Below are 70,125 nucleotides of genomic sequence, written 5' to 3'. Positions count from 1 at the left end.
TAAATCAGGATGGTGGCATCTGGCAATAATGACTAACACCTTAACTACAAGAAGGGGAGCTGCCTTCAAGCTTCCTTGGCAACTTGGGGCATAGTATTTGTATCATGTCAATATCATTCACTCCAATAATATGCATACTTGTCATGGTGCATTACACCAACTGCCAGAGCAGGAAGATATGAAAAATATGCTAGTTGGAAAAATGAAAGAGATGACATAGTTAGGGAACTAAGTTTTAATTTACATAATGCAAAGAAAGTCATTCTTTTTTTTATTAGAAAGCATGTCAATGCATTTCACCAGCATATGCTATCAATTCCCCAGCAAAAGCATGTGTAACAACCATGACTGCTAAATCGCACTACATATCAAAAACCTCAACCCACAAACACATGTAAACATTACACGAAGAAAAAGACCAAGGAGAATCAAATCTACCCAACTTTGAGATGCATATATTATCCTCGACCTTGATCTTGTGTAACATGGCGTGTCAATTCCAGCATCCCACTCAATGCATTACCACTGCCAATAAGAAAAATCAACACATATAGAAACAGTTTCTTAAATTCAAGTTCCAAAAGCACCCTTAAAGTCGCACCAGGCCTATATACACATTTATAAACAAATAAGACAAGAAAGCATTATTATAATATCAATCAGTTATCCATGTAGTGTTCTTCAAGCCAATACTTGAGAAAGAATTTTTAACACCAAACCAGGATGGATAAAAGAACTAGCAATGACACTAAAAGTTAAAATATAATTTAGAACAACCAGTGACAAGAAAAGCATCCACTTTTAGCTTGAATTCAACAAATGGGATTATTAATATAGGTGACCATGTTTGTGCATCATAACTCCGTATATATATAGGAACTATAAGGATAAGTTATGGTGCGTTGGTAATGGTGTCAAATTAGGCATTCTACTCGGCCGGAGCTCGATTGACTTAAGAAATTAGTGTTCGTTTATCTAGGATGCCCCTTCATATAAAACAAAGAATTATCCTAGATAATCTCCTTCAGTAAGAACTCTCGACCAGCTGCAGGCCTAACCAACAATCAAGGGTAATAGAACTTAGAACCTGCTAATTGTCAGTTAAATGAATAAATGTCACGATAGTGACCATGAAAATGGAATTTATGATCAAATTTAGAACTTTAATCAGCATATCTATGAAATGCACAAAATAATATAAGTTCTCTTGACTATGACCACAAGCCCTTGGGTAAAATAGACCGAGTTATACGATTCACTGTCACTGAAACTTATTTTTATTCTACTGGCTCACCAGCAAGACGAATCCACTAGGCCTCATACTCATATAGATTGAACAATTAAAAGAAAAACAAAGTGAAAACTACTCAAATTCAAGGACCACTCTCTCTCTCTCTCTCTCTCTCTCTCTCTCTCTCTCAACCTTTTCCTTTTCAAGGGTGAAACATCCAATTTGGTTGCTATTTAGATAAGAAAGAAAAAAAATATTAGGAATTCATGAAGGAAAAGACGGGAATAAAAGGGAGAGGGGGATGGGGGTGGGAAGAACTGACCAGAAGAACCCCTTCGAGGCAAGCCCTCAACCCATGAGCCGCATGGCTGATAACCAACAGCAAAAGGACCAAAATTTGTACGAAAAAATGCCAGAAAGAAAAGGCAAGGCATGTTAATCCCTTGCGAAGCTGTCCTTTATCGATAGAAAAGAAGAAGAGCACGAGAAAGACAGAGAAAGTCCTTGGCTTTCAACCGCCAAGGACCAAATCTTTCGAGCCGAAGCAGTAACGGCTCAGAGAGTGGATGTCCGCGACGTTGCGGCCGCTGCCCCCACCCCTAGTGTCGAACACCCGTCCCATGGTTAAATTTCGTTTTTCGAGTCAATACATCGTGCAGTTTCCTGCTGGCTCACCCAAGGGCACCTGAGATTGGGTTTGGTGAATCAAATCCCAGGACCAAGCCAGGGCTTACTCAACTGTAATAATATTCATTATGATTGTTTGCCCCAGTGGTCTTCGTTTTATCAATTAAAATTTGAAAAAAAAAAGACTTTTGTGAGCCAATGATCATAAGCTTCAGATAGTATCAGATTATGATAGTATTAAGATATAAATCTTATTTAAATTACAACACATTGCAACCACAATTTTTTTTTGGTAATACGAAATGATCTAGCATGAGTACATCCAACAAAATCATAGTAGGAGTGGTGCGGTGAAGACTCATAGCTAGCCCATAAGATGCCACCGGAATGTTGGACAACGTAGGAAGCCACCCAATCTGTAGCTCTATTTGATTCTCGATACACATAGGTAACGTAGGAAGCCACTCAATCTGCAGCCCTATTCGACTCTCGATACAGATGGATAGCTTGGGATTCTACACCAATTTGCAACTCCCTACAGATATCGTACATAAAGGGGTGCTCAACAATCGCCCTGGTGTGACCCTAGATCTACCTGATGATAGTCGCCGAGTCCCCCTCAAGATGAATCTAGTCAGCCTCCTGGACAAGACAAGCATAAGAGATGCCATACCAAGCTGCCCTCGGCTCAGCACTCGGGACAAAAGTGTCGTAGAGCCAACACCCCCCGCTACAACCAAGTTGGAACCAAAATCTCTAATAACAAACCTAGCGTCGCCTTTCCTACCGCCATCAGACACGCTACTGTCGAAGTTCACCTAGAGAAAACTAGGAAATGGGGGCTCTCAAGCAAATGAGGATTGTGCGAGGCGCTGCTAGAGCTGAATGGGATTCCTAGGTGTCCCTTGCTGTGCCAGTTCCTCCAATGGTTTGAGTCTGCATGTACTCTGTTGCATGGATGAGTGCCCTGTCAACAACAATTCTCAGGCTCTGGCTTCTGCCCACAAAGATCCTGGTGTTTCTGTCCAGCCAGACATGATAGGTGATATAAGAGCATCTGATACTACTGGCCACGACAGCGAGTTTCTCTACGGAATCCTTCAAGTAAGCTAGGAACGCTGCTACCAGGGTTGAAGACTACAAAAAGCGTCAGTCAGCTGCCACACCAGAGTAGCCCTAGGGCAGCCAAACAAAGCATGCTCCACTGATTCCTCCACCTCCAAGCATCTGTCACAAGTCGGGGGAGCCTCACACCCCTCCCACAAAGGACACTCTTTCTGATCAGAAGACAACCCCGAGCAACCTTCCACAGGAACAAGGTAACTCGAGGACGAGTGAGGAGTCTCCATAACTAGCTACGATCGATCAATCACAGAGCCTCAACTCTATACAGATCTCCAAAGTTAGAGGACCTCACCTTGGATCTACAAGTCATACCCAGCTCCTTCTATTCAGCCCACCCCTCTATGTACTAGCAAAGCAAGGATCCTCTTAGCTAGCTGCTCCCTAAAGAGATGTTGCACCATCGTTGCATCCCATCTCCTCTCCTTCGAGAAAAAAAGGTCGCACACCTTAAGACTTGAGCTGTCTACATCGACCATGGTCGGCCATAACTGCAACAGTAGATCGAAGATTCAGGTATCATCCAACACATCAATCGATTGGACGTCACCAATCACCCATCTAATCCAAGATAGTACCCTTGGAGCCGAAGAACACATCTCATGCCACATAAAGGAACAATGCCGACTCACCTGGAACTTAGACATTGCGACCCGATTGCTGTACATGGCTCTCATCAACACACTCCACAGGCCCTCAGGCTCAAGCAAATACCGGGCCACATGTCTGGCCGCCAAGGCCTTCCTCCCATCAGCAGGGAGCAAAAGCCCAAACCCCCACTACTACGAGACTGGCATAGCACTTCCCAAGCCACCAGATGAACACCTCCCCTACCATTCTGCACTCCCCAAATGAAGTTTTTGAACATTCGCTCTAAACTCATCAGAGGTGTCTTCGGCAGTATGGTGTTGGACAAGAGGTAAATCGAAACCAAGCTAAGGATTGATTTCACCAATGTTGCTCTACCAATCGTGGAAAGGGCACCCACCTGCCACCCCTCCAACTTTCAGCTGATACTCTGCTCAATCTCGTTGCATTCTGCCTTCCGCAGCCGCCTCATCATGATAGAAACCCCCAAGTTTCCCCAGCAGCCAGCCTATCACCAACTCCCAGAATATCTATGATGCAAACCCTGAGTTGAGGCTTGATTTTCGGGCTAAAGTTAATAGCTAACTTTGCTAGGTTGATTAATTGGCTTGAAGCAGCACAGTAATCCTCTAGGATTCTCCTAATCTTCGTGGCACTTTGTCTTGTGGCTCGAACAAGGAGCATATAATCATCTGTAAATAAAAGATCGGAGATCGACTGAACCATCAAGATAGGCTTGTAAGCCTCAATGACCTATGACAAGGATGCAGGATGCAGCTTAGAGGGTTCGAGATAGAGCATCAGGACAATTAATAAACAAGTAGGGAGAGAGGGGGTAACCTTGCCGAAGACCAATAGTGGACTCGAAGAAGGACGTGGTGTGTTGTTCACCAGAATAGCAAATAATGGGGCTTGAATACATCCCATAATCTAGCGGATTCAATCTCATGAAAACCAAAGGTCTCCAAGAAATAGGAGAGAAAGTGCCAACTCATTTGGTCATACGTCCACTCCATGTCCAGCTTGATAGCCATGAGACTCCACCGACAAGGGGCTGTTTGAAGGTCATGCATGGACTCCATCGTGACTAGCATAATAAGAGCCCTGTTCTTAGCCGCTGAGATTCTCACATCAGGTGTCGGGCCGAAGACAGTAATTTCGCTCTCAGGCTAGACTGACCATCTTTGTCGGAAAAACTATAGTAGCTCCTTGCTGATGGACCCCGCCTCCTTCATCATCCCTCTACTGCTATCCCTGATGCTCCAAATCCTATTCTTCTACCTCTGAATCACTGTCGACTGGTGGAAGAATCTAGTGTTTCAGTCTTCCTCCAAAATCTATTGTACTATGGACTTTTGTCGTTAGAAGGTATCCTGCTGGAGCAAGAGAGAGTGGTGCAAAGACAGCTGCAATCTCAGCTCTGATGGATCCTTTGGAGATAGAGCCTCGTCCTGCTCCTCTTTGGACTGGAGAGAGGCAGTTGCCCCCTCAGAAGATATCACCCACCTCCACTCTGATCCAACTGCAGAGCCGACGCTTGAGTAACTCAATCTTGCGGCTCACTCGATGCATTATGTCTCCCCTCACCGCCAAACGCCAAACCTTTCTGACGATGTCCTAAGTCCTCGGATAGGAGAGCCAGAACATCTCGAAGCGAAAGAGGCATTGATAAGGCGTCGAGGACTGTGTACTGATGAGAATAGGGCAGTGGTCCGACCTAATTTGGGGTAGGTGATGCACGTGATAGTCCGGGATATGCTGGATCCACCCTACCATGGCAAAGGCTCTGTCAATCCTTTTCTAAACCCTTGCTCAGCCTTAGTGGTTGTTGCACCGAGTGAACCTCAGCCCAGTGAACCACAGGTCCACCATACCATTTACTGCAATAAAATCTTGAAACTCTCTAACCTCAGCTTTAGCCGAAAATGCCCTGCCCCCACGCTTCTTCTGCGGCCTATCAATACAAATGAAATCACCTACCATCATAATAGGGGTACCCTGCTGCACCATATAAGACACCTCGCTCCATAGCTCTCAGTGCTCCCTGTAATCTATGCTAGCATAGACTATAGATAAAAACCAAGGAATACCATTACCTTTGGAGATCACCATAATTGATTGCTGATTACATCTATGGAAGTGTCAAAATTAGCAAAGCCCAGCTTCCATTACCTTTGGAAATCACCTGGCGTGCTGAAGATTCTACCCCATCAATCTAGTCTCCAAGAGGACGGACACATCCGGGTCATTCAATTGCATTAACCTCCTGAATGTGGCTGGAAAAGAAGACTTCCCAGCACCTCTACAGTTCCAAATCAACAACTTCATGTTAAAGAAGAAGGCCCTTCTGTGTGACCAACTCCCTCGGTTCTTTCATTGGTCCCCACCACACTTGGGCCACCCCATCACTTCCTTGGGCCCCCTCATGATTACCCAAGCTAGGGAGATCACTGCCAAGGCCTCCCTTGAGTTGCCAGACAGCTCGGCCATGGCCGCCACCCCCCTCCACATGGTCCAATCTCTCCAATCCAGGCAGACTTCCTATCCCTGTCACCACACCAACCGTCGCCACAGACCAAAATTCACCACCCTTGCCCTCCGCCCACCGTCGCATCCGGCGCTCTGTGCCTCTAGGTCTTCCTGCCTCCGCCACCTAGACTGCCCCATCTCCAGCCTCACTAATGATTGCCACTTCCAGCGTCAGCACCACTGCCGAAGTTGGGAAGCACGGTGGTGCTATTCGGGATTGCCCTTCAAGGGGGGTTGCTCGGAAAACAAGGGGGAGATCGCAGGCCACTAGGCTCCTTGCAACCCAATAGCTTCCGCTCCGAAGGTGGGCTTTTGGCCCGCTTAAGCTGGCCTGTACTAGATCCAACCTCAAACATCTCGGCGTCCGCCCCTCCTAGCCTGTTGACCCGACCCGCTTCACTTCTATCTTGGGCCTGGCCCACAACCTTACCCACCGCTTTGATAGCAGAAGAACGGAATGCTCTCATATACAATGCTTTGCCAGAAAATCCGAGCTCGCCCCCGGATTAGGATCTCGGGTTTGAGCGAATTTAGGGCATTGATCTCGACCTTGACTCGAGTATAACCTAACTTCTGGAGCTAGTCAGTGAAGCCATTAAGAGCTAGAGGTCGGCCCGTCACCGCCGCGATCGCCAATATCAATTCCTTCTCCTAGTACTCTAATGGAAGGCAGGGTAACTGGACCCAAAGCACTATCTTCTTCACCTTGTACACGCCGGGAATAAAGTCTGGTACCCATAGTTCCATCGCCAGCAATTGCTCGGCCACCACCCACGACCCGCCGGTTAACACCGTATTCCGATCCTCCTCACTCCTAAAATTGTCCTCCACCTCATACCCTAACTTTTTTCGGGTTTTGAGGCCCCAAGCCACCCACTCGACGAGAACCCTCCAGCCAAGGCTACAAGCAATGACTGCTGTCGTCTCCCACGCTTGCCTTGCTGCCTCCACTTGCTCCTCCGGCAACTCCAAAACCTCCGTAAAATACCGCTCGAGATTTTCAATCTCCCCTTTGAAGATTCATGACCCATCAAGATCGGTTGTTGGCAAGGCCTGCACCACACGAGACCAAGTCCAATTGTCCTCCTCCTTGCCTTGGGTCCTGTCGGTCCTTACCGACGAAGGACCCGTTCGCCAGCCTCGTGTTTCGATCACCTATTTTCAGATCCCACCACCTGCTCGATGAAAGCGCGCAATAGCCACAGGAACCTCAAAGCCCCGCTACCAGAGCGCTACCATCAGCGTTACCACAATCTTCTTCTCAATCCAAGAAGGTGGATGAAGAGGAAATCTAATATTAAAAAGAAGTAAAACTGTATTAAAGATGGGATAGCTATAATCTTAATCCACGTCTTCGCCTCACCATCCCCCACATAATGGCGGCGCTCATAGCGGCCATGTCATGCAATCCTGGTCCACTTCTCCAGCTCCACGTCAGCCTCCCAGCATAAGCACCTTTTAATAGTCACCAGAAAATGATACAAAACCACCCATTCGGCACATTCATATAAGGATTAAAAATATTGCAAGTTTTGGACGTTCAATATATCCCCAGCAAATGCCACAAAATTGTTTGTAACCTGATATTCTTATGGTTCCTCCCGGACAATACATGCACTCAACACCTCAAAATTTAGTTTTATTACAATATTATTTTTAATAAAAAATGGGGCCTTGAAGCCCATCCTGAACAAATCATAAAGAAGACTAGCGCAACAAAATCGAAAGCCCATGCCATCAGCTTAGTAAACAAAACTTTCCACAAAATAGCATCATAAAATCCACCTTGAAGCACCGGAATCCTATGCAGCTTGAGATACTTGTAATACAATTCCGGTGAGAACATCCTGCCATTCTCGCATGGTCTCATTAAAAGTGATGACATGATCTGCTGGAAAGCAAAAACACTGCTATTCTTCGCAGATTAGGGTATCTTGAAAATCTGCTTTAACCTCACAACGAGCTTCCACTCTTCTAGAGACAAATCATCCTACAGCACAGAATTCATCAGTAAATAAAAGATTTTATAAAGATAAATTTCAACCATTTTAGGAGAAGCATGTGTCTGGGCATTAAGTTGTGCCAAAAACCTGACGAAATACCTACAGAAACCCTTTAAAATAATATGTTTGTTTACCCAAATGAAACTCCAAAACAACGTGGTTTCGCAGCAAATTTATAGCAAATCCGAGAGAACAGCCTAGAGACTTAGTGGCACCAAATATGGATTACAATCAAATCTTACCCTATAGTTCGCTTTTAGTATGTCAATTGATCTCCTCGAGATATGACTGACAAGCTCATCATCAATCTCAAAATGTCTGCCATACATCTTTTGTTGTTCTTCAGAACTGGAACCAACAATCTGCAGACACAGAGGAGAGTTTATCAGGCCACAAGAACCCCTAGAACACAAAATTAAAACAAAGAACCAAAAGGTACAGCATTAACCCTTAAAACACAGTATTTTTTTGCTACCTTTATAGCCACTTTTTGTCCTTTCGTCGCCACATCAACTTGTTTATGGTTGATCTCAACTGATGTGATCCTCCCGATATCAATGAAATCCCTTGAAGGGATGCATATAGGAGTCCCCACCTGAATTACACTTTAAAGTGAGCAGACAAAACAATTTGAAAGGTGATCAGGGGGAAGCAATTGTAAAATGATAAGCAAGTCACATAATACTAGTTACTCGGCTCAGGTCAACAGAGTAATTTTCCTTCTATCTCGAAACAAAGGGCAGCCAATTGCACAAGGCTCCTACCATTTTAGGATGACGGGTTGGTCAGATGTAAACAACCTTACCCCTGCATGCTGTTTTTATGTTTCAAACCAATGACCTTCAAGTTACAATAGAGCCATCCCTTATAGCTTGACTGGTTAAATTTAAATAGGAATTCTCTGCAGCTGGGATCAGATGATGTTGCCATTAAGACTCCATTTACATGTTTGCTGTTTGATGGGATAAGAACACAGAACAGAATTCTACTTTCTTTACTTGGACATAACTCATAGATCTAAGACTCGCCAACACAATGAACCACCCTGCAGGTACTGCAGTTCAACCTATGCATAGGTCATGTTACAGCAATTAAGCAAAATATATGTCGCAATTACATGAGCACATAGCAAGTAATTGGACTCGCAACCACCCAGTCACATCCAATGAAACAGGGCATTCAAACAGGGCATTCAAGTCAGGTGCCTGTGATTAAGCCTCACCCTAGTTTGGAATGTGGATATAAGGCCTACTTTAGAAAGTGGATAAGGGAAGGGATAGGGCAGTTATCCTGCCTTATCCCTGAAATAAATGGCAAATGGACCATTTCGGGGGGATGGAGCCACTGGTCTCCAACAATTCAGTCAAACCAGGGATAACCAGGGATCAGTGGTTCCTTCAGTAACATGGAACCACACTATCCCCATTTCTTATCACGTGAATTTTATGAAAATGAATAAAAAGACCCTTTTGTTAGCCAAAAGTAACAAAAGCACAAGGGCAGATTAGTCTTTTGGCACAGAAATAGTCATTATGGTATCTGTTGTAATATGGTACAAGATAATCATGAGATGGGGATAAAAGACAGCTATCCAAACAATGAAAACACCTTGTCCTGTCTTATCCCACTTAGTCTTGGTATCTATACCAGGCCTAAGGATGATGCACCCTAGAAGAAAGATTTGAATATTTGCTACATGGTATATTTCAGCAAAAATATTAAATTGTCATACATCAAACTAATTTAATGAAAGATTAGCACACAGAATTACCTTAACAATGCCTTCAAGAACATCGACGCCCAAAACAATGGGGTCCTTCTTGTTGAAAACACAGTTTGGCATGATCCTAAGAACACATGGGAACACTGCCTCTTCAGCACTTTCTTTCTTCTTTTCTTCCCTTAAGTTGTCGATGTAAGCCTTGAACTGGTCAAACAAGTGATAAATAATATCTGCTACAAAAATCCTCACGCCAGTTTCCTCAGCAAGTTCCCGGGCATCAGGCATCACTTTGACGTCAAATGCCAAAATAGTTGCATACTCCTTTTTCCTCTCAAGCATGACACTAGCCTTCATAACGTCTTTCTTGTGAACAGGACCTATGTTAAAATCACTGAAGGGAATGCTTACATCTGGGCTCTTCAAAAACTCTGTAAGGGCTTCCAATGACCCAAGGGTAGAGGCCTGCACATATACACCCTCTCCACTTTTGTCAATACGGCTCATAACCTTATTCATCTCTTGCATTACAGCCTCCTTGATGTCTTCCAAATTGTCCTCAGGTTTTACCGCATAAAGTGCAGTGCCTGCAATGGCATGCTCAAGTCCCTGAAAGCATACAGATTATCAGCACATAGTTGCTGACATATATTGCAGATGCATAGTGCTAAAAAACCAACCATACCTGTGCAGAAATTTTCACACCTTGTGCAGCTTTAAGCTCTTTATGATGCAAGTATGAGCCCTATGACAGTCGAGACACCAACATATCAACTGATGTAATAATAATATAATATGGGGAAAACACTAAGCAATACAAAGATAACATTCGCGTAGATAAGTTTAAATCCAGACGAGTAATTAATCAGTCTTGCACAGCAATTCAATCGCTTACAAACATGTGTCAAGCAATGAATTAATGAGAATGTGGACAAATACAGGGTTTGCCTTTAGTTTAATGAAAGCTTAGATATTTATGGATTGAAAGCCTTACAAAGGAGCGCACATGATCAATACTATCAAATGCAGTAAAATGAAATGGGGAAAAAAAGATTTGGCAAAATGCTATAACAGGTGAAGAGCTGCAGCTGTACTTTATGCATCTTTATTCGACAGTTATTTGATAATTTTAAAAAACAACGAATTGTAATGCATGAAAAAGATTTTAACAACATAAAAGACATGTTAGCAGGAAGCAGAGGTCTTTTCTCCAAAAAAAACTACCTTAAACCAGTTGGAATAAGCTATCAATACTGGCGAAGCAAGCAGAGAAGCAGCTGTATAAAAACTCTATCAACTGGATCTAAGTTGATCCTTCCTAACAATGGAAAAAAAATCTTATTTTCAAATATAGAAAAAATTATTTCAAATCAATATTTATTAAAATGAGGCTACTACGAAATATTTACTCATGGGTGGGGCAAGCTCTTCTATTCTGGTTCATGGTTTCTCTTGGCTATATGGTTTATCTGGGGGGGAGATCGAGCTTCAAGAAATAGTGAATGGTCTTATCAATAAAAAAACGTATAACTCCCCAGGAATTTCAATTGCGCTTATATCTATCACTGTAGGAATTGGGTTCGACGCTCGACCCTTCTTTCTTTCTTCATTTTCAAAAAGGGGAGCAAAGCCTGTTTTTTGCTCCCTCTATTGATAGATCAGGGGCCCTCCTGCCGGCCTAAATGAAACGCTCTTTCAGGAAGTAGTCCCATCACCCTCGGGCCCGGCGCCAACCAAGAGGAGGCGGGGCTCTCTCCAACCATTCCGAAGAGCCGAGATCTTGTAAAGGAAAAATGAGCTAGCTCAGCTGGTTTGGACCTGCGTGAATCAGTTCAGTAAAGTAAGATTAAGTTAAGGCTTTTCCAAGCCTTGCCAATAGGCGGCTTATGGCTCGCTTAGTTTGCTCGCGGAGTTCTTTAGATCAATAGATCTGGATAGAGTCTCGCTCGTAAAGGAAGAGTAGCGCGCTAGCGCGGCTTGCTTCGCTTTTCGACGCTCCGCTCGCAGCTGTCAAAGTCTGCTGAAAAACGGAAGAGCGTGCTCGCACTACGGCTTTTCAGCCTCCATTTGCTGGTTCCAAACTGTCACTGATCCCAGAGATCAGCCTTCAAATCTTTTTCTTTTAATCTCTGAAAGGCTTTCTCGGGGAGAAAGCTAGTTGGGGAACTGCTAGAAAATGCTTAGAAGCTTCCTGTGGAAAGGAACTGAAAATAAGAACACCTACTCTGTTAAAGCCTGCCATGGAAGGGAAAAAGCTCCCGTGGAGTCCAAATATTGGAAAGCTTTTTAGAATAAAGGCAGTGATGACAAATGGAAGCACTTGTGCCACAAGCAATTGAAGAGAAGTCCACCTTCAAGTGCAGAGGGACCTGGATAAACGTTAACTGGGGAGGCCTCTTCCTTACACTCCGAATCAGCTGGTCCAACGCTTAGATCTTGTAAAGTTATTTCGGAGGTGCTTGAGGTGCAGTAGAAGGAGCTGACTTATTGATGATTCTGTTGATACATTCGAATAATTGAACGTTTCACAAGTACTGAACTAGATTTATTGTCATAACCAAAAATTTCCATGGATTCGTAAAAAATCGAACAATCTAATGTCTTTGTCTTCGTCGCCATCCATCATGATCGTGATCACTCTCTTTGAGCCGCTCAGAGGCTAGACTAGAGAGATGAGATGCCCACTGCCACTCAAGAGGATATAAATCATCAACTTCGGAATGGTAACGGAGATCGAAATCCTTCCTTCAGGCAAGGTTAGACTAAACAGTTGGTCAGGAAAAAGATCAGACTCAGTTCGGTATTCCTGACCAATAGGGTCCTTGACCCTCTCTTCTCATTTAGAGCTCTCTTCCCTGGTAGTGAATTTTTCATCGAAACTAGACCCGAGCCCAACCTTGCTGAGCTTCATTCTCTTGACAAGTCCCAATTGGAGGAGATTAAGAGGCCATTAATGAATTCTTCCTTTCAGTTCTCTTCGATGTATCGATCATGCATTCCTAAACCACATAAGCCGAGGGAGATGCGACCCATTACACAGCCCCATAAGGCAGACATCATTGTCATGGATGCGGCTTTTGAGCATCGTTTTTGAAGACATCTTTCTAACGTACTTCCATGGATTTCGAAAAGGGAGAGGAGTAATCACCTTTTTCGCTTATGTTCCAAAATTGGGAAAGGTTGATAGACTCATTCAAGCAGATATCGTTGGTTGTTTTAAGAATTTTTTTTTTTCATATTCGACATTTGAACATTAAGAGCGCATATTGGGCAAGGTAATGATGCCTTCTATAATCTGATTGAAGCTACTGATATCAAAGATAAGAACCGAAAAAGTGTTGCATTCATTGAAAAAGGAATACAGTAGGGAAGCCCCTTATCTCCAGTTCTTATGAATACCTGAGTCTAGATACTCTTCGCTTGAAAAGGCATGCCTTGCGCTTGTCCGGGCCACGCAGAGACTTAGACACTACATGCTAGCTTACCACGTCTGGTTTTTGTCCGGGATGGACCCATTGAAGTATCTTTCGAGAAGCCAGACATAGAAAATATTTTATAAAGAGTCTTCCTCGTAGGATGAAAGGGGATTCGAACCCAACTCTTGGAAAGAAGATCTCCGGATTCATCCGCCACCCACCCTCCCTCTGTTGGTAATGCTAAACCCTATACATAGCTGTTCCCTTCTATTTCCGCCGTTGCTCGCCGTTGGGCAATTTTCGAAAATGATATATAAGAAGACATAATGCCGCAGGTCTTCCTCCAACAAAGCATTATCCGCTCAGTCTGACCGTCTGTCTGCGGATGGTTTGCTGTGGAGAACTTCTTTCGAAGTGAAAAGCTGTTCAAACTTGTCAACTCAACTTTCCTTGAGCAACTAGCTAGTCGGTGAGCCAGAGAGGGTAGGAGTCTTCTTCAGCCTTTGTGGGAGTTGCTGGGGGACAGAAGAGCCAGTGGATCCTTTGCCTTATTATCTATAGGAAGAATGCCGAGATAATTGGATTCTATTTTGAAATTCGAGATGATATGAGTACAGGTCTAACTTTATCCTATCCTCTTCTCCTTTGGTCAGGCAAGTCAGCCTCTAAAAAAAAAAAGCAAGCCAAAGGAAAATAGATCAGATTGGTAAATCAAGAGCTTACAACCAACCCATATGTCTTTCGTCTTCTTTCATCTAGCTATTGCTCAAGCTAAAGCAGCGAACTCTTCCATTCCCCTCCAGCAGCTAAAGTGATAGCAGCTATAGCATCCGTGTGGAAGAGGGTAAGCTTTCGGCAACACCTTTTTCATCTTTAAAAGGATGAATACTTAAGCAAGCAAATCATAATATCTAGGAAATTTAAAAAAATCAACTCTTGAACACTATAAAAAGCGGTAGACATCACCGGCAAAGTTGAATGAAGAAAAAATGACGATTTCTAGAAAACCATGCATTTTTGTAATTTGCAAAAAGGTTTGAAAATCTTAGATTAGAAGCTCATGTTCAGCCTAATGATGGACCAGACCTAGAAATAATAACTCAGATAAATAAAATCTCTGGCATGAATTGTGTATATGATCATCATGACCAGCTCAAAACCATATGTCATCCAAGGAACATAAAAAAACATATAGGCCAAAAAAAGAGCAAAGCATTTCACACAAAACCATTTGCCTCCAGTCCTGTCTAGCAATGTCCATACTTCAGCTAACAAAATAGTCATCAAAATAACATCTTGATCCAAAACAGACACTCTCATTGACAAAAACATTAAAGGTGGAGTACTGGTCAGAAAAGAAAAACTTTCTGTGAGGAAAAAATAGAATAAAAAAATTGAAGAACCAGAAACATATTCAGCCTCTAAACACCTTGATATTGCTGAGCTCCAACCTTAAGTTAGGAAGTTCATTCAAGAGATATGTCAGATAAACAAATATCCAATTTTACTCCCTCTAGAACACTTTTCAGCAATATTTAAGTTCCAAAAAATTAAAAGAGATAAATTTAATCTAGGAAAATAAAAGACAAGAAAAATGAGAAAATTTTATTATAAGAACATTGTAGAAAATGATATACAGAAATTGCCTAGTGACGAATTAAAAGATCCACTCATCTTTTCCGCATGAAAGGAGAAAAAATTCTGTACACTTGGTAAGAAAATTTTGAGACTTGCATTTTGCTTAATTTTCATTTTTATTATTTTTTAACGATTAAAAAAAGGGAAAAATGATCAATTCATCTAACTTTGTCTTCCTTGCTTTCTCAGCTATCAAACAAAAAGCTTTAGGGTCTTGTAACTTGATCAAACAGAACATCTCCAGCAAGACTTGACACTTTTGAATGGCTATCATATTGAAGCTCCAGAAAATCATGTATGGTAAATTTTCTCAAATTGGACTAAAACATACAATTATTAAATCTTAAACTAATTTAACTTTAAAATGGAACCAAGAATGAAAGGGAAAAAAACAAAATACACCAGAAAAAATCTTTCAAAGAATAACTCTTTTAGATGGTAAGTTGACATAATTTCCAGATGCACCTGTTCCCTGCTTAATAAATTTCTACATCAAGTAATTTTGCTGTAAAATGTTCTGTCTTAACTTGATCTCAAACTCCAAGCTTAAAACAAATGAGCCTACACACTTGAAATAGATTTCCTTAACTTGAGAAAGCAATTCTCAAAAAAATGATATGCTGCACGACTCTTCTTTCCACTAACAAACAGTAAAATATGTCTCGTCTGGGTGATACTCTAGAAAACAGTAAAATATAAGAGCGATTCTTCCTAGATTGATATGCCCTGAGTAGGGGGCCTTTGTGGGCGGCCGATCTATTTCTGACAATGTGTTGGTTGCGCATGAGTTTATGAGTGATCTCCAGAGGGCGCCGAGGGGTCGGAGCTTGATGGCAGTCAAGCTTGACATGGAGAGAGTTTATGACAGGATGAGGTGGGTGTTTGTGACTCAATCCCTAGAGAGCTTTGGGTTTCATCCCATATGGGTCAGGTGGATTCAGCGGTGTATTCAGTCTTCGTCCTTTACCATCTTAGTGAATGGGTCCCCTTCTCGTTTCTTTCAGTCCACAGTCGGGCTGAGGCGGGGTTGCTCCCTATCGCCACTGTTGTTCATGATGTGTGCTAACTTCCTGTCTAGAGGTCTCCATAGGGCCACAGCACTACAGAGTGCCGGAGGCGCATCAAATTTCGCACCTGCTCTTTGCTGATGACTGCTTATTGTTGGCACAGGCGACCAGACAGTCGACTCAGAGTATTTGGAGGGTCCTGGAGGAGTATTGTGTGTCCTCTGGTCAGCAGGTCAACCTGTCAAAGTCAACCATTTGCTTCAGCCCGAAAGCTCACCCAGCGGTGAATATGGCAATCACAAGTATCCTAGAGATTGGGGAGCAGGAGGGCACTCTGAGCTATTTAGGGTTCCAATTACTGGCATTTGTCTGCGCAGGGCGGAGTGCACTCAGATAAAGCAGGGTATTAGGCGCAGACTGGAGGGTTGGCAGGCTGACGCTCTTTCTATGATGGGGAGAATCATCCTGGTACGCTCAGTTCTGAGTTCTATTCCTCTTTACCTGCTATTCCATACCATGGTACCGATGACAGTACTGCAAAGTTTGGAGAGACAGTTCAAGAGCCTGTGGGGGTGACAGGGGGTCACAAAGGTGTTCATCTACTGGCCTGAGAGACGATTTGCCAGCCGACCAGGAGCGGAGGCTTGGGGATCCACTCCTTGATTGAGCAACAGGAGGTTCTTGCGTCCAGAGTAGCGGCTAGATTCCTCTTGGAGCCGAGCAGCCTCTGAGGTGCCCTGATGAGGGCGAAGTATGGAGATCCGGCTGACATGACGATCTTCCGTACTAGTCGCTGCAACTCCTTCGTTTGGAGAGAGATATGCGCCCATGCCCCAATGGTCCTACCGAAGATCAGATAGGAGATTGGGGATGGTCGGGGCATTGACGTCTTGGGGGACAGCTGGTTCTCTGAGACCCCCCTCCGCGGCTGGCCCTCTCTGATTGATGTTGGATGTTTGAACGAGCGTAGAGTCCATAACCTGCTCACCCCGAGGGGGCAGGCATGGGACGAGAATCTGGTTCAATGAGCCTTCGGGAGCAGCTGGCTGAGCGCAACCTATCTATACTGGTTCCTATTGTAGGGGCGGCGGATATGAGGGAGTGGAGCACGACCGGAAGGACAGAGGCGAGGGCCCAAAACTTAGCCCGGCTAGTTGGGAGGGCCCCGACCCGACAGATTGAGGGGAGCTGGATTTGGAGGCTGCACATCCATCCACAAGTTGCCTTGTTCGTCTGAAAGATGGCTTGGAGGTGCTTACCCACTAGAGGCACGCTAGCTCGACGAGGGATGGATGTCCCCTCCGAGTGTCTGGTGTGCCCAAAGGTGGAGTCCATCTTCCATGCGATCTTCGGATGCCCAAGGGCCGCCCAGATTTGGAGGTACGCATGGGGCCTTCACGACCCATGACTGGGTGGTCATCGACTGAGAACTTCCTACGCTTTCTAGAGACTTCGGTAGGAAGGCCGGGCCAGAAGAGACAGGGGATCAGGGCTGCCTATCTAGCCTACCACTGCTGGCTAGATAGGAATGCCCGGGTCTTCGACGATAGCAGAGTACATCCGAGATCGATTGCGGACAGGGTCATTCTTCATGTAGAGATCTCCCGTGCCACCATGTCGTCATCCTTAGGGACGGCCGAAAAAATCTGGGGTTTTTCTTTCGCTCTTGTAGCGTCCAGAACCATACAGATCTCCTGGGAGCCATCACCTCCTGGTTTTCTCAAGATAAATTTCGATGGCAGTGTCGGTGAGGGAGAATGCACTGGAGGCATTGGCTTCATCATTAGGGACCACGAGGCCAAACTGATTGCGGTAGAAGGCCGGCGGATATTCGACACATCTGTGGTCTGTGAGGAGCTCAGGGATGCATGGGAGGGAGTCATCTATGCGAGGTGGGTGCTGGGTGCGGACCGCATTGTAGTTGAGGAAGATTCAGCCACGATGATAGAGTGGATCCGGGCCGGAGGGTTGAGGCGAGTTTGAGTTTGCTACTACGTGATGTTCGCAGCCTTTTAGACGAGGGTGGCCTCTCGTGGGCCACACACGTCTATAGGGAGGCAAACAGTGTGGCAGACTGGCTGGCCTCATTTGCGGCCTACCACTTAGGAGGATTCATCTAGGGTAACCATGCGTCTGTGCCCCAATCTTTGTGTTATTTGCTCTTTTTTTGATTTTGTTGGTTGTACCCACGTCCGGCGCATGTGAGCTACCGTAGCACCAAAAAAAAAAAGATCTACCTAGCATGGTGGTCGATATGATAAACCATCATGCAATGTTGCTTTAACACATCCAAACCAATGAAGTTAAGCACCAAAATTAAGTCTAGAAAATAACTTATATGTACAAATTATCATTTTAAATCTACAAACAAACAATTCTCAGGATTTGATATGCCTATGGTATTCTAATCTTCAATGAACCACAGGAGTTTTGCTACATTTACATTGTAACTCCAGTGCATCACAGTTTGAGAGTTCTTAGCATGCACAACTTTGTTACCAAGATCTGGTAAACCACACTCATGAGATGTTTTGCTATGATCACAAGATTCCTCCTTCATGATTTGTTTCAATGCCAAGAAAGTGAAAGAAAAAAAAAGCGTCCCCATGCACACAAGGCTCCCGCCACTGCAGGGTCCACAAAAGGTCAGAAAGTGAAAGAAATAAAAAAGAAAATGAAAGTCCATATTTTGGTAGTCCAGACATAACCAACCTACATTCACATTTTACCTGCTTTCATCTTATTTTGCAACACCTTGGGATGATGAAATTATAAGATCACCATTCTTGATGCAATTCTCTATCTATCTATCTATTGTGAGTGTCTGCACGTGCATACACGCACATGGGCATTTGAATGAGAGAATCTTGTTAGCAGAAGATGAGGGATAGTAGGATGAAATATCACTCCTAGAGAATCCCCAAGAGTCTATGGAAAAAAAAATTAACAGTAATAAATATATGCTTCAAACTCATCTGATGTTGATTGTAGTCACTCATACAACCTTCAGAAATTTCCAAACTATTGAACCATAATTTTTAAAATCCTCGTATGTCCACACAGATATCCATTCTTCAAGATCTTCGACATCTTCCATAATCTTCAGCGATACGTAGCTGAGAGTATAAAAAGAAGGTTGATCAGGTTCCAAAAAGAGAGCTTGTTTTTACTCCACCTTGAAGCAAGTCCAACCATGGGGAAGTTTAAGGATTACTGCACATATATGAGATAAGGAGGAAGGTGCAAGGGCAAGATAACCACACAAACAATGATCTCATGTTACAAAACCTCAGTAAGTCACACAGATGGTCACAGCTCCGCATAAACAGGCTGATAAGTGCTCGAGTCCTAGAAAACAAAATTTAACCTAGAGCAATAATCTGGGAAATTTAATCCTAACTGGGTAACTCGGTTTAATTTGACTTAACTATAAATTGACTTTTGTATCCTTATTTCTGTTACAACACATCTAGGGCCTGTTAACTCAATCCATACTGATATATTTGGCAGTGTAAGGCCTCTATCTGGTCACTTCATCAAATCACCATAATATCATGCACTCTGGAGCAACTGGTTATATCTCAAGTTCTCATCGTGAAAAAACTTCAGTTGGATATGAACTTGATATCACACATTCGCCCATGTTAATGCATTCATCAATTGTTGCAGCACTGGGACAGGAAACTACTAATTCGCGTTTCGTTTACAGCGTAGATGTAATTGTCAGGAAGTCACTTTGTTGGTGAAAGCCATTTTGTGGTATTTGGAACAATTAGTGATCCCTCACTATCTTCCAGAGCATAACAAAAGATACCGTAAAAGGAAATGAAAGTGGAAATAATATATTCACCTTTACTCGGAGCTCCTTCATAGGGTGGGGGGTCAGCAAAGCTCTAATATTCGTAACAATAGGCCCCTGTATCAAAATTTAACTAAAATAAGAAACAAGTACACAAAAAAGCAGCCTTGCTAGATCAAGAGAATAATGGTAAAGGAAATTATCTAGTACCTGCATACCACAAAGAACTACTTGGTCACCTTCATGAAGAACACCATTTACCAACACCACATCAATGGTAGTTCCTAGACCTTCAATCACTTTGACTTCCAAAACAGTACACTGAAACGCATAAAAGAGACCAAACAAAACTTAAGTATATATTCCATTGATCTGGTGTGATGGAAAAGCATAAATACCATCAGCCATCTGTTGTAAGCATGAAATGTAAAACAAACAAATAATGACAAACAAAACCAACACGAGGAATGTCGAACATAGCAATTGCCGAGTAATGTCGAACATTGCAAGTGCTAATGCATAAAATAGTTAGGCACCCGGACCAGGAATAAGCACTGCATAACCAACCTGGACTTCATCAACATAGGTAAGTTTTTCTTCCATTGTTTTCTGTGCCCACTGCACCAACAACAACAGAAGATCCGGTATTCCTTCGCCACTGGAAATATCATATGAACCGAAAATTAGCATAAGCCATGCAGTAGAAGATGTTACTTTTCAGGAAACCATAAAAAATTTATACAACAGACGAGTGCTGCATTACATAGGAAGTACCTGATAGCACTTGTGGGGACAATATTAAATGTCTCTCCCATTTCTCTGTTCTTGTAGTACAAAGCTGTGTTCAGACCCTGCTCCTTGAACTGAGTTATAATCTAGTAAAAAAGAATAGTACATTTCCGATTTCCATGTCAGCTTTGGATTAAAAGCCCCACCAAGAAAGAAATTATACAAGTGCAATACACTGACCTGAGTAAGTCTCATATTAAACTCATTCTTCACATCGTTGGACTGTTGTTTGAGAGCCTTCACTATGGGTGCATTTCGGCAGGTTTTCCACCCATAAAGTCGATCCACCTTAAAAAATGGAATACAAGAAACATGAGATGGAATGAGCAATAATGAAAACATACACAACCGCATGCAAAAGAGCTTTCACCAGGCCAGCTTGAAAAACTCACCTTATTCAATGCAACAATGAACTCTGTGTTCCGACTTTTTAGAAGGTTGAGAGATTCGATTGTTTGTGGTTCAAGCCCATGCATAATATCAACGACCAATATAGCAATATCACACAAGCTGGAACCTCTAGAGCGCAAATTAGTGAAGGATTCGTGGCCAGGGGTATCGATGACAAGTAAGCCTGGAACCTTCAATGTTGCATCAGCTTTCAGCTCCTTGGTTCTCTCCCTTATGTTCTCAGTCGGGAAATAGGTAGCCCCAATCTGTTGGGTGATACCACCAGCCTCTCCCTCCTGTACATTAGTGCACCTAATGCAATCTAGCAGCTTGGTCTTCCCAGTATCTACATGACCCAGAATGCAACAAATGGGTGAGCGGAGGTCATTGCTGCTCTTTTTTGATTTATCATCTACAGCCTTTAACTCTTGTTTAGTGACAACTTCATTTCCCCTCTTAATATTACTGGTGGATACATTTTCACGCCCATTCTCATTGTTTTCCACATCACCCTTCTTTGAAGGTGCACGAGGAGCAACCACCTTTTTGACAGTAGGCTTTGTGGGCACTGTAGTATTAGCCTGAGGTTCAACAGGAGTCGAAGATGCAACATGCTCCACACCTTTTTTATGTACAGGTTTGGCCTGCACCTCCTCCTGATCCTCCTCAGCAAACGCACTTACGGCAGGCAATGTAACATCAACATCATCCCAGCTCTTTGCATCCCACTCATCCTCATCTTCATCCTCTTCAATCGCTTTATCCTCTTCTGGTTCCTGATTAGCTTCAATGTTGTCCTCAGCCTCCTCAACTTGAGACACAGACTCTTCTTGAGCCATAGCATCTTCAACAGCTGGCTCTGTAGTAGGTTCATCTGCCTCTGGCTGGCTTTCAGCCACTTTTTCTGCCTCTACAGCCTTTGGCTGAGCGTGTTTAGACTTCTTTGTATCATACTTGGGCCTTTTCTTTGTCTCTCCACCAGCATCACCTATTGGAACCTCACTCTGAGCAAGGAACTGTTTCCTCATCGCTTCCAACCTCCTATGCTCCTCCTTCTGTTTGCCTGTCAAGAGTTTGCCCTCCTGCTTCTTCTTCAGCAACTTCTCCTTCTCCCTTTCTTTCTTCCTCCTCTTTGCCTCTTCCGCAAGCCTCTCCAACTCCTCCAACCGCTTCCTCTCCTCCTCCTCCTTCCGCAGTCTCTCCTCTTCCTCCCTCTTCTTCCTCTCCTCCGCCTCCTTCCTCCTTGCCAATGCCTCTTGCATCTCCCTAACATGCTTTGGAAGCTTCTTCTCAGGACCTTTTCCCTTTGCTTCTTCCTTCTTCTCTTCCTTAGCCTCCGCTGCAGCAGTGGCAGCGGCAGCTGCAGCCTTCTTATCTTTCTTCTTCTTTTTCTTCTTCGGTGCAGCTGACTCCTCTTCCTTCTCATCTCCTGCAGCCTCTGCCTGTTCTGGTGGAACAGCAGCTGGCACCTCCACCACTGGATGAGGCAGAGCTGGAGCTGCGGCACTTACCGGCTGTGCAGGAACCTCCCCAAGCTCCGCAAGAATCTTATCCAAGTCCTCCTCTTCCTGGGCAGTCCTTCCGCTCTTCTTCTTCTTTTTCTTCTTCTTGGAGGCAGCCTCCTCCGCAGCACCCCCCTGCTTGTTTGATTCCAAACCAGCATCCGTGACCTCATTATCGTTTCCTTCTGCTTCTTCCTCTGCCGCCGGTGTAGGAACCGGGGGTGGGGCAGTAAAAGCTGCCGGCGGGCCCTCCCCCAATTCAGAGAGAAGCTTGTCCAAATCCTCCTCCTCCTGGGCGGTCCTCCCACCTTTCTTCTTCTTCTTTTTCTGCTGCTTCTTCAATGTAGCATCCTCCATCCCGCCCTGCCGGGCAAATTCCCCATCAAGATCCTTGCTTTCGTCCCCCTCGTCCTCCACCGCATGGTTATTAACCTCAGGTTTCGATTTGGGTTTACGTTTCGGTTCAGGTTCGGGCTCCTCGTTGTCGTCCTCATCCACGAGGACATTGAAAGCGCTGGAAGCAACAGTATTCTTCTTAGATTTAGAGGACTTCTTCTTACCAGAGAACACGACAGGGATCTCGTCCTCGTCCTCCTCCTCCGCCGCCGCCGCCGCCGCCGCCAGGGCATCATCAGCAACGGCTGGCTTCTCCGGCTCTACACCATCATCGGCGTTGCGCTGGCCCTTTCCACCCTTCTTGTTTTTCTTGGGCGCAACGCGGTTCTCCTTCTCCGGGCCCTGCGACGACGGCGGCTCCGGCAGATCGTCCGCAGGAAAAGAGTACTCGTCGTCGTCTATCGCCACGTTTTTCTTCCGACCCATCGTTTCCCACTGAATCGGAACCCTCCACGACCGAGAGACAGAGTGGAAGTAAATCGAAAACCCTACAGCAGAAGAAAAAAGGATGTAAATCGGAAACCCTAGAATCGAAAAATAGGTGTTGGGATTAAGGAAGGGACAAGGTGATGGGTGCCTCAGATTGATTTATAGAACCATATCTATCTATCTATACATAAGTGCCGTGCGCTGGATCAAAGGTGCGTGGCCGCGTCAGCGCTGATGAGGGATAGAAGTGTGATGGGTTCTGGAGGCGGCAGATCGTATCAGGCATAAACAAGTCGGATCCGACATAAGTCGGATCAAAAAATTATAAACCTAAATTCGATATATTTATTAAACAGATCAGAAATTACAATCTGAATCCGACCTGTTTAATAAACAGGTCACCTGACCCGACTCGTTTAAGATCCGTTTAAAGAAAGAAAAGGATGGGAGCCACGGGGACAGAAGAGGAAGAGACTCGAGAGAGTCAGAGAGGAGGAGAGAGAGAGGCAGGATAGTAAAGGAGGAAAATAAATTACCCTAGCTCATCTTCTTCCCCGATCGTCTTCCCTTGCCGTGGGTGCGCCCGAGCCGCCACCCCGCACTGCCCGCAGCCTCCATCTTGCTGCATCGCCGCTGGAGCTTCACCAGTCGGACCACCGCCTCGAGATCTGTCGTGACCGCCGCTGTGCTGCCGTTGCAGCGCCGTACCAAGCCGCCACCGCTGAGCGTCGTTACCTCCGTCGAGCGCCGCCGCTTCTGCCGCTCCACTGCTCGAATCCAACACCCCCTCGCCTTTTCGATCGGACGCTCCACTGCCTTATCCGAGCCGCTCGCCGCCCTCACTCCTCTGCTCGCCCGTTCGACCGCCACCCACAGTGTCGTCCACAGCAAGAGAGAGGTGGGGGGTTGGGGTTCTAGCAAGAAAGAGAGGTGGGGATCAGGACTCGGGATTTCTTTTGACAAGAGAGGGAGAGCCGGAGAGGTGGGAGGCCAGGAGGGTTCGACGAAGAGAGAGAGGGAGAGCATTCCGTCGGATGATGACCGACCGACAGTTGGTGAAGACGATGGAGTTGGTCTTGGGGTTGCCGGAGTTCAAGATCCCACGGTCGTGCTCCGTCGAGGGCGTGCACACGTATGTCTCCGAGAGCTCCGCCATTCGGTGGTCGACGAGAGATGGCAGAAAAAGAGTGGATTAGGGGAATATAAAAGAGCTAGGGTTTGTGAGGACTCTGCTGATTATAAACCGTCTGATGATCGAGATGGACGGCAACAGATCAAATTACGACCTAAATGGGTTAAACGGGTCAGACATCTAAAATATATATCCGACCCAATTAAAAAACATGTTAAACGGGTCAACCTGTTTACGACCTGAACCTGTTTAGGCCAAACCCAAACCTATTTATGGTAGGTTGAACACGGGTCAGGTTGGCGGGTCGGGTCATATTTTTCCACCTATAATGCGTTCCCAATCACGAGTTTTTTTACTAAATTGGACCGGGCCGATCAGACCAAGTCTAAGGGAGATTCGGCTACAGTGATCGACTGAATTTGGAGCGGACATGCCAGGCTAGATTTGCATCATCTAATCTATGATATCTGTCATCTTGTGGGGGAGTTTGACTCCTTTCGAGTTGCACATGTCTTTCGGAAGGCAAACAGTGCGGCAGACTGAGTCGCCTCTTTTGCAGCACACCACTCTAGGGTTGTCTCATAGAGGGTTTTGGAGCACGTGCCGGTGGCCCTAGAGTGTGTTTTGTATTGTGATTATTCTGGACACACTCACCGCTGAATGTAGTGAGATGCCGGCGCACCAAAAAAAAAAAAAAGACCGAGTCCAAATAATTTGATGTTTAAGTTATTTTAGATTGGTTGGTACACGGTTAGATACGTTAAGAAGACAAGAAAAGACCCAAATTGGCCTGATTTTTTTAATCCATGTGCCTTAAAAAACGAGCTCATATTAGGCCTAATTGAGTCATGACGGTCCAGCTTTTGGCTAGTCATCAAGAAAGAACGGCCTCCATTAAAAAAAATTGCAACTAGAGTTGTTAGACATACCCTCTCTAATTCAAACACAAATTGGAAACATAAATATGCTTTCCGATCCTATTTGCATATGATTATGATTAAATCATATTGACGAGTATAGATCAAACTTGTTTTTTTAAGGATTTTTGTCTTAACCTACTGATCAATTTGTAGCACACACTCTAGTTAATATAATCGGCATCATTATATATGCATGATATATGTATGCATGTACCTAGAAGAGAGAGAGGAGTTGCCATTTTAACAAAATGTCCAACAATATTTTTTTAACTAATATTTTATTTTGAAATTTATGCCTAATTTTAGATTTATCATCCTTGACGAGAATTCAATATTCCAATTTCTTTCTGCCCAAGTTTCTGTTAGGAATCAACCCTATGATTGCTGAATACAAGGGATAATAGGAGAAAGAAGAAGAACACGGCAAAACAATAACACACATACAAGACACACAAATTTATGTGGTTCGGAGTCTCTTGCTCCTACGTCCACAGCCGCACACAGATCAATATTTTACTATATGATCAAAGAAAGTTACAAAGATTCAGGAGATGAGAACAAACTCTCTTTCTCACAACAAACAATCTCTTTCGAATGAACAACAGGACGTCGTCCTGGTGCACACTAAGAATAAACTATTCTGCTGCCTCCCTTTGACGCTTGGATCTCTTTGGAACTTCTTGTTGATGAGTTCTAAGGTTTCTCTAAGTTGCCACACTTTGCCTCGTATCCCTCAAGAAGTCTATATATTCCTATTGATCTCTTATTTTGATTAGGAATCAAAAAATCTTGACTTGGACCCGGTTCATAACTCAGCCTCGCTTGAAAAATCATGCTCGAGTCGACCCCTGTAGTTCTGCGAGTTGACACGTAAACAGTCCACAGAAAACGTCTCTCTGTCTACCTGTGGGAGTCGACTCCAATATTGTGGGAATCGACTCCTACGGATCTGGAGTCGACTCCAAAAAACTGTGCCAAGTCTGCCTACGTGCCAGAGTCGACTCCAAGTCTGCTGGAGTCGACTCCTAACCCTACTGAAGATTTTTCCTAGCTGATTCAACTCTGAATCTTCTCGAACTCTTTCTGGCTTGTCTTCCCTTGATCCTCCACCACCATAGTGCACATAGGGGTCTTGAAAAAGGAAATGAATCAGGCTCCACAACCCAACAACTCTCCCACTTGGAGACTGATACATCTAGTCGTGCATCTATCTAAAAATAAACAAACTTCCATACCTCGATCTGTATTCTCTGTGCGGCACCTTCATTCAACTATCTTTGATGGCCAATTGAGGCCATGCATAGCCTCAATTTTTCTGTAGTGACTATCTTTGTCGATGAATCTTCTCAAATAATAAACTGCCATCTTCTAGCAACTTCCTGATGAAGTGATATCTCAGCTATATATGCTTCATTCTCGCATGGAACATTGGGTTCTTGGCTAAGTAAATAGCACTCTGACTGTCGCAGAATAATACACTATAGTTCTATTCTCTGCTCAGCTTTTTCAAAAGGTTCTGCAGCCAAATCATCTCCTTGCTGGCTTTTATAATGGCAACATGCTCTGTCTCAGTTGTTGAAAGAGCAACGATCTTTTGCAAATGTGAGAACCAGCTCACTGCTGTCTCATCTATGGTATAAACATAGTCTGTGGTGCTTCTTCTATCAGTATCACCTCCTAGGTCTGCATCCACAAAATCTTGTAATGTTTGACTGCCTTTTTTATAAAACAAGCCCACATCTCTGGTACCTTTCAAATATCTTAGGATCCACTTGACAGCCTCCCAATGTTGTCTATCCGGATTGGCCATGTATCTGCTCACAACTCCCACTGCATGTGCAATGTCGGGTCTCGTGCAAATCATAGCATACATCAGAGTGCCTACAACTGAAACATATGATACCTTTGACATCTTCTTCAGCTCCTCATCGTTCTTGGGTGATTGCTCTTTTGAAAGTTTGAAGTAGCTTGCCAAAGATGTCCTCATAGAATCTGCATCTGTCATATTGAATCTATCCAGCACCTTATCAATGTAGTTATCTTGAAAAAGCTTCAGTGTTCCAGCTACCTTATCCCTTTCAATCCTCAGCCCAAGCATCTGTTTTGCTGCACCCATGTCTTTCATTGCAAACTCCCTTGATAACTCTTTCTTCCATCTTTCAATCTCTTGTATGTTCGGTCCGGTTATCACCATGTCGTCAACATACAGGAGTAAGATGATAAAACTGCCATCAAGTACTTTAAGATAACATCAATGATCTGCTTGACATCTTGCAAAACCATTGTTGATCATGAATCTATCGAACTTTCTGTACCACAATCTCGGGGCCTGTTTCAAATCATACAAACTTCTCTTCAGCTTGCATACAAAGTTTTTCTTGCCAGGAACTGTAAAGCCGACAGGTTGTTGCATGTAGATGTCTTCATCAATCTTACCATGGAGAAATGTAACCATGACATCCAACTGCTCCATATATAGATTTTATGCTGCCACAATACTCAGAATCACTCTTGTTGGTGGAAAAATGGACCACCCCACAAATGCAATTATAGCACCCAAATCCGTCAGCAAGCTCGAGCTCATCCTAAGTGATCGGGCTCTTCCGCTCTCGAGCTCATCCAAGTGATCGGGCTCTTCCGCTCTCGAGCTCATCCAAGTGATCGGGCTCTTCCGCTCTCGAGCTCATCCAAGTGATCGAGCTCTTCTGCTCTCGAGCTCATCCTAAGTAATCGAGCTCTTCCGCTCTCGAGCTCATCCTAAGTGATCGGGCTCTTCCGCTCTCGAGCTCATCCTAAGTGATTGGGCTCTTCCGCTCTCGAGCTCATCCTAAGTGATCGGGCTCTTGAGCCGAGACCAGAGAGCCGAGACCAGAAGGCCGAGACCAGAAGGCCGAGACCAGAGAGCCGAGACCAGAAGGCCGAGACCAGAGAGCCGAGACCAGAAGGCCGAGACCAGAAGGCCGAGACCAGAAGGCCGAGACCAGAAGGCCGAGACCAGAGAGCCGAGACCAGAGAGCCGAGACCAGAAGGCCGAGACCAGAGAGCCGAGACCAGAGAGCCGAGACCAGAAGGCCGAGACCAGAAGGCCGAGCACAGCAGGCCGAGCCCATGCCTTAGCCAAATATCCAATTTCCACCTAACCCTCTAAGGGACCTGACAACTCCACTATAACCTGCCACTATCTCCAAGCCATCAAGGCATAAGATCTTCGCAGGTATTCGGCACGACCTGCCATTAATGCACGAGACTCTCTCAAGTCTCCGATGCACTCAGTCATTTAATGAACACGGCCCAAGACGATCTCCGGATCACTGAACCATCAGAACGTATGGCTCTTCCTGACCGCCGGTTCATTCGGTAATAAATGCACTTACCATCCACGGACCCCAGGCCCACCACAGCCGGCGGTTCAACCACTCCAACAGGTCCGATCGACCGTGACAACTCCCTGATTCCGGTCTGATCCGGTCCCGTTCTCCATTACGCCATTAATGGGCCAAATCGTGCCCAATTATTACAAAACAGGACAAACCTCCTGTCACCTCCCAGGTAACAAAAATCCTCCTATAAAAGGAAACCTGGGGGGAAAAGGGAGGGGGGACCGGGGGGAAAAGGAAGAAAACAGCACAGACACAATTGAACACAATATTCTCTTTATTTTCTCCGCATATCTCTTCCTTGCTCTCTCCACATATCTGCCCCCTCTAACTTAAGCATCGGAGGGCCGGCGCCGGAGAGCCCGGCCACCGGCTTTTTTGCAGGACAGGCCAGGACGCACTCTTCTCCGCTCTCTCATCCCCACGGAGGACGCAGTCGGCCGGCGCACTGCCGTCCGCCCTCCCGGCAGCGGAGCTCCTCCTCCCCTAGTTTCGCGGCGGCCCCCGGGTCCAATTTCCAGCAACAGTTGGCGCTAGAGGAAGGGCCCGAGTTCGCTGCCATGAAGCTAAGAAGCAAAGGAGCTTCCAACGCCTCTCGACGTCCTCCACTTAGTCCTGGACACTCTGTCCAGAACTCGCCACCTCCGGCCGAGTCAACCCCTCAAGTTCGACCGGAGCAGTTTCATGCCCTGGTGCAACAGGTGCAGGCCTTGGCTACCGCTGTCCAAGGCTTGCAACCTAAGGGCGCCCCGACGGTACCGCCCCCTCCGGCCCCAGTTCAACCGGAGCCTCCTACAAGCGGACTTCCCTTTCGAGGTCAGGACTCTCAAGTCCAGGCCTCCCTCTGGAGAGAACACCCAGCTAGAGGCCCTGGTGGCTGGCCCCAACCCTCAGAGGTCGAGTCAGTTCCAGGGCAACTTGCACCAGAACGGACCGCTGCAGCGATCCCCCAGAATGATGAACTCGACAAGAAGGTCGAGGAGCTGGAGCGCCAGATCCAGGCACTCCATGGAAGGAAACCGGGACGTGACGGTGACTTTGAGTTCACCACAAAGTCCCCCTTCTCCCAGCAAATTGATGACGAACCAGTCCCGCCGCGGTTCAAGATGCCCCAGGTGGAGCCTTACAACGGCAGGGCCGACCCCCTCGACCACCTGGAGAGTTATCGGGCCTTAATGGCCCTACAAGGAGCCTCGGAGGCCATGATGTGCAAAGCCTTTCCAGCAACGCTCCGAGGACCGGCCCGGCTTTGGTTCACCGGGCTGAAGCCGAGTACTGTCTCCTCCTTTGAGCAGCTCGGCAGGCAGTTTGCCAGTAATTTTGCCGCTAGCCAGCCCCAGCGGCGGACGTCGGACTCCCTCCTTGACATCAAACAAAAGGAGGGAGAGTCATTCAAGGAGTACTTGGATCGGTTTACTGCCACAACATGGGAAGTCCGGGAGCTGGACCAGTCAATCGCCATGTCGGCACTAAAGACTGGAGCCCAGTCTTAGAGGTTCCTCTTCTCTATCGAGAAGAACTTCCCTGCGGACCTCACCGAAATGTTGGCCCGAGCTCGCAAGTACGCCAAGGCTGAGGAAGCCATGGCCTCTCGGCGGGAGGAAGCCGAACAACCTGCCAAGATGCAGAAGAAGCACCAGGAGCACTCCCAACCAAGTAGCAGATTCCCCTGGCATGAGAAAGAGCCTCCTTGGCCCAAGAGCCTAGCTCGCCCGGGGTCTCCCCTCCAAAAATTTCAGACGTACACTCCTCTCACATCCACCCGAGCAGAAATCCTCATGGAGATTGAGGGTCGGGGCTACCTCCGACCTCCATTGAGAATGCGTCCGACAGAGTCGCGGAAGCACTCGAAAAAGTACTGCCGCTTCCACCGAGATCGCGGCCATGATACGGAGGATTGCTACGAGCTTCGTGATGAGATCGAGGCACTTGTCCGCCGAGGTCGGTTGAGTTATTTTGTCCGTGATCATGCCTACAGGAGAGAGCCCGAGGAACAAAATCCAGTGCCGCATAAGGAGCAGAATGACAACTGACCTCTCACGGGCATCATCATACCATCAGAGGGCGGGCAACTAGAGGCACCAGAAGCTCCGAGCTCGGAAAAAAGAGCTTCCTCAAAGCATCCGTGCACTGTGAAAGTCACATCTCCTTTTCTGATGAAGACCAAAAGGGTGTTGAGCCCTCTTTATGACGACGCTGTAGCTATTTCCCTCATCATTGCAAGGCTTTAAAAAAAAGGGATTTTAGTACATAATGAAAGCTCGGCTGATGCCTTATTTTGTATGCCTTCCAAAGGATGAGCGCTCCTCTGGCTAGATTCATAGGAGATTCTACCCCAAGAAAGTACTATGAAGCTAAATCCTTTCATGGTCCAGAAGGCTGCCGAGCTCAGAAGAATGCCGAGCTCAGAAGGCCGAGCTCCGAAGGCCGCCGAGCTCAGAAGGCCGAGCTCCGAAGGCCGCCGAGCTCAGAAGGCCGAGCACCAAAGGCCGCCGAGCTCAGAAGGCTGCCAAGCTCCGAAGCCCGAGCTCAGAAGCCCGAATGCAGAACACCTCCCCTAGAAAATCGAGCCAAAGAAAGCTAGTGCCAAGCTAAGTCCTAAGGGACTTCGAAGCTCGAAAGCCATCAAAATATCTCCAAAAGGTATAGGACGCCACTTTGGCTTCAAATAATTTCAATATTTTATCTATTTCCAGGTCGGAGAATCCAAAAAACGACCAAACGTCGCCCCGAATAGGGCACGCGATCGCTAACGGACGAAGTCCGTCTCCTGTATGCGTCTCCAATGATGCTCTGGCTAAGCTCGGGACGCCGATTCGACGACACTTCGACGCCATTCGACGCCATTCGACGACATTCGACGACACTTCGACGCCATTCGACGACATCCAACGCCATTCGACGACATCCAACGCCATTCGACGCCACTCGACGCCATTTGACGACACTTCGACGCCACTTCGACGACATCCAACGCCATTCGACGCCACTCGACGCCATTTGACGACACTTCGACGCCACTTCGACGCCATTCGACGCCATTCGACGACATTCGACGCCATTCGACGACACTTCGACGCCATTCGACGCCTTTCAACGCCATTCGACGCCTCCTACGACAACACGCCCCGATCTGAGTAGGGGCACCCTGCTGAGTTGACCACAAGCCAAAGAAGGCCGCTGAGTCGACCTGAAGCACTTTAACTCTAACTGCATGAAAGGTACATCCTGCTTGGCACGCACATCTCCATATATATTTGGCTATATTACAGGATGATCGACGACTGGACTACTTCCTTCGTCCGAGCCAAAAGGCAGCTCGAACTCGGAAGTCGGGGGGTAGTGTTGGTGGAAAAATGGACCACCCCACAAATGCAATTATAGCACCCAAATCCGTCAGCAAGCTCGAGCTCATCCTAAGTGATTGGGCTCTTCCGCTCTCGAGCTCATCCAAGTGATCGGGCTCTTCCGCTCTCGAGCTCATCCAAGTGATCGGGCTCTTCCGCTCTCGAGCTCATCCAAGTGATCGGGCTCTTCCGCTCTCGAGCTCATCCTAAGTGATCGGGCTCTTCCGCTCTGAGCTCATCCAAGTGATCGGGCTCTTCCGCTCTCGAGCTCATCCAAGTGATCGGGCTCTTCCGCTCTCGAGCTCATCCAAGTGATCGGGCTCTTCCGCTCTCGAGCTCATCCAAGTGATCGGGCTCTTCCGCTCTCGAGCTCATCCAAGCGATCAGGCTCTTCCGCTCTTGAGCTCATCCAAGTGATCGAGCTCTTCTGCTCTCGAGCTCATCCTAAGTAATCGAGCTCTTCCGCTCTCGAGCTCATCCTAAGTGATCGGGCTCTTCCGCTCTCGAGCTCATCCTAAGTGATTGGGCTCTTCCGCTCTCGAGCTCATCCTAAGTGATCGGGCTCTTGAGCCGAGACCAGAGAGCCGAGACCAGAAGGCCGAGACCAGAAGGCCGAGACCAGAGAGCCGAGACCAGAGAGCCGAGACCAGAAGGCCGAGACCAGAAGGCCGAGACCAGAGAGCCGAGACCAGAAGGCCGAGACCAGAGAGCCGAGACCAGAGAGCCGAGACCAGAAGGCCGAGACCAGAGAGCCGAGACCAGAGAGCCGAGACCAGAAGGCCGAGACCAGAAGGCCGAGCACAGCAGGCCGAGCCCATGCCTTAGCCAAATATCCAATTTCCACCTAACCCTCTAAGGGACCTGACAACTCCACTATAACCTGCCACTATCTCCAAGCCATCAAGGCATAAGATCTTCGCAGGTATTCGGCACGACCTGCCATTAATGCACGAGACTCTCTCAAGTCTCCGATGCACTCAGTCATTTAATGAACACGGCCCAAGACGATCTCCGGATCACTGAACCATCAGAACGTATGGCTCTCCCTGACCGCCGGTTCATTCGGTAATAAATGCACTTACCATCCACGGACCCCAGGCCCACCACAGCCGGCGGTTCAACCACTCCAACAGGTCCGATCGACCGTGACAACTTCCTGATTCCGGTCTGATCCGGTCCCGTTCTCCATTACGCCATTAATGGGCCAAATCGTGCCCAATTATTACAAAACAGGACAAACCTCCTGTCACCTCCCAGGTAACAAAAATCCTCCTATAAAAGGAAACCTGGGGGGAAAAGGGAGGGGGGACCGGGGGGAAAAGGAAGAAAACAGCACAGACACAATTGAACACAATATTCTCTTTATTTTCTCCGCATATCTCTTCCTTGCTCTCTCCACATATCTGCCCCCTCTAACTTAAGCATCGGAGGGCCGGCGCCGGAGAGCCCGGCCACCGGCTTTTTTGCAGGACAGGCCAGGACGCACTCTTCTCCGCTCTCTCATCCCCATGGAGGACGCAGTCGGCCGGCGCACCGCCGTCCGCCCTCCCGGCAGCGGAGCTCCTCCTCCCCTGGTTTCGCGGCGGCCCCCGGGTCCAATTTCCAGCAACAACTCTGATTATTGAATATTTGACTGTCTGAGAGAAAATCTCAGTGTAGTCGATACCTTCCTTCTGTTAGAAGCTTTTCACAACCAACCTTACTTTGTACCTCTTGCTGCTATCATGTTCCTCTTTAACTTTCTAGACCTAATTGTTCTGTAAAGCCTTCTTGCCTTCTAGTAGTGTACTGAGCTCCCAAGTTTGATTCTCTCCAAGGACTTCATCTCGTCCTTCATGGCTAACTCCCACTTCACCGAATCTTCGCTTTCCATGGCATCTTCATAACACTTAGGTTCCCTTCTATCTGTCAACAGTAGATAATGTAAAGAGAATGAATATCTATCCGATTGTTTCGAGATTCTCGTAGATCTCCTTAGCTGCAGTACACTTGGTTGAGGTTGTGCCACAATAGTTTCTGAATTTTCAAAATTTCCTTGAACCCTTTTGGCAACGTCTTCTTTTGTAATCTCTTGCAACTTAACTTGCTGATTTTTCTTGCTCTGCTCCCCTACACTCTTAAAATCTGAAGTATTCTTGTCCTTGTAGAGAACTCGCTCATTGAATATCATATCCTTGCTTCGGATAACCTTCTTATTTTGTGCATCCCAGAACTTGTAACCAAAATCATCTGCACCATATCCAATGAAGAAACACTTTATGAAATTTGCATCTAGCTTGTCCCTTTTTTGCATTGATGTGCACATAGGAGACATACCCAAAGACCCTTAAGTGTGACAAATTTACTATATTTTTTGTCCACTCTTCTTCCGACAATTTGTAATCTAGAAAAACCGACGGTCCTCTGTTTATCAGATATACTGCGGTGTTGACTGCCTCAGCCCAAAACATCTTGGGCAAACCATCATGGATTCTCATGCTATTGGCTCTTTCGTTCAGGGTTCTGTTCATACGCTCAACCATCCCATTTTGCTGCGGTGTACTCCGTATGGTTTTCTCCATTCGGGATAAATCCAAACCTTCCTGGTAGAATCATCAATGAATGTGACATAATAGTGTGAGCCTCCAAGAGATGCAACTGGCAAAGGCCCCCACACATCTGTGTGTACAAGCTCTAGCTTTTCTGTCTTCGGTGTTCTTTTACCCTTTGAGAAACTGATCTTTTTCTACTTTCCAAATATGCAATCTTCATAGAGACCTACATCAACAATTTTCAGATATGCTAGCTTGTTCTTCTTCACCATCATCTTCATACCTTTCTCACTCATGTGCCTGAGTCTGCGATGCCAAAGACTACTATTTGCTCCCGTGTTTGCCAATGCCACCGTATTCTTGGTGTCGTTGGTCATGTCGAGTGTCCCCAATTTGTTCCCACGTGCTATCACCATAGCTCCTTTGGTGATTTTCCATGAACCACCTATGAAGGTAGTAATATACCCTTCGCTGTCAAGCTGCCCAACAGAAATCAAGTTTCTCTTTAAGCCAAGAACATGCCTCACATTCTTCAGCTTCCACACTGACGGATTCAGCATCTTGATATGAACTTCACATTTCTTCACAATATCTAAAGGCTTATCATCAGCAAGATAAAACTTTCCGAAGTCTCCTGCAGTGTAATTCAACATACACTCCTTTCGTGAGGTAGAATGAAACGAAGCTCCGTAGTCTAGGATCTACGACTCCATAGGACTGTCCATGCTAAGAATCAGAGCATCATTGACTTCCTCTGTGGTTGCATTCACGGATTTCTCATTCTGCCCCTTGCTCAGATTTTTCTTTCTGAGCCAACAATTCTTTCTCGTGTGGCCCTTCTTACCACAATGCCAGCAGCCATCACCTTTCGATCTAGACTTGCTCCTCCTCTTAAACTTTGATCTGTCACAGTTTTCACTACGCTGCACAGTTCTTACTCTGCCCTCAGATGTATTCATGACCGAACTAGAGTTCACGCTGGACTCCCTCCTTTCGATATATTCGCTGAGTATTAGATTTCGGACCTTCTCAAACTTCAACTTGTTGAACCGCAAGAACTGCTTACAGCTATCACCGTTGCACCCCAACTTTCTGGCAAAGAGGATAGAAGAATTAGGACATGAACTTCATCCTTAAAACTAATCTCTACCGAACTCAACTGGCTCGTAATCAGATTGAACTCGTTGATGTGATCCGTAACTGAGGAACCTTCACTCATCTTCAGATTGAATAAACGGTGCATCAGATACACTTTGTTGAAGGCTAAAGGTTTCTCATACATATTCGACAGTGCTTTCAACAAACCCGCCGTTGTCTTCTCTTCCAAAACGTTGAACACGACGTTTTTAGCTAATGTCAAGCGAACAACTCCCAAAGCCTGATGATCCATGCAATAAATCCCAGTCGGCCTGTGACATGTCTTTCGGTTTCACACCTTCAAGAGGTAGATGAAGCTTCTTCTGCTACAGATAATCTTCAATCTGCATCTTCCAGAAACCGAAGTCTTTGCCGTCAAATCTGTCAATCTTGATCTTGCTTTCTTCAGCCGCCATTGCTCCCACTTTTTTCTTCGAACCAGATAGCTCTGATACCAGTTGTTAGGGATCAATCCTACGATTGCAAAATACAAGGGATAATAGGAGAAAGAAGAAGAACACGGTAAAATAATAGCACACGCACAAGATACACAAATTTATGTAGTTCGGAGTCTCTTGCTCCTACGTCCACAGCCACACACATATCAATATTTTACTATACAATCAAAGGAAGTTGCAGAGATTCAGGAGACAAGAACAAACTCTCTTTCTCACAACAAACAATCTCTCTCAAGACGAACAACACGTCGTCTTTCTGATGCACACTAAGAACAAACTATTCTGCCGCCTCCCTTGGACGCTTGGATCTCTTTGGAACCTCTTGTTGATAAGTTCTAGGGTTTCTCTAGATTGCCACACTCTGCCTCATGTCCCTCAAGAAGTCTATATATACCTACTGATCTCTTACTTTGATTAGGACTTAAAAAAACAAGACTTGGACCTGGTTCATAAATTCAGCCTTGCGTGAAAATCGCGCTCGAGTCGACCCCTGCAATTCTGCGAGTCGACTCATAAATAGTCCACAGAAAACGCCTCTCTGTCTACCTGTGGGAGTCGACTCTTGCATGTCTCGAGTCGACTCTAACACTGTGGGAGTCGACTTCTGCAGATCTTGAGTCGATTCTAAAAAACTGTGCCAAGTCTATCTGCATACCAGAGTCGACTCCAAGTCTGCTGGAGTCGACTCCTGACCCTGCTGAAGGTTTTTCTTTACTGATTCAACTCTGAATCTTCTCGAACTCTTTTCGGCTTGTCTTCCCTCGATCCTCCACCACCATAGTGTACATAGGAGTCTTGAAAAAGGAAATGGATCAGGCTCCACAACCCAATAGTTTCTAACTCGACTGACATAATGAGCTCTATAGCAACCCGCCGGAATGTGAGAGCGAGCTCTAATAAAGGTTGAATGCTAAGCTTTTAGGCCAATGTTATACGGTCAAATAAATTTTTCATATGCATTGATGGATGAATCTTACTTTTTTTATCTTGTTAAAAAAAATTGTCAAATTATGTTAAACTAGATAGTGTAATTGAGTCATTTTTAGTAACCACTGGGCAATAGATCCAAGTACATGTGTTAAATAATACAAAGGCGTCTATTCATTCCATCGTAATCCGCCAAATATAACAACCATGCTTGTTTTAGGGATAAAGGCGGGATAAATACAATGATAATATTTTTAACCAATTTGATCTAATATAAAATACCAAATATTATGGAATTGTTTGATTCAAGAATAAAAGCCACGGACAAGCAAATGGAGTAAGGATAAAAGTAAGGCTAAATTATTCTACCTTTTCATGGAAGTAAATTATTTATGGGTTAAATAAGATAAAATGGATCAGGATATTAAAAAAATAAAGTATTTAAAATATACCAGTTTTTAAGAAATGTTCAATCATTTTGAAGAAATGATTTAGCCTAGATGCTTAAATGATTATTTTTCCAAAAAATGATGAAATTAATGGGTGTAAATATTTTTGTTCCAACCAAACACAATCTATAAAGTAATCTATTTATATGAATGATAAAATAGAGACCTCAAAAAACCGATAAAACTTCCTTTTCCATATGATTTGGAGCAAAATATTTTAAAGCACTTTATTTCAAGGCAAAATAGATCAGGAGTAGGTTGAACCATTGGCTCTCGATTAGCTTATCTCATAACCAAATAAAATTTAAAAAATAAGTAATAAATTTTGAAAAAATGGCTATTTGAAAAATTAATAAAATATTTTTTATACATCTGATTCGCCATAATTTTCTTTCCTCTTACCAAATGAGGTAACTACCTGTTCGATATTGCTTTTATTTTCTCTTTCTATTTTTAAAATTCTAAGAAGAAAATGAATTAGGCCATACAACTTGTAAGATGGAACCTTGTTAATTTTTTTAAAAAATTCGTAAAGCATTCAGATCTTTTGTAAGCAAAAGTTTATTGCTTAAAAAGGGAGAAAATAAGAAGCAAAGAGCAGCAGAAGTTTTGTATATATGCTATCTTCACATAGGTGTTTTTAATGTCGAGGATGAATGAATATGGCTAGGATGCTGTAGGGGATATGGCATAAATTAATGATGGTACCGACGAATATTGTTAGATTTAGGTTAAAAATTTAGTAGTATTTAAGTATTTTAAGGATGGTACGGGGTTCAGGTATCAAAATTAAGTAAATGTATGTAAACAACTTGGTATTTAAATATATAAGATTAGTATGGGTGTGAGCACCCGTTGTTGCATGACATCTGTCGATTGGTGGAAAACTTGGATTTCTGTCGGACAGTTTATATCATAGGAAGGCCAATAGGACGGCCGATTAGGTTGTCTTTTTTATTTCTCGACATTATGGCACAGTTTTTGGACTACTGAGATAGCTTCTCCTTCATGTTTAGGTTCTTTTCTCTTTCTTGATTTTACTGGCTGTACTTATACTAAAACTGGTTGGGCTGCCGTTGTATAAAAAAAAAAAAAAAATTGTAAGATTGGTTATGTGGGAAAAATTTTGGTAAGAAAAATGCAAAGACAAAAATACTAAACTAGTCCAAATTTATTTTTTTTATTCCGTGTTGTAGATGTTATATTTATTTATTCCGGTGAGAAGGTAACTGAGTAAACAATAAATAAACCTATTTACCTGAATAAATTAATCCCCAAGTCCGCACGCTCTAATGAAACGTTAAAACCCCGCACACTTTTCCTACCAACCGCTCAACCCTTTGGTTCCTTCGCCGGGCCCTCGACGGAACTTTTTCTCCAACGTATAATATTTTGGTCGAAGAAAGCTTCCTCTCACCCATCGCTTCTCCGTTCCTCATCGCTCTCCGCAGGGCAAGTCCTCTCTCTCCCTCCTCTTTTGGGGATTTTTATTTTGGTGCTGGTTGCAAAATTTTTCAATTTAATAGCCTGAATCGATAACCTACCGAGTAGAATTCCATTCACATGTCGAAATTTCGCGTTTTTTTTTGCTTCGTTGGCACTATGGTTGTTGTAAATTTAGGGTGTCTTTTTTGATGGAATTTAGGGTGTTTTTTAGGCGTGTAATGGGTAGCTGCTCGCCCGATACTATGACATCACTTGCGATGCTATTATTTTAGCTGAATTGGACTTGTCTTTTAGGATCTTCGCCATGGTTTCGCCCCCGAAAAGTCTTGGTTTTTGGCAATTCACGGGTGCTATGTATTTTTAATCTTTCTTTTGGTGTAAGAGAAGCTGGGCCCATCAATTATAATCAGAATCTTTTCGTTTTCCTCCTGTAAATAATCAAAATTTCATCCTTTTTGTTAGCTCGGATTTTTTTTTTTGTGTATTTCTGAATTTTCTGTTGGTTTAAGAGAAGTTGGGCCCTCTTTTATGATCATATTCTTTCTGTTCTCGTCTTGCAAATAATCCTTGGTTAGGCTTGCAGAGGAACTTTTGGGGTTCTGTTCCTTAGTTCAATTAATCAAACTGTACTTTTGAATAGCTTGACCGGTTACCAAAGTACTTTAAGCCCGAGAAAGATCTATGATTGTTTACTTGAAGATTATCGGTCAAATTGGAAGAGTACAGAGTAACGTCTATTACTGATGGAAACGCATGAATTTTGGTTTATATTTAAGAGACTATATAATTATATATCTCCTCTCTTGCAGAGAATTCCATCCCTTTGTGTAATTTCAATCTATTTCGTAAACAGGTGCAACCCAGTATACATTTATTGTATTCCCTCTGCTCGATTGTTGGCCAACTCATGCAGAAAAAAGGGACCTGGTTGAATGCATTCTTCATCAATATGCTATTTTGGATTGTGTTGTCTTATAAGTACTATATATATAGCATTTAACAACCAATAGAAGAAAAGTAAGAAAAGAAAAGGTTTGGAAGACTTTTGGTTGTATGACATACATTTTGCTACTTACAAAGTTATTATACATCAATCGGCCAATGGTTATCAAATGCATGTTTTTGCCGCGCTGTGTTGCGTTTTTAATCATGTGGAAGGGATGATAGGGGTCCTCAGTTATTGGGATGACTGTTGCTACTTACCAGACAAAGCTGTGAACTTGACTTTTGTCTTCAAATTTCCAAGGCACCAGCCTTAAATGAGGTTTTATATCTTTTAAAGATGTTGTACTGTTAACATAATTGGTAGCCAAATTATAAGTGCTCCAACAGCTTAGTGCAAACGTTTTTGCCTCCTTTATGCATAACAAGTAGCTTGCTTTTCAGGAAATAATCACCTTTTGTACTTGGAAGAATCTACCTGAAGCATTTTTTGGTGGCAAAAAAATTTCTATTTAGAAAATCTTTTAGCAGTATCCTGAGAAGCTGGGAGTTCTTGACATACTTTTCATCAGAATTTCATGCTTTTTCCTGTAAATCAGATTTACTTAATGAGGCACAGCGTGCAACATCCATGTCAACCTTCTCTTATTTGAATGTGGTTTGGATTGCACCTGTTTGAGCTACTTACTATGACTGGCTGTCAACCTAATGGCAACTTTCACCTTTTCCATATGACATGGTATTGGATCGCAAGTGTCAGAGATTGTAAGTTGTGAGAAGCGATTTGGAAAATCTTGAAATGATACCAGCTGTAGCCCCAAAATAGGAAACATTGACAATTGAGGATTCAAAAGACCGACTATAATAGTTGGGAAATGTGTGATGATTATAGCTTTGGTTGCATTACCTGCTTGTATCAAAAATGCCAAACTATTGATTTTTTTTATATTATTATTGTCTGGATACTTGAAAGTTCCATCTTAATAGATGCCAACTCGTGGGACACAGTAACTTGCTTCCTTTTATTTTATTTATTCTTTTTTTTTACTGGACTTATAATCTCATAGATGTGCCATTCTTGAAGATTCATGTCGGTTTTCTTCATGCTATTACGGATATAATTACTCAATCTGGTGTGTACTGTAGAAAATAAACCGATAGTTGATCTTTTCTAAAACAGTACTGACAAAGTTGTGTTATTTGAAGCAGGTTTTTGGAGGCTGGCAGAGTAGTAAGGACGTCAATATAATATCCATAGTGATAATGGGGTCTCAGGGTAGCTATTATTCCTTGTTTTATGTTTTCCTTTATTCTGCTTCATTGTAATTGCAATTATGAATCTAAACTTTTTTGCTTGCTTTGTCTATTTTTTTCCTTTTATTCTTTTCACAAGTTATAATCTATAAACAACCCCATCTTTGACGGGAAAACACTTGGATGATGTAACCAATTCTCAAGGTTCAGATATCACTATCAATATGAAAGAATCACCTGCCTGTATCGGTATACAAGTATCATAGCCATGACAATGTCATATAGATTGCGTTTTGGCAGGTTAACAGGAGTATCAAAAAATATTGGTGGAATGCACCAGAACATTTACTTTATGTAGAATTTAAATGTTTTTTTTGGAGCTTGAACACCGGGTGGTTTCAAATTCTTCAAGGGCTCGTTTGGTTCGTGGGAAAAGAAGGGGGAAAGTGTGGTCAACGGAAAAATAATGAGATGCCTCTTGTTTGGTTGGAATTTTCAAAGGAGAGAGACGGAAAAGTTGTATTTCCATGGGAATATGATTCCCACGTTTCATGGAAAAGTTTTTTCCATGAGAAATATGGGAAAGTTACTTTTCCGTGAGTCGGAAATCACTCCATTTTTATTTTTTTTCAAAAAAGCCCTTCAGCATTAAAGAGGCATTAAAGACTTAATTTTTATTAAGGGTATAATAGGAATTATACATAATTTTCTCAAAAAAGTGGATGGTCAACCAAACATAAGCACTCTGGAAATCTGTCACTTTTTCATTATCAACCAAACATGCCAAAAAAAATTTCTTAGGCATCCTCTTTCCAGAAATCTGCTTCCTAGGAATCATATTCCTAGGAGGGAAAATGCTTCCCGCGAACCAAACGAGCCCCAAGAGTTCAGAAAATGGCGTCTATTACTTGTTTAGAGACCAGTAGAGGTATGAAGGCACCTAGATATTACTACATTGGACAAAGAGGCATAAGCCTCTTTCGAGAGACATAACACCAAAATGAGAATTTATATATGATCAGGCTCATTGAATCTGATGCTGAAGGCACTTGGTGCATTTTATTTCTTGCTGAAAAGATCCAGCCATCTTCTGCTTTCATTTTGATTTTCTGTGCTTCACTAATGCCATCTAGTTTCAGTACATCTTTGAGTGCATAACTCTACATGGAAGTCCAAACGAGCAAATTCTTATTTGTTGTAGACAAGAAGTTCTGGAATTGATGTTCCTAATTGATCAATGTTTGATTAATGTGTATCTAATTGAAATTTCTTTGTGAAACAGGGCAATCTTATGAACATAAGGATCATGATGGAAAGTATACTTTGATAAGAGATGAAGACGACTTCCGATGGGGTTTGTATGACAGGCCCCTTCCATGCTTTGGGTGCGGGATAGGCTGGTTTTCGTGAGTGCTACTACTGCTCCCTTTTCTCCCTCTATTATACCATCCTCTCATGCTAACATCATTCTTGTGCAGTTTTCTTTTAGGATTTCTTTGCCCCTTGATGTGGTATTATGCCACAGCTCTGTATTTTAGCAATTACTACCGCAAGGATCCAAGAGAGCGAGCTGGCCTTGCTGCTTCTGCAATAGCTGTAAGTCTCTCTCTCAGCTGTCAGCTCATCGGCACATAATGCAATGTTAACCCGTAAGAGATTACTAAGACAAAATTATGAGGCTCTGAGAAATAGTCATGATTAACTGCACTTAAATATCAAAATATTGGTTAATTTGCACTCATGTTTGGTTTCCAGTTTTATGTCATGCAGTTTCTAGCTTTGGATTCTCATGCTGTCATAGCTGTTGTTTTTAATCTAAATTTTGCAGGCATTGATCTGTACAGTTGCAGCCTTCATAATTGTAGCTGCCATTATTCTCTAGTTCAAGCAATACCTGATTAGCTGGATGCCTCTGTAGATACGACGTTGCAGGGCAAAGAGCAAGCGACAGAAAATATCAGTAACTATTCACCCTGCCACTCTTGAATACTGTAAGAATGCTACCAACTATATAAAATAAAAACAAAGTTGTGCTGGACAAAAGATCGACAAGAATGTGGATTGCTGCTCTTATTTGTGGAGATGAACGTGTTTTACTAGAGCAACCCCCCTTCCCTCTCTTCTCTCTCCCACCTCCCCCGAAACACTGGATATCCTTGCTATACTTCATGCATCTTAATTTGTGAATTGGCAAGCCATCTGACTTGCTCATTTTGGACAAATTTCTTGTTCCTTAATTTGCTTACAAGTATGTTATAAAAAAGAAAAACATCATGTACAGGTTTCAGGAGAATTCCACTTTGGGAGCTGACATGTTCCTTGACATTAAGCTAGTTTTGCTTCACCTTCTTCCTGTACGAGCATACGATGTATTTAGTATGGAAAATGTACTGAGTGTCAGTACTCTGAACTAATCTCCATACCGGGTGTATTGTATTGCAGCAATATGATACCGGCATGGAATCCCGTATCGAGATTGCAAATTTTAGAGGCGGGCATGATAAATAAATACGCTTACCATTTCACTTGAAAATAATTGTGTGTAGATGCGAACCCCGAGGGTGCATCATTTAATCTTTCTTATTGATCGCTAGGTCACTGCACTTCTACTATAACTGCATGGATTTGCCAAGCAATGGTGTATGACCTTCCACGCGACTCTATTAACTGGTCACTGCGACTAGCATGAGCCTGCATTAATCAAGCTCTCACCTGATCTATCAATAAAACACTAATGCTCCACAGCTCCTCTTAAACAAACATGAATAATTGTCTTACCAGGTGGCAAGATAGGACTGGTGCCATACACATATTTGTTGTCAATTATGGAGTCGCCCGGTCAACGGTTGTAGGTTCTATGAATTTTTTGTGTGCAAAACAGGCACCCCTAAGGATTTTGTATAAAAGATATCTACAAAGCCGGAGGAGAGGTTGAGCCCACCTCTTTCACTTCTCGTAGAAGAAAGATTAAACAAAAAATAGTTGAATAAACCAGATCCTCGATCCAACCTTAACATACTTTTCGTTATAATATTTGCTCTACTCTTTTGCTTGAAATTGAGGTTTTGAACCTAAATCCATGAGAGCTTGCATTTCAATCTTTTGTAGTCCATAGATCTGATGAGTCGCTTTCCTTTTACTTTTTCTTTTTTTTTTTAAATGGTGAGATGGCAAAGTTACACTACCTTTCCTTAAATACAACCCAAACATATCAGAATATATTAATTCTACTGGATTTCCAAAAAAATTGAAGAACTAACCTACATGGTTGGCCACATAAAACAACCTAATCTATTCACAATACTATTGACCTCTCTGTAAACATGAATTACCCTGAAAAACATCAGGAGCTCAAATCCGCCAAAACGGGATGATAGTTGTTTTGAGGAGCAGCGCTCCCTCGTAGCCAGCTGATCACCATCTTTAAGTCCCCTTCCAACACTACATCAGAGGCTCTAAGCATGGTAACAGCAAAGACCAGTCCCTGCGATGCTCCTCTCAGCTCCGCCAACTATAGCTAAACTGGTAACCTGGCAAGGAGTTAAAACAAAGCAAGTGAACAGATTCGCAGGTAAGCAGGTTGTCAGGTCATTCCCAGAAACATTTCTTGCTCCATCTAACTCCTTACCAGGCTATGAGTTTAGCTATAGCTCTCATATTGTAGTTTTACTCAAAAGTAACACCCAATTTGATAACGGCTCATTCCCTGAAAGTGAATAGATTCGCACCTAGTTAAAGCAGATACAAAAATGCGAATTTAGGTGGGACTATGCTGGACATAGGTGTTGCACAAAACCCCAACTCTAATCTGATTTCCAACCTAAATAAGTAGTCATTTGCCCAAGTTATATCTCATGCCAACTGCAGGAAAAAAGTCCAGTCAAAACAGTAAAAACACATCCCACATTAACTTTATGCGCCGCAGCATAATTTTGCCTTCAGTAAGCCTCAAAATGTTGCATTAGCAACTACATCAGGGGGACTCGCCACAAGCCACATGCTAATAAATCCTGGAGAGTGCCAATTCAAATGCATTTTATCAAAAAAAAAAAAAAAACCCAAAAATCTTTCTCACTGATAAATGATAATCAAGAAGTCAATGTTGCCTTTTGAGTGTAATCAGCCTGTGAAGCAAAAATTAGACGAAAGATGCAGCCGACCATCCATGTTGGCTTAAGTTACACAAAACAGCCTTCTTACCCTCCCAATATGCACTGCTTGCCCCCACTTGAGTTTTTAAAGCTGTTCTAATTTATAAGAATCCTGCCGATGCAACAAAAAGCTTGAGTTTGTAAGTAAAAAGGCTCCATCAGCTGAAAAAATCAAAATGAAAATAAATAATGTCCATGGTAGGTGCTGATAAAGACATCATTGCAACTGACAAATAGATACAAGGAAAATAAGACTGCTTACAATGGAATGCCAAAATCCCCAATGCTTTTTCTCTGCAGTGCATGAAAATCAGGCGGCCTCAGCCTTTGCAACCAATCGGATGTGCTTGTCTTCAATCACGAACCGGGAGCTTGAATTTATCTGCAATAATGAGCAAGCGAACTCGGTAAATAGCAAGGAAAGAACAAGCAAAGATGAATTAAGTATTTCATGATTTAACCTTGTCCATCAAAGTGTCTCGGAGTTGTGTCTCATCTTCATTTATGCCAGACTCCTGAAGCGCCTTAAAAACAAGCTTTTGTAACTTTCTTTTCTTCATAATTCCATCTGGATTCTGCCATGTTCAATACATTTATCATTTCAGCTTTCCAAGGAAAAATGGGACGCCTGGGCTATTTTAGTGCAGCCTCAGAATGACATGATAATCTCCGGGATGCTAAAAGAGAATCTCATTTCAAAACATATTAAGGTCCTAACTCAAACACATTTCTCCTATGAAGTGCTCAGAAACATAGATGTCAAAGAAAAATGTAAATCACAAATCCTTTTTTATTAAAAAGATTGACGACAGCACCATTTAACTGGTCACAATTACCCCTCGTTGCAAACTATAGGCATGAGTTGGAAAACACACAAATAAGAAGGGTTGGCAGAAGAAACAGTACTACCATATATAACACAGTTTATATGCACTCAAAAACGATGAACATTACATGTGAAACATACATACCAACTTTAAGGTTGAAGTAACGAGTTTCTTCCACTTGATTTTATGCTTGGAAGCTAGCTTACTGTGTTTATCTTCAGGTCCTTTGTGATTGGATGGTGCATCAACGTGCTTCTTTTTCTTTGGTTGATAGCATGGTTCATCTTCCTGTTCTTTTTGTAGCACTTCTCCATTGAAGTTACATAAATTCTTATCCTCTGTAGTTTTAGATAGTCCCCAGCCAATTGCATCAACCTTTCTCTTTTTTCCAGCCATACTTTCCTTTTCCCCTCCTGTGGCCAATGCCCCAGTGTCTTTCAGTTTATCTCCTTCTTTAGATTTGTCTGCCTTCTTAAAACCATTTGCTCCAACAGAGTCAACCATTGGTGTCTCACCAACACTCCCCTTCTCACTTGAACTTGGTTCTACTGCTTGACTAGATTGATTCTGAGCAGCATGGTAAGCTCGTGCTTTTGCTCTATGCTTCTTGCCATCAGCGTGGAGCAGCAAAGTTTGCTTGCTAGTAGTGGTTGTGTTGCAGAGACTGTAGATGAAAATTCCCAAATAAAATATTAAAAATACAGCTTTATTTATTCAGAAAACAACATGGATGCATGCAAAAATGCACCATCAAGAGAATAAAACTATGAAGGAAGAAGACTTGGGTCATGGGCACGGGAAAGAAATTAACATATGCTTATTAAAAGGTTTTTGTATCGTTTCCCCTAAAAAAAGGTTTTTGTACTGTCCCTGATGTTATTTTAATGTCAACAAAATGTTCCTCACAACTTTGTTGATCAACAGCTGAGTTGCTTAAATAGTTCAGCAAGACAGTGATACAAACAATCCTTAGCAACATGACAATCTAAGAAAGATCTCATCATTTCTGAATAGCTCTACATGGCAGCCATATGTTCATTGAAGATATATCTATACACATAAACAGAAACAACCATTAGATACAAATTATTCTACAGATTTATTCAACTTACCTACAATACCAAGGAGCACGAGAAGATAAACCAACATTTACATCCACATCTGCATTTTGCTTAGGCTTGTCGGGTTTTGTTTGTGGATTGCGCGAAGCTTTCCCTTGATCTTTTGGACCATATTTTTCCTGAAAAGATAATCACAATGACTTGTGACTGAACTCATTGGACATTTCTTCGAAAAACAATAAATAAAAGTAAAATAGGAGTTTCCTGATTATTAGTCGCATGAAAGTCTCATGTTTTGGAAACTATGTTAATGACAAAAATTCCCTAATTGTACTTTGTTAAAAAAATGAGGCATATTGCCAAGTACACACAAGTGTCTGAAGGATATAATGCAGATCGCCAACTTTTTTCCAATTTAAATGAACTTTATTTTTCTTTAGAACAAAAGGAAGCCTGCACACATCAAATACTTTGACCCCTTAATTCATAAACAATGTTTTTGTTGATAAACATCATTGAAATACACATACTAGATCGCATTAGCAAATGAAATAAACAATCTCACAGTAAACAACAAAAACAATGTACATTCCAAGTCATGCTTTATTCCTTATCTTTATGTCAAATTTTCAAAACTCAAACAATAAGAACTTTTACAGTGAGATTTTTGCCTGTTCTTGTTGGGGGAAAAATGGATTGCCCCGAAACACATGAACGCATTGCCGGCACATGATGACAGGCGCCCCAGCAGCAACCCTCAGATGCGCCCGACCACGAGGCGCCCGACCTCGAGGCGCCCGACCTCATAGGCGCCCGACCTCTAGGCGCCCGACCTCTAGGCGCCCGACTTCCAGGCGCCCGACCACGAAGTGCCCGACCTTGGATGCGCCCGACCTCCGGCACCCGACCTCGGATGCGCCCGACATCATAGGCGCTCAACCACGGCATCCCCGACCTCAGAGCTCAAAGCCATGCGGCCCCTGGTCTCAGTCAAGCCAACCCCGATCGACCTCAACCCCGAAGAAGACCCAGTCAAAGGACGAAGCAAACTCCTTCACTCCGTCGAGAGCCAAGCCCCTCTCCTCCTCATCCGGGACCCAATCCCGTGATCTCCGCCTGAACGACTGTCAGCAATTAATGCGCATGGCCTCCACGGATCTCTGGCTTACTCAAAATCTCAGGCCCTCCACGGCAACCAGTTGACTCACTCAACTACGTCCGATCATCCACAACGACTCATCGGCTCCAGTCTAGCTCTCCACGGCAATGCATTAATTCACATGATTGTGCTCAATCATGACGGTAACTCATTTAATTCGCCCCGTCACATCACAGGTAACCCTTTACCCCTCCTATAAAAGGAGAACCTCTTCCTCTTGAAGGAGGATTCTAACTTTTAGACTCCGATATACAACTCATCTCCTTCTCCAAATTAAGCCCCCCTCTGACTTAAGCATCGGAGGGCCGATGTCGGAAGCCCCGGCCACCGGCTTTTTGCAGGTCCCCCGGAGGATGCAGCCTGCCGACGCATCATTGCACCGGAGCTCCTCCTTCTCGGCCAGTGGTCACCCCCGGGTCCAATTTCTAACAACAGTTGGGGCTAGAGGAAGGGCCCGAGTCGTGATCATGAAGCTAAGAAGCAAAGGAGTCTCCAACGCCTCCCGTCACCGTGCACCAACTCCCGGACACTCAGTCCAGAACTCACCACCAAGGCCTCCGGCGGATCCAGTTCCTCAAGTCCAACCGGAGCAGTTCAACATCCTGGTGCAGCAAGTTCAAGCCTTGGCTGCCGCAGTCTAAGGCTTGCAATGCGTGGAGGCCCCTCCTATGCCGCCTCCACAAATTCAGGTTCAACCGGCCCTCCCTCCTGAGGAACCGGCTCTCCAAGGGCAAAATCCCCATGACTCCTCGAGGGTCAACAACGGAGGACAGCGTGGTTACCAGGACTCAACCCGGGTGTCTTCCCAGAGAGAACCACTAGGGAGACACCCAGACAGACGGCCGCAACCCTCAGAGGCGGAGTCAGCCCCAGACGAACCAGCACCGGAGCAGACCACCGTGGCGGTCCCCCAGAGCGGGGAACTCGACAGGCAGGTCGAGAAACTCGAGCGGCAGGTCGAGAAACTCGAGCGGTAGATCGAGGCGCTCCACAGCCAGAAGGTAAGACGTGAGGGTGACTTTGAGTTCTCCACCAAGTCACCCTTCTCCCGCCAGATTGAGGATGAACCGGTCCCACCACGGTTCAAAATGCCCCAAGTAGAGCCCTACAACGGAACTACGAACCCTCTTGACCACATGGAAAGCTACCGGGCCCGCATGGCATTGCAAGAATTCTCGGAGGCTGTGCTCTACAAGGCCTTCCCCGTGACACTCCGAGGGACAGCTCGGCTTTGGTTCTCCGGGTTGAAGCCGAGCACTGTATCCTCCTTCGAACAGCTCAGCAGGCAGTTCGCCACCAACTTTGCTGCCAGCCGACGTCAGCAGCGTACACCGGACTCCCTTCTCGACATCAAGCAAAAAGAGAGAGAGTTTCTCAAAGACTACATCGACCGCTTCACCGCCGCAACCTGGGAGGTTTGCGAGCTCGATCAGTCGATAGCCATGTCAGCGCTAAAGACAGGAGCTCGGTCCAACAGGTTCCTCTTCTCCATTGAGAAAAGCTTTCCCGCCGACTTCACCGAAATGTTGGCCCGAGCTCGGAAGTATGCGAAGGCTGAGGAGGCTATCGCCTCCAAGCGAAGTGCGACCGAGCAGGCCTCGAAGAAACAGAAAAGGCGCCGCGAGGAGCGCGGCTGATGAGAGCACAAAAGAGAAATCTTCATACCATCTTAATTAGTATTATAGCTAATCTTTATTAATAACATTGATTAATTAATGTTTTATTTGTGTTTGAGTGCAAGTAATTCAAGAGACTCAATAACGCTGGGTTTGAGCCCAATGCTTGTAGCCCGAGCTCAACAAATCCCTAGCATCTCATCTGAGCCTCACATCGCTCGTCATCCGCATGCAATCCATATCACTGCATCCAGCTGTTTCAGCTAGCACAAGTGCCCGTATCATGGAGATCCCAGCTCATTCACGTCGCCCCCGCGTATTCCACGCCTGCATGGAAAGTCCAGACGCCATCTTGTTCGCTTGTTCCATGCATCCACCTTCCAGATGCAACATTCCAACCGCTCCAACCGAAGTCATGCACCTCAACAGCCATCTTCAAACTCATCCCAGCAACATCCGTTCGGTTTGTGATCACTCATCAGTCCGCATGGCTTCCTGTCTCCCAGTAACTTCCCAACCGGATCATTCCAAGCGGCGTCTCGTTCGTGGCTTCCGTCTCCCCTATTTCGAGAATAGAATCCACAAATCCAACCGTCCGTGACCTCCCAGCACATGCAATCGGATCATCCATTCCACCTCCTCTGTTTCGGAACAGAGCTTCCAGCCGAGGAGTCTTCTCAACACCCAACGGCCATCCACCTATTCCATGCATCCCATCGTTTTATCTTCTTCCAGCCATTCCCAGCAAATAAATTCTATCCGCGAGGAGTCTTCCCATATTCGCAACTCCCTCCACCCCGCGTCTCAGCCGCATTTCATCCAGCCTCTTCAACATGCTATAAGGAGGGGAGGGAGCCACGAACGAGGGGGGAGCCGTGCAAAGGAGGAGGCCAGCAACTGACGAAAAAGGAGGAGGCCAGCAGCCGACGAAAAAGGAGGAGGCCAAGGGAACCAGCGAAGCAAAACAACTCATCTCCTCTTCCGATCCGTCTTCTCAGCCGGGCGAGAGAAAGAAGAGAAGCATCGGGAGGAGAAAAGAAAAAGAAAAGAAAGAAAACAGAGCCCTCTGTTTTCTTAAGAGAAGAAAGAAAAAAAAAAGGGATTTATGCTTTATTTTATTTATTCTATGCTAATCCCTTTTATAAAAATGCTTGCATCTCATATGGATAGCTAAATCTCTTTTAGCTAAGGCTAGGAAAAAGCCTAGCATTTTCTTCATGTATTTCCTTTAATCATCAATGGAATTTTAATGTTTTTGATTTGATTTATGGTGTAGTAAATTTATAGATATTATTTCAAACTTATATATTTTTTTGATTTGTTATTTCCTCCGGGTATAACAGATGCTTAGAAATCCCTGTAGTTTAAAATAGAATTACTGTAATACTGCCCATAAAACTAAATCTATTTTATTAACGATTAATTGGTATTTTCACCGCTCCACTTTCCGGTTATGTCTTTATTCAGATCTAACTGAGATAATAAGTGATTTTAAGAAAAGCATGATGAAGTGCTAGGCTGAATCCTGATGCCTTAGTTATATCCTCGTCAATTCTAATATTATTTAGCCTTTAGTTTTTGTTCACTGTCAAATTTCTGTGGATTCGATCTCGGACTCACCGAAAATATTACTTTGCTACACCCTATACTTGGGGTATCCTACGTTTAATTTCTTTTGTAAAAAGAGCAAGATTAAAATCGTAGCAAGTTTTTGGCGCCGTTGCTGGGGATTTGCAACGTGCGAACGAGAAAAAGGCTGCAAATTTCAATTTTTAATTTTTGGTTCTTCAATTTTTCTTTATTTTTAACAAGGTTGAAATTTCAAATCTTTTCAGATTCAAGGACGACACAAAGCAGGACTAGTAACGAGGAAGATCAAGATCAAATTTTTGGATTCCCGGAGTGAACAAACTCCGGCCGTGAGTATTTAAATTAATTTTTCTGTTTTGTTCATACTAGTCCTATTTTTCCTAGATTAGAATTTTACTCTTGTTTAAAAAAATAAAAAAATATTAATTAAAATAATAAAAAAAATAAAAAATAAAAAAAAATTTAGCTAGTTTGTTTGATCAACTATTCAAATGCAATTTAATGTCATGACATAAAATGTTAAAAATCTTCTTGATTGTTGCATATAGTATAAAGCATTTGCATAAAATAATCTAAGGGCTGAACCCATTAAAAAGATAAGGTCGGAATTTCATCACTCGTCCTTAGCCCAAAAATCATCCCAGTGCATAAATATCCTAAGCCTAATTAAAATCAACTAGACGTTGGCCCCTAAGGATATTCGAGCTCAATAGGACGAAGACTACTGAAAGTTGCACCAATTTCGCTCTATGGCCCGGGTCGATGTCTAGGCAAGCTTTGTCCCTCTAAGTGATTGAAGGGAGACAGTTTCTGTTCGAGAAAAGTGGGTTTTAAGTGGGACCTTTGCTACACGCATCGTGACCCCTCCACTTACCTGAGAGCTTACCTGGTCGACTAAGGTTACTAGACCGGATTGGAGGCTTAGGTGTCCTCTTCAAACCAGTTAGGAGCTGTCTAGAATTTTTAAAAAAACATTAGAAATTGTTGGGTGATGTTTTAATGCATAATTTTAATTAAATTTTTGTTCGTGTGTTTGTTTAGATCTCTTTAGGTGGTACTTGTACCAACCCAAAAAATAATAATAATAATAATAATAATAAAATATATAAAATAAAATAAAATTTCAGTATATGCTGTTGTGGGAGAGAGAAAATGAATAGATTAATTCGAGTTGAATCAAAAGATAAAAATTTAATTGTTAAAAATTCAAATAATCAAATAGAAGATAATGGTAGTAATCAGGGAGATAATGAATTTCAAGATGACTTACCTATTAGAACGCTTCGTGATTATCTACAAGCCACTAGGACCAATACTCCATCCTGTATGGTTATTCCTACTGTTGCGGGAGCTTTTGACATGAAACCAGAGGAATAATCCAATTACTCCTAAAGTTTCACGGACTTGATTCTGAAAGTCCCAATTTGCACCTGAAAGAATTTGATGAAGTGTGTTCAACACTTCATTTCAATGATGTCACTGAAGAGGTAGTTAAGCTTAAGTTATTTCCTTTTTCTTTAAAAGAAAAAGCTAAGTCATGGTTACACTCCTTAAGGCCTAGGACCATAGCTACCTAGCAAGAAATGACAAGAGAATTTTTAAAAAAATTCTTCCCAACACATAAAACAAACACACTTAGAAGAAATATCATGAACTTTGCACAAAAAGATGGAGAAACATTTTTTCAGTGTTGGAAAAGATTTAAGGACCTTCTGCTTGCTTGCCCACATCATGGATATGAAATTTGGAGGGTCATTAGTTTCTTTTATAATGGTTTGTCCTCCAATATGAGACAATTTGTAGAAATGATGTGTAACGGTGAATTCATGAGTAAGGAACCAAATGAAGCCTGGGATTATTTTGATCTTTTAGCAGAAAATGCACAAGCTTGGGATACAACAGATAAAAATGAAAAATCTAAAATAACACCTAATGCAAAAGGAGGAATATATCTTATTAAAGATGATAATGATGTCAATGTAAAAATTGCTAATCTGACTAGGAAGGTTGAAGCCATAGAATTAAGCAAGGCCTATATAGGAAAAGCACAAACTATTGTTGAAAGTATATGTGGAATTTGCGAGAGTAATGCACATATGACCGAGGATTGTCCTACAATTCCTGCTTTTCAAGAAGTGTTGCATGATCAAACAAATTTCACCAATACTTATAAAAGACCATTTCCAGAAACATATAATCCTAATTGGCAAAACCATCCTAACTTTAGTTGGAGACATGGACCACTGCCAATGAATCTCAAGGAAATTCTGTTCCTACTCCTTATGTGCCACCACATAGAAAATCCCTTGAAGATACTTTGCAAACTTTCATGCAAGGGCAGACTCAAATAAATCAGAATACAATGCAATCACTCCAAGAACTTAAAAATTCTGTAGGTAGAATTGAGGCTCAACCCAATGTTAGGAAAAAAGGGACATTTCCAGCCCAACCTCAATCTAACCCAAAGGGTCAACATGAGGTCCATGAAGCAAGTTCATCCCAACCAAAATTTGAACAAGTTAAGTCTGTCACAACCCTTCGTAGCGGAAAAATAATTAACAAAGAAATTTCAATGAAGGATGACAAACCTGAAAAATCTATTGAAAAGAAGGATGAAAATAATAATGAACAAGATGATCCAATACCCCATCACAAGATAGTTGCTCCATTCCCTCAGCGCTTGCTTGCAGCTAAAAAGGGAATACCTGACCAAGAAATTCTGGATATCTTTAAACAAGTAAAGATTAACATTCCTTTATTAGATGCCATTAAGCAGATCCCATCTTATGCCAAATTTTTAAAAGATCTTTGTACCATAAAGCGAAAGCTTTACGTACAAAAGAAAGCTTTTCTAACTGAACAGATGAGTGCTATTCTCAAACACAACACCCCACCTAAGTATAAAGATCCTGGTTGTCCTACCATATCTTGCATCATAGGAAACTTCAAGATACAACGAGCCCTTCTTGATTTAGGTGCAAGTGTTAACTTACTGCCCTATTCAGTTTATGAACAATTAGGACTTGGTGAACTAAAACCCACCAAGGTTACTCTCCAACTTGTCGATCGATCTATAAAGATACCAAGAGGAGTAGTTGAGGATGTACTTGTCCAAATTGATAAGTTCTATTTTTCAGTCGACTTCATAGTATTAGATACCCAGCATGTCATGAATTGTACCACTCCAATACCTGTTATCTTAGGCGGCCATTTCTAGCTACTTCCAATGCTTTGATCAACTGTCAAAATGGAATAATGAAAATGTCATTCGAAAATATGACTATAGATTTTAATATATTTAACATATGCAAACAACCCGATAATGACAATGAAAATGATGAAATTCATGGAGTTAATCTGATCGACTCCATTATAGAAGATGCTCTTGTCCCATCTCTTTCTTCTGATCCTTTAGAAACATGCCTAACTCATTTTGGAAATACAGAGATAAACCAAAACTTTAGAGAAATCTGTGCCATTTTAGATTCAGCTCCTTTGTTGGATACGGATAGGTGGAAATCTCGTTTTGAAGAATTGCCCACACGCAACAATAGTCCTCTACCATCTAGTGTTCAAGCACCTAAACTTGAGCTAAAACCTTTGCCATCTGAGCTCAAGTACGCATACCTTGGTCAAGAAGAGACTTTTCCTGTGATCATATCATCCCAACTCGAACAAAGTCAAGAATTAAAATTGTTAGAAATTCTCAAGGAGCATAAGGGAGCAATAGGGTGGACAATTGCTGATATCAAGAGAATTAGTCCCTTAATTTGCACTCATAGAATCCACCTAGAAACTGATGCCAAATCTTCTTGTCAACCTCAACGTCGATTGAACCCAAACATGAAGGATGTGGTTAGGGCAGAAGTTCTGAAACTTCTGGATGCGGGAATGATCTACCCAATTTCAGATAGTTAATGGGTAAGTCCAACCCAAGTGATCCCGAAAAAATCTGGTGTTACTGTAGTCAAAAATGCCAACAATGAATTAGTTCCAACTAGGGTCTCCACTAGTTGGCGTGTATGCATTGACTATAGAAAACTTAATTCTGTCACTAGGAAGGATCACTTTCCTCTACCTTTTATTGATCAAATCTTAAAAAGGTTGGCAGGTCATAAATTTTATTGCTTCCTAGATGGCTATTCAGGTTACAACCAAATTGCAATTGATCTTGAAGATCAGGAAAAGACCACTTTTACATGTCCTTTTGGCACATTTGCTTACAAGAGAATGCCATTTGGATTATGTAATGCTCCTGCAACCTTCCAAAGATGCATGCTCAGTATTTTCTCTGACATGGTTGAGCGCTTTTTGGAAGTCTTCATGGATGATTTTTCGATTTTCGGCTCCTCTTTTGAAAACTGTGTGGACCATTTAAGGCTAGTCTTAATTCAGTGTGAGGAGAAGAATCTAATCTTAAACTGGGAAAAGTGTCATTTCATGGTAACTAGGGGAATTGTTCTCGGGCATGTCATTTCATCTAAAGGGATTGAAGTAGACAAGGCTAAAATTGACTTAATTGCTAATTTACCCAACCCAAAAACTATCAAAGATATACGTTCATTTTTGGGTCATGCAGGATTTTATAGGAGATTCATTAAAGATTTTAGCTCAATATCTAAACCCTTATGTAATCTCCTTCAAAAGGAAACCCAATTTGCATGGTCTGAAGAATGTCAAAAAGCTTTTGATAAACTTAAAAGCTTGCTGACCTCTGCTCCCATCATGCAACCACCCGACTGGTCGCTTCCTTTTGAAATCATGTGTGATGCTAGTGAATATGCAGTTGGGGTAGTTCTAGGGCAAAGAAAGGAAAGGAAGCCTTATGTTATCTACTATGCAAGTAAGACTTTAAATAGTGCACAAATGAATTACACCACTACGGAAAAGGAACTACTCGCCGTAGTATTTGCACTAGACAAATTTAGGTCTTACTTGATTGGATCCAAAATCATTATTTACACTGACCATGCTGCCCTTAAGTACCTTCTTTCAAAAAAGGATGCTAAGGCGCGTTTGCTTAGGTGGATCCTTCTGCTCCAAGAATTTTTTCTAGAAATAAGAGATAAAAAAGGGGTAGAGAATGTAGTAGCTGATCACTTGTCCCGTCTCACTCTTCCAGATTCCATAAACAATTCACCCATAGAGATACTTTCCCTGATGAGCAACTCTTTGAGATCACGTCGTCACCCTGGTTTGCAGATATTGCAAATTTTCTTGTCACGGGTGAACTCCCGATTCATTGGAATAAACAGGACAAAAGAAAATTTCTGACCGAAATAAAAAATTTCTTCTAGGATGATCCTTATCTTTTCAAATACTGCCCAGACCAAATTATTAGGAGATGTGTACCTAATGACGAATTTATTAGTGTCATTTCCTTTTGTCATTCTGAAGCTTGCGGTGGTCATTTCTCTACTAAGAAAATGGTTGCAAAAATTTTACAGTGCGGTTTTTATTGGCCCACCTTGTTCAAAGATTCTCATAACTTTTGCAAAGCTTGCGAGCGTTGTCAAAAGTTAGTTGGGATAACTCGTAGGAATATGATGCCCCTCAACCCAATTTTAATTATCAAAATATTTGATTGTTGGGGAATAGATTTTATGGGTCCATTTCCTCCTCCATTCGGAAATTTGTACATCTTAGTAGCTGTAGATTATGTCTCCAAATGGATAGAGGCAATTCCTTGCAAGAATAATAACCATAAAACTGTTTTAAAATTTTTAAAAGAAAACATTCTTTCCAGATTTGGAACGCCTCGTGCCATCATCAGTGATGGGGGTTCACACTTCTGTAATAAGCCTTTTGAGGCTTTAATGCGAAAATATGGGATCACCCATAAAGTCGCCACCCCTTATCATCCACAAACAAGTGGATCAATTAAGAATATTCTGAAAAAAACGGTTAACCCAAATCGCAAAGACTGGTCTTTGCGTTTAACTGATGCACTTTGGGCTTATCGTACTGCTTTTAAAAGCCCGATTGGTATGTCTCCGTACCGTCTTATTTTTGGCAAACCGTGTCACTTGCCTGTGGAATTGGAGCATAGGGCCTACTGGGCTATTAAGAGATTTAATTTTGATATGGATAAGGCTAGTTCACTACGCAAACTTCAACTTAATAAACTAGAGAAAATAAGGAATGAAGCATATGAGAATGCTCGAATTTATAAGAACAAAATGAAAGTCTTTCATGATAGAAATATTATAAGAAAAACATTTGAGCCTTCCCAGAAAGTTCTATTGTATAATTCAAGACTTCATTTATTTTCAGGAAAATTGAGATCTAGGTGGACCGGCCCTTTTATAGTTAAAACTGTTTATCCATATGGAACCGTTGAGATAGAAAATCCAAACACCGGTAATATTTTTAAAGTAAATGGCCAACGTTTGAAGTTATTTTTGGACAACTTTACCCCAGAGGTTGAATCGACCAATCTGGGAGATCCTGTTTATCAGGATTGATCTCTATATCTGCTAGAGATCCTCTGTTTGTACATAATTTGTATCTCTTTCATTTTCTGTTGATATGACAATTGGTGAGCAACAACAGTGTGCAGTCATTCTATCAGGTAAATTCTAACCTTCAGCCTTATTATCCTTCATACAATTATTAATGCCATATTTCATGCATTCATGTTGCAACATTGGGGACAATGTTGAATTTAAGTTGGGGGGAGAGATAAGAGATTACTGTATTTTTTTCTATATACCAATTGTCATATCTTTCAAAATTAAAAAAAATTATTAAAAAATAAAAATAAAAATAAAATAATAATAATAATAATAATAGTAATAATAATAAACGTATATTTTGTTGCATTTTATTACCACTCTAATTTTTCTAAGCAAATAAACATGTGCAGCTATTAAGACAAGGAGCACATTATGACTTATTAGAGACCTATTATTAGATCCCCACACAAGTATTCAATGACAATAGGAAAGCCTCAGGAGTTCACTTGTGTTACCTATTTGTTTGTTGACCTTATTCGCAAGAGAAGTACGAGTGTCCTTGTCCTAAAGTTTATGATTTGGTTTTCACATAAAGATAGAGTTTGAAATTCCCGGCTAGATCACCTAGGTGCTTTATGTTCTGACCTTGGTTGACCTATAGTCATAATACAGTCACGTTATAAAAAAAAAAGAGAGAGAAATAATACAGTTTGTCTTCACTAAGTAACCGGGCTTCTTGCCTACAAAGCAGCGAGTGTTCGCGTAAAAAGATGAAAATGACTGAAATAAGTGACTAGTCTGGCCTCATGGCGTAGTCTGGTTCGAGTAATTAAGTTCGAGGGGTGTTTCACCTAATGCCTTGAGCCAACTGGATCAAGAGTCATTGACCTAAAGCTCGTTACATGGACCTTACTAGAGCCTAATGGAGTTGGACTGTTGTAGTCATTTTGATTTTATTAAAAATATATATATATATATTAAACATGAGTGGGTTAGTTAAACTAAAACCAAGTGACATGTGGATGACTGGTTTGACTCCATTGTTTTAGAACTCTGTGTACCTGGGATGTCTAGTTGGGATTGATAGCTTCATTTTTATATGCAAACCATTCTGGACAAATAACATGTGATATTCGGAAAATTTAGTGGGTCGGGAGCTAACAAATGATAGTTAACACTTGTGAATTTGAGTAGTACACCTAGAACTCAAGGGGTACCCACTTGTGGTGGAGGTATAAATATTCTGAGACGTCACATTTACATTTGCCTTAAGGGTTGCTATGATTTAAAGTATCTTTTAACTTAAAAATGATGTTTGTGGGTAACATCACTGCAAACTCTCACGAGACAACACTCGTCCACTAGGATAACCTAGGGGTTTAACGGCTTGTTGCACGTGCTAAGTGCAATCGTAATGCTCTACGAAAATGAGAATTTATTTTAATTCATGCATATTGATATATATTAATAAAAATGAACAATACTTTGCACTCTCTTTTTATCATTTTCACACTAAATTGCTAGAGACTAGCAATAGGCTAGTTGGGGGGTGTGATGAGAGCACAAAAGGGGGCCGCTCGAGAAGTCGGTCCCCCCACCGAGAGAAGAATCTACCGCGTCTAAGGAGTCCACCTCGACAGCGGGCGCAGCCTCGACCGAGATCCCTGCTTCGGCCGAGGTCACCACCTCGGCAGCGGATCCCCCCGGGAAGGTACGAGAACTACACTCCATTCAACACACCCCGGGCGGAGATTCTTATGGAGATAGAAGGTCGGAACTATCTCCAACCCCCACCCCCGATGCGGGAATCAAAACTCCGGCGCCACTCCAGAATATACTGTCGCTTCCATCGAGACCACGACCACGACACAGATGAATGTTTTCGGCTTCGAGACGAGATCGAAGCACTCATTCGTCGTGGGGTCCTCAACCGGTTCGTGCAGAACCAGCATGATGAAAGGAGGCCGGAGGAGAATGCTGCGCCCCCCGAAGGTCCAAATGACAACAGGCCTATCGCTGGCACCATCAACACCATAGGAAAAGGCCCGGCCGAAGGAAGCTCTACTGGAGAGTCGACCGGGAGAAGGACCCCTTCGAAGCGTCAACGCACTTCTGAGGCCATCTCGTTCTTGGACGAGGACTTGAAAGAAGTTAAAACTCCTCACGATGATGCTGTGGTCATCTCCATGGTCATGAATAAGTTTGATATAAAGTGTGTCTTAATTGATAATGGAAACTCAGCAAACATTTTGTATTATGATACCTTCCAAAAAATGGGAATGACAGATGGCCAGCTCCGGAGAATGAACGCTCCGTTGGTCGGATTCACCGGAGACTCGGTCCCGGTTGAGGGTGAGATCCACCTACTTGTCACGGTCGGGCTCGCCCTCCGAGAGAGCACCGTGAGGACGGAGTTTCTTGTGGTCAGCCTGCCTTCGGTCTACAACGCCATTCTTGGACGACCAGGGCTCAACGCCCTCCAAGCAGTGGTCTCGACGTACCACCTGCTCGTGCGGTTCCCTACCAAAGGAGTAGGCGAAGCTCGTAGGGACCAGATGATAGCCAAGCAATGCTACATGGCGACCCTCAAAGCAAAACAACCATCCAAAGGACCAAGCCAAGCAGAACAACCAATTGAGGCGCCAGCCCAAGTGTCGGACTGGGTCCTGCCAATTGAAACCCTGAAAGTGCGAGACGAGCCTCAGAGAGAACGGGTAGAACCTGGTGAGCTCCTCATCCAAATCCCCTTAAAAAAAGACTGCCCAGAGCTAACCGTGCAGATTGGCTCCGGCCTGAGCTCGCGCGAGAGAAATCATCTGATCGAGTTCCTCCAGTCCAACAAGGACGTCTCTGCCTGGTCGCCCACGGACATGCCGGAAATAGATCCCGAGGTCATGGTTCACCGACTCCCGGTGAAACCAACCTGCAAGCCTGTAAGGCAGAAGAAACGGGGCTCTGCGCCAGAGCGACAGCGAGCGGCGGCCGAGGTAGACAAACTCCTCGAGGCCAGCTTCATCCGAGAAGTCTCATATCCCGACTGGCTCGCCAATGTAGTCCTCGTGAAGAAGGCTAACGAAAAATGGCGCATGTGCGTGGACTACACCGACCTGAACAAAGCCTGCCCAAAGGACAACTTTCCCCTTTCCAATATCGACCAGCTCGTCGACTCCACCTCGGGACACCAGCTGCTGACCTTCATGGACGCCTTCTCAGGGTACAATCAAATCCGACTGGCGTCCGAGGACGAGGAGAAGACGGCCTTCATCACTGACAAGGATCTCTACTACTACAAAGTGATGCCATTCGGCTGAAGAATGCCGGAGCGACATATCAGAGGCTGGTCAGCCATGTCTTTAAAGATCAAATAGGCCAAAACATGGAGGTTTATATAGACGATATGTTGGTGAAGAGCCAGACAGCAGAGCACCACATAGCTGATCTCAATGAAGCTTTCTCCACCCTCATGAAGTACCGAATGAAGCTCAACCCCGCCAAGTGCCCCTTCGGAGTTATTTCGGGCAAGTTCCTCGGTTTCGTGATAACCCAGCGCGGAATCGAAGCGAACCACAAGAAAATCCGAGCACTGCAAGAAATAGTGCCGCCAAAGACAGTCAAGGAGGTACCGCGGCTTACCGGACGAGTTGCGGCCCTGGAAAGGTTCGTCTCCAAGTCAGGCCGAACGATGCCTCCTATTCTTCAAGATCCTCAAGCGGCCGAAGAACTTCCTGTGGTCCGAAGAATGCCAACAAGCCTTTGAAGAGCTCAGACGCTATCTTGCCTCCCCTCCGCTCCTCACTAAGCCTCAGCAAGACGAGCTCCTCTATCTGTACCTGGCCGTCTCCCCGGTGGCGGTAAACTCGGTCCTGGTCCGAGAAGAAGATAAGTCTCAAAGACCAGTGTACTATACCAGCCGGATCCTGAGGGATGTCGAGACCCGATACTCCAAGCTGGAGAAAACAACTTATGCTCTGGTCATCTCGGCTTGACGGCTCCGACCCTACTTTCAGGCCCATACTGTGGCCATGCTGACCGGCTAGTCTATAAAGCAAGTTCTGCAGTGGTCGGATCAAGTGGGGAGGATCGCAATGTGGGCGGTCAAGCTCGGAGAATTCGACCTCGAATACCGCCCGAGGCCAGCAGTTAAAGGCCCAAGTGCTCGCCGATTTCATTGTTGAATGTACTCTGCCTGATGATCCCGGGCCCGAGCTTACATCGACAGAGACCCCAGAGCGGCCATGGATTCTACATGTAGACGGCTCCTCGACCTCGGGCGGTAGCGGAGCGGGCCTCATCCTCACCAACCCAGATGAGGTAGTTGCAGAGCAGGCCCTACGCTTCGAATTTTCTGCCTCAAACAATGAGGCGGAGTATGAGGCGCTTATTGCCGGGCTGAAGCTAGCAAAAGAGCTGAAGGTTGAGAGCTTGAAGGCCTTCAGTGACTCTCAACTGGTCGTGAGCCAGATTTTGGGAGACTTCGAAGCAAGAGAGCCATCAATGCAGAAGTATATCCAAAAGGTTCGAGACCTCACCCCCACACTGGGCTCCTTCGACATCCAGCACATCCCCAAGGCGGAGAATGCAAGAGCAGACCAACTGTCAAAACTGGCGACCTTCCGCATGAGCAAGCACCCAAAGACCACAGTGCTCGAGTATCTCCAGGCACCTAGCATCGAAGAGCCTGAACCAGCTCTCTGCATCGAGATCGAGCCGAGCTGGATGGACGCGCTCGTCGCCTACCTGCAGAGCGAAGTCCTCCCCAATGACGAGCTCGAAGCCCGTCGGATTAGGCGTCAGGCTTCTCGATACCTCCTATACGAAGGCAAGCTCTACCGCAGGTCATTCACCTCTCCTCTTCTCAGATGTCTCCGCTCCTCAAAGACGGATTATGCCATGCGAGAGGTTCACGAAAGAATCTGCGGGAACCATCTAGAAGGTCGGGCCCTGTCCCACAAAATTCTGCGCCAAGGATATTACTGGCCCACACTCCAAAAAGACGCATTGGACTGTCCAAAAGTGCGATCGGTGTCAGCGAAACGCTAACATTCAGCGCCGACCTTCGGTTCCACTGACCTCGATCAGCGCTCCCCCTGGCCATTTGCCCAATGGAGGATCGACATCTTGAGACCATTCCCTCTAGCCTCAGGACAGAGAAAGTTCCTCATCGTCTCCATCGACTACTTCACCAAGTGGGTCGAAACCGAGCTGGTGGCCCAGATTTCTGAGCCGAAGATGCGAGACTTCGTCTGGAAGTCAATAATTTGCATATTTGGACTTCTCCGCATCCTCATATCCGACAACGGCCGTCAATTCGACAATGCCCGCTTCAGAAAATTCTGCTCCGAGCTCGACATCGACCACCGCTTCACCTCGGTCGCCCATCCACAAACAAATGGAGAAACCGAGGTGACGAACCGCACCATCCTCCAAGGACTCAAAGTTAGACTCGACCGAGCCAAAGCGCAATGGGTCGAGGATCTCTACAATGTCCTCTAGGCCTACCTAACTACATTTCGACTTTCCACCGGCGAGACTCCCTTTAATCTAGCTTACGGAACGGAAGCCGTCATCCCCTTGAAAATAGAACTTCCGTCGCTGAGGGTGGAGAATTATAATGAAGCCTCCAACTCATCTCAACTCAAAAACAACCTGAACCTCGTGGAGGAGACAAGGGAGCCTCCGGCTCCCTCGACCTCGCGCATGATCCCCCGACCAAGTTCGGGATGCCCCGCTGCGTCGACTGCGAGCCCCCGGCTCTCTCAGCCTCGGAAAGCATCGCAGACTCGGCCGCGAGCCCCCGGCTCCCTCAACCTCGCGTATGATCCCTCGACCAAGTTCGGAATGCCCCGCTGCGTCGACCACGAGCCTCCGGCTCTCTCAGCCTCAGAAAGCATCGCAGAGTCGACTGCGAGCCCCCGGCTCCCTCGAACTCGCGCATGATCCTCCGACCAAGTTCGAGATGCCCCGCTGCATCGACCGCGAGCCTCTGGCTCCCTCGATCTCGAAAAGCATCGCAGAGTCGACAGCGAGCCTCCGGCTCCCTCGACCTCGTGCATGATCCCCCGACTAAGGTCGGAATGTCCCGTTGTGTCGATCGCGAGCCACGTCTCCCTCGACCTCGGGATGCCCTACTGCGTCGACCGCGAGCCAAGTCTCCCTCGACCTCGGAAAGCACTGTTGGGCACTGTTGTGTCGACCGCGAGCCAAGTCTCCCTCGACCTCGGGATGCCCCGCTGCGTCGACCGCAGGCCCAAGCCTCCTCGACCTCGGGAAGCACTGTTGGGCACTGCTGAGTCGACAGCGAGCCAAGTCTCCCTCGATCTCGGGGTGACAACTCCGCGACCTTTTGACGACATTCAGCGCGCCCCGACAATGCGCCTCGAGCTAAGTGGAGGCACCTTGCTGAGCCGACCACGGGTCGCTGAAGTCGACCTCGGAGCAGAGTCGCTTAGCTCGGCTCGGGCAACCCGTCCCGAGACACTTAACTCTAACTGCACGAGAGGTACACCCTACTCGGCACGAATATCTATCTATGCTTGGTTATATTGCAGAACGATCAACGGACGAAGCCCGCCTCCCATATGTATCTCCAATAAAGCCCCGACCAGATCCGAGATCCTCCGACCAAGATCGGGATGCTTTGCTGAATCGACCACGAACCGAGTCTCAATCAATCTCGGGAGGCATCGCAGAATCGACCGCGAGCCCAGGCTCCCTTGACCTCGCGCGTGATCTTTCGACCGAGTCCGGGATGTCCCGACCGAGCTCGGAATGCTCCGCACCGCCAATCTCCAGCTTGATCTCTGCCTACTTCAAATCTCTCCAAACAAAGGCCCGACCTAGTTTGAGACGGCGTGCAACAACGACCTCGAGCTTTGCCCGATGATGTCCCGGCCAGGCTCGGGGATGCCAAGTCACTGGCCGCGGACTCAAGTTCCGCCTAATGGCGCCTCGACCAAGTTCGAGATCAAAGAGCATGAAAGCCCCGACAGCAACTCAACCTCGGCCTACGCTGCCATTGAGCCCGAACTCAAAGTTTTAACAAGGTTCTCCCGGAAGCCGAGCCCAAAGACTTGGCAAAATTTTCCCGGAAGAGGAGCCTAAAGGCCTAATGGGACTTCTTCGAAGCCCGAGCTCGAAAACTCGGCGAGTTCTTCTAAAGTCTAGACCTAGAGCATTAGCATAATTCCTGTGGGGGCTAAGCCTAAAGACTTAGCGAAGTCTATCGGAGCCCAGGTCTAAAGACTCAGCCGAGCTCGAAGACATGGTAAAATTCGCCAAACGGGAGTTCAACTCAAGCAGCCGGGATAAAAGTTCATCAATTATGCAAATAGAAGCAAACACAAATACACACAGAGTTTGAAAAGAAGATACTTCATTGATTGAAAGCCCGAAGGCTATGTACAAGGTTTGATTCTGAGGCCGACTCGTCTGGCCGCACAGTGGCCGCAGAGGCCGACCTCATTTACAAAAGAAAAAGAGAAAAAAAAAGGAGGCTAAATCCTAAGGGGCAGCAGCCGCTTCGGCATCGACCTCAGGGTCATCCACAACAATCACATAGGGGTCCTCGGTGGAAACTGCCTCAGGACCATCCACAGTGGCCTCGGACGAGGCTTCACCAGTAGCCTCGGAAGCACCCCCAGCGGCTTCCCCAAAGAGAGCCTCCCACGCCGTTTGCTCGGCCGCATTAGTCTCGGCATCAACGGTCTCCTGCTCGGCCTCGGGCTCGCTCTCGTCTTCGGCGATCCCCATCCTGGGCCGAATGCCCTTGAGGTCAAGCTGGGGACAATACCGTTGCATTTGTCGTCGAAAGTTCTCGAAGCCGCAGATGAATCCGTCCACGGCCTCCTCCTCCATCAAATCGCGGAACTCTTCCGACTCCTGGAAGAGTTGCACCGCGTCTCGGGCCTGCTCCAGCGCCCTTTTTTTCTCGAGCCTCGAGCTGCTCGATCTTCAAATGAAGGACCCCCTCCTCATACTTACGGCCAGCAATCTCGGAGCGGGCCTTGACTAGACGCGCCACGGAGGCGCGCAGCTCCGACCTCGCCAAAGCATGCGAGGCCTTCTCCTCTTCGAGCTAGCCGATTGCCGCTCGGCCTCGGCAGCCTCCATCCTCGCGACGGCCTCCCTCCGCGCAGCCTCGGATTCGGCGAGCCTCTTCTCTTTGGCTCCTCCGAGCCTTATCCTGGCACTCCGACGCTATAAGCACCAGCATGTCGATCTCATGAAGATGCTGTAAGAAAAAGGTGATGATGAGTAAAGGTCAAGGAGATGCAAAAATTGAGGCAAGAAAATAAAAACAAAAAACGGCTTACTCGGATGGCAGTGCAGTAGGTCTAATCGATAAGGCTACCGAGATCGATGGCCTCGAACTCGATCCGGTTAGCTGGGAGCAACGCGAGGCGAAATATCTCGCATACGACATTGCTATCACGGAGGGCCGAATCGCCCTCGCTGGTTGGAGACTCCGGGCCATCAGGCCCCCTCTCGGAGCGGCCTCCGATCCCGGACGAGCTCGGAACGTCGGCCCTCGACGAGCTTGGCCTGTCCGAGCTCGGAGCAGAAGGACAATAAGAGCTCGGGACCCCAAGGCCGCGGCTCGGCTCGGGACCCGAGCGCCGCAGGCAGACAACTTGCCGACCCGGCCGCTGAGAGATGGGGGCTGGGCAGGCTAGGGCCGCCGAATCCCTTGCCCCCTAGAGCCCGGGCTCGCGTGCTCGGCAGATGAAGTCTCCATCCGGACGGATTCGGAAGCCCCAGCTTCAAGACCCGCCCTCTCGGCGGAAGCGGAAGTTGAGGCCAACTTGGCCTTCTTTTTGGGCGCGGGTTACGCCCCACCGGCCTCCGCCGCCCTTTTCTTGTACCTAGCAAAAAGGGCCGCGTTGCTGGTCACCATTTGAGCGATGTCTGAAAAAGAGAAAAAATCCCAAATGTCAGGTCAGCAAAAAAAAAAGAAAGAAAAACAGGAGGGAAGAGAAAAGCAAAAGCCCTCCGAGCGGACGCGGGCAGAAGACCTACTATGGATTTTACTGGGGACGCCGACGGCCGAAAGAAAAGGAACAAGACGATCACTGGGAATCGCCTTGGAACACCGTCGGGAAGACTGAGCAATAGCTGGAAGAAGGGAGGGAGAAACAAAAAACAACAGTAGCGGCGGCCAAGTAGAAACTTTTAGGGCCAGGTCAGGGATTTATATAGACCCCCCTGACGGCCCAGATTGACAGAGCCAAATCCCGCTCTCCATCCAGATCTTGCCACATGTCGGCCTCGGAAACCAAAGCGGCGTATCCACCTAGATCGGCGCTTTAAAAGCAGAATCGAAGCGGCATCTCGTCGAATCCTGGAGCCTCATCATGAGCCCGCGGCCCAGAGCGACCTCGAAAAGCAAAAGGGCGTCTCGTCCCTTCGGGCCCCCATTAAAAGCGCCCCGGAGCGCGCGAACCGGCGGAGCAATTTAAAGCTGCCTGGCCCCACCAGCATAATAAAGGCAACTACTTCCTTCGTCCGAGCTCGTAAGCAGCTCAAACTCGAAAGTTGGGCGTAGTGTTGAAAAAAAAATGGATTGCCCTAAAACACGTGAACGCATTGTCGGCACGTGATACAGGCGCCCCGGCAGCAACCCTCAGATGCACTCGACCACGAGGCGCCCGACCTCATAGGCGCCCGATCTCGGATGCGCCCGATCTCCAGACGCCCGACCTCTAGGCGCCCGACCTCGGACGCGCCCAACATCATAGGCGCCCGACCTCGGATGCGCCCGATCTCCAAGCGCCCGACCTCCAAGCGTCCGATCTCCAAGCGCCCGACCTCGGACGCGCCCGACCTCGGATGCGCCTGATCTCCAGGCGCCCGACCTCAGATGCGCCCGACATCATAGGCGCCCAACCTCAGATGCACCCGATCTCTAGGCTCGCAACCTCAAGGTGCCCGACCTCGGCATCCCCGACCTCAGAGCTCGAAGCCCTGCGGCCTTGCGGCCCTTGGTCTCGATCAAGCCAACCCCGATCGACCTCAACCCCAAAGAAGATCCGGTCAAAGGACGAAGCAAACTCCTTCACTCCGTCGGGAGCCAAGCCCCTCTCCTCATCCGGGACCCAATTCCGTGATCTCCGCCTGAACGACTGTCAGCAATTAATGTGCATGGCCTCCACGGATCTCCGGCTTACTCAAAATCTCAGGCCCTCCACGGCAACCAGTTGACTCACTCAACTACGTCCAGTCATCCACAACGACTCATCGGCTCCAGTCTAGCCCTCCACGGCAATGCATTAATTCACATGATTGTGCTCAATCATGATGGTAACTCATTTAATTCGTCCGGTCACATCACAGGTAACCCTTTACCCCTCCTATAAAAGGGTAACCTCTTCCTCTTGAAGGAGGATTCTAACTTTTAGACTCCGATATACAACTCATCTCCTTCTCCAAATTAAGCCCCCCGGGGGCCGGTGTCGGAAGCCCCGGCCACCGGCTTTTTGCAGGTCCCCCGAAGGACGCAGCCCACTGACGCACCATAAGCACCGGAGCTCCTTCTTCTCGGCCAGTGGTCACCCCCGGGTCCAATTTCCAGCAACAGTTTTGATGAAAAATAAGTAAGAAATTGAAATCTAATATTCAAGGAAGAGAAAAACCATGAACTTGAGGAATTCTACTCAACGTAGAAAATTCCCATCCCATGCTCTTGGGATTCTTGAATTTCAGAAAAAACACTTGGGTGTTTTTTCTTCTACACCATAACTTGAGCACACACGTCAAGCATCAATACATTCAAATCTAAAAAATCAAACAAGACTGGCACAATTGCACTCGCAAGAAATGGAAAACGGCCATATAGTTTAAGAATATTCTACCAAGATAGCATGCTCAGAAAGAAGAGAATGTTTCTCATAAAGATGCTTAAGGTCTCCAGATATCCACTTCCAGAAGTCATATAGATAAAAAGAACCATCGTAACTGCATTCGCTGGTTCAACAATCATTCCAAGGTTTCAAGAATTTCGACCATTGCAAGATTTTAAAATCCCTTCAACGATGCAAAATAAACTAATTTATGTGCGGATTCGAGTGAAAACATAAAACTACTCTTAGGAAATTCAGCCCAAAAGGATGAGAATATAAACTGCAACCAACCAACTGTCATCAACCACGAACAAAACTCTATCTAAGATGCATGATGCAAGCTCCTTACAAGAAGTTATATCAGCAGAGGCTGGTTCACCAATTATCCAAAGATCAAAACTTTACAATTCTTAGCATCATAAGGTATAAAAATCCTTCAAGGTTCAAATATATATATATGCGCTGATTTCAGGGAAAGCATGCCCATTGATACTTTAAAAAACAGACCAAAAACAAAAGAACCCAGATCGCAACCCGCAGTTATCACCCACAACAAAAATTATATGATTGATTCGTATCAAATCAACAAATAAACAAACAAACCGCTTCGGAAATGCACTGATTGTGGCTCTGAACGCTCTGCTGGCTGAACGTCTCCCCGCAATCGATGCAGGATAGCTGCAAAACAATATCAAGAGAAAAACCCAATAAGATCTCTCACAAGAAAAGGAACAAGAAGGAAATAATGAGGGATTTTTAGGGTTTCAGGCATGAAGGAAGCCAACCTTGAAGGCGGAGCAGATACGGAAATGATTGGGGAGCTTGGGCTTCTTCAGATTCTCGCCACAGTCCTCGCACTGGAACCACACCATTCTGTTTCTCTACCCCGGCGAGAGAGCGAGCGAGCGGCCTCAGCGGCGGCGAAAAAGCTCGGGGTTTTTCTCGGGTCTAGGGACCGAACCGGAAGCAAAAACGGGTCCTCTGGCTTTTAATGGTCGGCTTCTTAACGTTGAGAGTGTTTTCGGAACACGGCAGACGTGATTTTACCAAATGTCTGGATTCGGCAACGTTCAGGCCCATAAAGACCAAACCTAGCGCATGGCCCATAAAGCCGTTCAATATCCATATTTCATTGGGATAAATAGGTTCCAAGTGGAAACACCAATCTTTTTCGAAAGGGGCAAATATAGTACTTGATGGGGGGCAAAATGGATCGTCCAGCCCACAACTAAAAGGCCGCCCAGTTTCGGCCCAATAAGCGTCAAAGCCAACCGGCTGAATCTTTACTTCGGCCCAGAGTTAGCTCGACTTCGGAATTCCGCCAA

General features: G+C 44.8%; 3 protein-coding genes, 1 long non-coding RNA gene and 1 other non-coding gene across 7 annotated transcripts; 1 reads left to right on the top strand and 4 right to left on the bottom strand.

The window, feature by feature from the left end:
* Positions 1–245: 245 nt before the first annotated feature.
* Positions 246–1,927, bottom strand: LOC149768843 (uncharacterized). Its single transcript, XR_016398182.1, has 2 exons — positions 1,554–1,927; positions 246–525 (listed from the first exon to the last, which is right to left on the bottom strand). It is a non-coding gene; the product is annotated as an uncharacterized LOC149768843 (long non-coding RNA).
* Positions 1,928–7,605: 5,678 nt separating this feature from the next.
* LOC103721040 (uncharacterized) lies at positions 7,606–23,443 on the bottom strand. Of its 2 annotated transcripts, XM_008811071.6 has the most exons (11): positions 20,862–23,443; positions 20,650–20,757; positions 20,455–20,555; positions 20,248–20,338; positions 19,891–20,001; positions 19,732–19,797; positions 10,506–10,565; positions 9,872–10,429; positions 8,576–8,695; positions 8,343–8,462; positions 7,606–8,087 (listed from the first exon to the last, which is right to left on the bottom strand). In XM_008811071.6, exons 1-11 carry the CDS (start codon positions 23,181–23,183, stop codon positions 8,022–8,024), a joined length of 3,723 nt encoding a protein of 1,240 aa, XP_008809293.4. In that variant the 5' UTR covers positions 23,184–23,443; the 3' UTR covers positions 7,606–8,021. The 2 variants fall into 2 exon arrangements, 1 of the variants encoding a protein (XP_008809293.4); XR_015973135.2 differs by lacking the exon at positions 7,606–8,087 and having other exon boundaries at positions 8,576–8,705; positions 20,862–23,341.
* A 15,339-nt stretch (positions 23,444–38,782) lies between these two features.
* On the top strand, positions 38,783–43,187 carry LOC103721041 (uncharacterized). The gene is made up of 5 exons (XM_008811072.4): positions 38,783–38,916; positions 41,062–41,128; positions 42,389–42,512; positions 42,585–42,702; positions 42,935–43,187. The coding sequence occupies exons 2-5, from the start codon at positions 41,116–41,118 to the stop codon at positions 42,986–42,988; spliced, it is 309 nt and encodes a 102-aa protein (XP_008809294.1). The 5' UTR covers positions 38,783–38,916; positions 41,062–41,115; the 3' UTR covers positions 42,989–43,187.
* A 1,825-nt stretch (positions 43,188–45,012) lies between these two features.
* Positions 45,013–69,817, bottom strand: LOC103721048 (uncharacterized). Of its 2 annotated transcripts, none has more exons than XM_039125238.3 (7): positions 69,586–69,817; positions 69,404–69,478; positions 47,197–47,324; positions 46,229–46,748; positions 45,719–45,832; positions 45,520–45,639; positions 45,013–45,369 (listed from the first exon to the last, which is right to left on the bottom strand). In XM_039125238.3, exons 1-6 carry the CDS (start codon positions 69,670–69,672, stop codon positions 45,568–45,570), a joined length of 996 nt encoding a protein of 331 aa, XP_038981166.3. In that variant the 5' UTR covers positions 69,673–69,817; the 3' UTR covers positions 45,013–45,369; positions 45,520–45,567. The 2 variants fall into 2 exon arrangements, with proteins under 2 accessions (XP_038981166.3, XP_038981168.3); XM_039125240.3 differs by having other exon boundaries at positions 45,013–45,419; positions 69,586–69,783.
* Positions 53,142–53,248, bottom strand: LOC120107994 (small nucleolar RNA R71). The gene has a single exon (XR_005509551.2). It is a non-coding gene; the product is annotated as a small nucleolar RNA R71 (small nucleolar RNA).
* Positions 69,818–70,125: the final 308 nt, after the last annotated feature.

The sequence above is a fragment of the Phoenix dactylifera genome, chromosome 1, assembly GCF_051530095.1.
Source record: "Phoenix dactylifera cultivar Ajwa chromosome 1, Ajwa_hap1_PhDact_Kaust_v1.1, whole genome shotgun sequence".
NCBI classification, from domain to species: domain Eukaryota; kingdom Viridiplantae; phylum Streptophyta; class Magnoliopsida; order Arecales; family Arecaceae; genus Phoenix; species Phoenix dactylifera.
The sequence above is the reverse complement of the archived record's forward strand: the minus strand, read 5'-3'. Positions and strand labels throughout refer to the sequence as shown.

Excerpts from the sequence above, each read along its gene's own strand:
- LOC103721048 (XM_039125238.3), bottom strand. The coding sequence starts at position 69,672 with ATGGTGTGGTTCCAGTGCGAGGACTGTGGCGAGAATCTGAAGAAGCCC. Across the intron at positions 69,479-69,585 it reads GTATCTGCTCCGCCTTCAAG|CTATCCTGCATCGATTGCGG; the intron begins GTTGGCTTCCTT and ends ATTGTTTTGCAG. Across the intron at positions 45,833-46,228 it reads TTACTTCAACCTTAAAGTTG|AATCCAGATGGAATTATGAA; the intron begins GTATGTATGTTT and ends TGAACATGGCAG.
- LOC103721041 (XM_008811072.4), top strand. Across the intron at positions 42,513-42,584 it reads TGCGGGATAGGCTGGTTTTC|TTTTCTTTTAGGATTTCTTT; the intron begins GTGAGTGCTACT and ends ATTCTTGTGCAG. Across the intron at positions 42,703-42,934 it reads TTGCTGCTTCTGCAATAGCT|GCATTGATCTGTACAGTTGC; the intron begins GTAAGTCTCTCT and ends TAAATTTTGCAG.
- LOC103721040 (XM_008811071.6), bottom strand. The coding sequence starts at position 23,183 with ATGGGTCGGAAGAAAAACGTGGCGATAGACGACGACGAGTACTCTTTT. Across the intron at positions 8,463-8,575 it reads GACAAAAAGTGGCTATAAAG|ATTGTTGGTTCCAGTTCTGA; the intron begins GTAGCAAAAAAA and ends CTGTGTCTGCAG. Across the intron at positions 8,088-8,342 it reads TACTAAAAGCGAACTATAGG|GATGATTTGTCTCTAGAAGA; the intron begins GTAAGATTTGAT and ends TCTGTGCTGTAG.